This window comes from Carlito syrichta, unplaced genomic scaffold, assembly GCF_000164805.1.
Source record: "Carlito syrichta isolate Samal-C Ts95f unplaced genomic scaffold, Tarsius_syrichta-2.0.1 Scaffold305648, whole genome shotgun sequence".
NCBI lineage: Eukaryota > Metazoa > Chordata > Mammalia > Primates > Tarsiidae > Carlito > Carlito syrichta.
This window is the reverse complement of record NW_007249744.1, coordinates 1,038,196-1,110,284: the sequence shown is the minus strand read 5'-3', so window position 1 is coordinate 1,110,284 and position 72,089 is coordinate 1,038,196. Positions and strand designations below refer to the sequence as shown.

Below are 72,089 nucleotides of genomic sequence, written 5' to 3'. Positions count from 1 at the left end.
ACTTATTAAAATTTGTAGAATGCAACTGAGCAGTGCTTAGAAGGAAATCTTAAGGTATTAAAGTTTTCTTGGAAAAGAAGAAATGTTGCCAATCAACAGGATCACATTCATTGATAATCTTCACCAGAACAAATTAAGGCAGGTAATGGAAGAGACCCAAAATTCATGCAATGAGGTAAAATAAAAATATCATGTGCAGAAATATTTTTCAGAGAATGTGATTTGAACTTCCTGCTGAGAAACCCACATACAAAAACCTTAACAAAAAATTTTTTAAAAGAGTTACATGAAGTTATTTTATACTGGCCATTCATCACTCCTCCAAATACTAGGTTTTATTCCAGATTTAAGCTGGACCACTGGACAGCTCTCTCTTTAGTCCTTGGTATTATAGTCCCTTGATAATCTATACTAGTTATGCCTTGGCACTATGCTCTGTTTCCACCACGTTTTCTACCATCAGAGCATATAGTCTTCACTTATTTCAAAGTTGTTATTATAATATTGTTCACAACATCAACATTTTGACAACAAATAAGTAAGACTATTTTCAGACTTCAATATCAGGAAATTTTCTATTATCAATTTTGTTATTATTTGCAATGCAATTCCTGTAACAGATAATGTCTGCTATTGCTACCAGAGGCAAATTTTACTCAGCATTGACAACTTTACCATTACTAAGGACTTGAAGGTCATCAACATACTTTGTCCTGCTACTAACTTGCTACTCCATATATTCCCAAAGGCTGACATTTATCTATTTTTACATTTACATTTTAATAGTTATTTTACACATCTCAAAATCCAATGTAACACAAAGTATAAAATAAAAAACAACTTACCTGAGATTTGTTCATTTTCTGCTGTTCTTTCAAAAGCATAAAAACCTGTGAAGATACAATTGGGAAACAAGGTAAGAGAAGTGGGTCATGAGAGATTTGCCCTTCCCTGCAGCTCCTGCCTAAAATATCTCTGTACCCTGGTTAGGTAAAATGCCTTCCTGTGGGATTATGTCCCATTGGTTCCTGAAAAGAGGAGGAACGGCCACGGAGACAGAGTGCCAATAGTGTGTGAATAAATATTTAAAACAGGTTTCCTCCTCCCTTCACAAAAAAAGACCTGTATTGTAGTTGCCAACTTCCATGGCATAAATACTCCTACAATGCCCAATTTCAAACTACTAATATGCTGCCAATGAATAAAACTGAAAAGAGATATACAATAGATGTACCATTAAATTTACATCATTCAAATAAAACAGTCATATAAATAACTTATAAAAAAGAGTTTTATAAATAACTTATAAAAATAACATATAAAAAGAGCATAGAAAATTTCCTGATATTGAAGTCTGAGATTTGTTCACTTTCTGCTGTTCTTGCAAAAGCATAAAAACCTGTGATAATACAACTGGGAAACAATTGTATTTTATGTATGACAGCACCCATTCATGAAAACCTATAGAATCTTACAACTCAAAATACGACCAATCAGATGCTGACCACTAAGCTATGCTGACCCAGAGTTGACCCCTAGAACAGCAATTTCAAAAAAAGGGCAAAAACAAAGCAAACAAACAAGTAAAACACATCTGAGAAGAACATCAGAAGCTGCACACTACAGGGGAAATACATTTCATTTGTCACTAAACAGATATATGAAAAGATAAACAATAGCAACAACAATAGGACCAGTGGATAGAAGGAAGAGAATCCAGAGTTACACAAAATATTATCTAAAATATCCAGTTTTCAACAAAAAATTACAAGACATGGAAAGAAACAGGAAAGTTGACCCATACAAAAAGGAAAGAGGTAATAAATAGAAACCGCCTTTGAGGGGACCCAGATGTTGAATTTAGCAGACAAAAGACATAAAAGCAGGTATTCTAAATGTGTTCAAATAAAGGAAAAAGAGGAAAGAGGTAATAAATAGAAACTGCCTTTGAGGGGACCTAGATGTTGAATTTAGCAGACAAAGACATAAAAGCACATATTCTAAATGTGTTCAAATAAAGGAAAAAGAAAGCTATAATAATAATAACTTACCGAGTAGAAAATATAAACAAATAAATGGGAACCATATATACATTATAGTGTTCAAAAGTATAATAATTGAAAAGAAAAGCTCAGTAGGGAATGAACAGTAGATATGCAATAGCAGTAGAAAGAACCAACTTGAAGATAGAACACAATAGGTATTCTACAATCTCAAGAACAAAAAGAAAAACAAACCAAAAAATGTAGTGCCTCAGAGACTTTGTGGGACATCATTAAGCACACCAATATATGCACAATAGGAATACTGAAAAGAGATAAAAGAAAGGAGCAGATATTCAAACTGATAATAGCTGAAACTTTCATATATTTGGTGGAAAACACCAATGTCTACACCCAAGAAAGCTAATAAACTCCAAGTAGGATAAACACATAAAGAGTCTGACAGAGACACATCATAATAAAAATATGTTGAAAGACAAGGAGATAATCTTGATAGCAAGAGAAAATAGTTATAGTACATAAATAAACCACTAAGATGCACCAATTTCTCATCATAAAAAAATGGAAATCAGAAGGCAGTGAACATATTAAAAGTACCAAAAGGGAAAAAAATTCAACCAATAATCATATATCAAAAAAACTATTTCAAAAATGAAGATGAAGAATGATATCAGCAAGTAGCAGATTCAGAAGCTCCAGGCCCGTGTTTTCCCTCAAAAACAGTAAACAACTAGACACTGGTTAAAATAACTTCATAGGTATTCTGCAAATCTAGTCAAAGATCTACAGCAACCAAAGGAATGGCCAATTAAAAAAAAAAAAGCACCACATTTTTACTCATCTCTGTACTATCCCCCTCCAGAGCAGTGTAGTAGGGAGCAATGAGCCCCATTCTTGGTTCCATCTATCAGGCAGTGTATTAGTCAGGATTCTGCACAGAAAAAGAACCAATAGGAAACATGGAAAGATAGAGAGTTGATAGCTAGATGATGAGGATAGATAGATAGATAGATAGATAGATAGATAGATAGATAGATAGATAGATAGATATAATAAGGTACTGGTTCACGTGATTATGAAGGTTAGGAAGTTCCACGGTCTTTAGTATGCATGCTGGAGACCCAGAAAAGCCAGTGGTGCGGTTTGAAGGCCTGACAGCTGGAGAGATGATGGTATAGGTCCAGTCTAGGTCTGAAGGCTTGAGAACAAAGAGTGCCAAAAGTAAGAGAAAAATCACAGGAAGAGGACAATGGAAGCTTTAAGTGTGTGGACCCCTCTTGGACACTGCCCTTTATGTCCCTTCCTTTAGCTGATCTTAATCTGTATCCTTTCCCTGTAATAAACCATAATCGTGAGTATAACAGCTTTCAATAAGTTCTGTGAGTCCCAATTCTAGTGAATTATCAAACCTGAAAGTGTTCTGAGAGTAACTCAAAAGTTACAGAGGTAAGGGACATCTTGTATGGAGATTATGTCCTCTAACTTTGTAGCTGATTCCAATTTATGGCGATTTTAGCTAGTCACCTTAACACTGGATGCCTTGGCCAACAATCAGTCCCCATCTGTACATCTTGGGCCAAATGATCTTGCCAGTGACAAGGAAATAACACTTCCTTATCCAAGGTTGTTCCCTTTAGGGTAAATAACCCTGAAATCCATCACCTGCTTTTTTCATACAAAAAATATAAATCAAGGTCACAGAAGTCTGTGCACATAATAAAACCACAATAGAAGTCCCCATCAAGATGTTTATTATCCCCATTGAGTTTCCAGATATTATTCATAGTAACCAAAGCAGTCATTTTACTTCTTAAAATACACAACACTGAGGTCTTAAACAAGGCATTTAATGGAGTCTGCATCTCCCTTAGCTTCAGGTTAATTCCTTATAGATTGTGATAACAGCTTACTTAAAAACAAGCTCAAAATCAATTAAACAAAACATGGGCACATTTCAGCCAAACCTCAGGGGTACAATGCAACTAAGAATCTAATTCTATTTTTGATGTTTGACTACTGACAGCTTTCTAGCTCTAACTTTCTTCCCACTCAGTTCTACATTTGAACAGTCTGGGACAATCTGGTAAGCAAGCTCATGGCTCCCTCCGCTGACACTGGTAAGATGTTTAAACCACACAAGGCCATGTCTACTTATTCGTAAACTGTTCCACCCTTTAACCACAATAAAAACCAGGCCACTTGCTCCTATTCTTTCTCAAGCTACTCAAACTATTTCCGACTACTTTGGGGTGCTGCCCTGTTCTGCCCAGGAAGTTCAGTGACATAAGTAATAAATCATTTCATGCCTTCTTGGTGTGTCTTGAATCTGAACCCAATTTGGGGCAGGCAATCACCAAATGTAATGGAATACTATTTGATAATAAAAAGGAATGTGGGACTGACAAATGTTACAAACACAAAAGGCCACATGTAATCCCATTTATGTAAAATGTTCGGAACAGTATACCTATACACACAGAAATAAGAAGGATGGACCAAGGAAGGTGAGATTGTCTAGGGAAGACTGCGATTGGAACTTCCTCAGCTGTGATTAGTAACTTACTTCCCTGTTAAAACTCCTTAGGGAGATAACATTTCTTTTGCAACCTACCCTTTGCCCTTCCGACCTAACTCATCTCTAGTTTCTGAAATTTGTCCTCAAATGTACACTGTCTCACAATCTTTTTGAAATATGGATGTAGTGGCATTCCACTCAGTTGGCCAACAAAGGAAGTGCTCCGCCCAGCAGTTCTAGGACTTACCCTTTCTGGGACTGTCTCCACTCTGAAACCCTGGAGAGAGAGCAAATGTCGCATAGATTCTCTCCCAGGTGGGATTTCTGTTTTTGGAATTCTATCCTAACCTCATAGGAGCTGATTTGTTCCATGGCAATTAGGACTTAAGACTAGAAGACACATTCATATTTGGTACTTTCACCCAGGACCCCAAATCCGAGTCCCTAGAATCCTAGAATGTATCTTTTATAAACCTAAACTAGAGCCACTTGGGACACAAACCGGACCCGAACCCGGCTGCTAGGTCGCGCCGCCCCGCGCCCTCCTATACCCTCCCATCCGGGCCAGCGCCCCACGCAGGCGGAGTGCACACAGCAAGCACGCATGCGCACATGCCGCTTCCCCAGAGCCTCATGGACCGCGCCAACCAGCGCAAAGACCCGACTCATACGAACTAGGATCCGGCCGCTTCTCTCGACCGAGACGCCCTCTCACCCCCAAGCGCCCCCAAAAGCTCGCGCACGCGCACCTACCGGGTGTGCCCCCGCGGGATCCGCCGGGCGCCTCCTCACAGCTGGCACTCGCCGCCTCCCCCTGGTCCACACGCTAACTTCTGCTTCCAGGGCGGTGAGGAACCAGGCTTGTGAGGGTCGTTGGGAAACCTGGAAGTTTGGGGATTACCTGCCTCCCGGCTACGGGCCCAGGAAGGTGACCCCCAAGATGGCGAAGTTGCACATGCGCAGGATGCGGCAGCCAAGTGCTTGAGTCGGCCAGGCAAAGCAATTAGCACTCAGGACTGCTTTTACCATAATTCTTCAAGTCCACTTATTAAAATACTTGTTTTAATAAAATCCGTTTTATTTAAGGGGTTGAGAGATTGTATTCCCAAAGGCATGTAATTCTGGAGTTTTCATTGCTTTCCCCACCCTACAGTAGATTAGGTGTATTAAATGCATTTTTGCTTTACGATATTTTCAACTTGCCATGGGTTTATCAGCGTATAACCCCATTCTGAGTTGAGGAACGTTTGCACTTTATCGAAAGTAAAACAAAAAGGCAGGAAAAGAGTGGAAGACAAAAATAGGAACAAAGAATAAGAGCAACTAATAGAAAATAGTAACAAATATGGTAGCTATTAATCTATATCAATAATCACTTTAAACATCAATGGTCTAAATACGTCAATTAAAAGTCAAAGTGGATAATAAAAAAAAAACCAAGGTCCAATTAACTATATGTTGTCTACCAGGAACCCACTTTAAATATAAGGACACCTATAAATTGAAAGTAAAAGGATGGGAAAAGATATAGCATGCTAACACTAATTGAAAGAAAATAAGATTTTATTAAATATAGACAGAACAAATTTCAGAGCAAGGAAAGTTATCAGAGATAAAATGGGGCATAGCATAATGATAAAGTGGTAAATCCTCCAAAATGGTATGGCACCTGTTTCTCCTTGCATTCACATACTTAATGTGAATGCAAGGAGAAATAGATGAATCCACTACGATAGTTGGAGACTTCAACATTCCTATATCAGAAATAGACAGATCTACCAGGCAGAAAATAAATACAGACATAGTTAAATTCAACAGCACTATCAACCGGCTGTAATTGACTCTATAGACTACTTCATCCAACCAACAGATTATGCATTCTTCTAGAGTTCACATGGGATATCCACCAAGACAGATCACATTCTGAGCCATAGAATGTGATCTTAACAAATTTAAAAGAAATGATATCATACAGTATGTGTTCTAAGACCACAATGTAATTAAACTAATAATAACAGCTGAAAAATCCCCAAATACTTAGAGAATAAAAAGCACACTTCTAAATAACTGATGGATTGTTTTAATCTATTTAGGCTGTTAGAAAACCATAGACTGGGTGGCTTATAAAGACAGAAATTTATTTCTTATGGTTCTGGTGCTGGGGAGTCCAAGATTAAAGCACCAGCAGATTTGGTGTCTACCTAAGGCCTGCTTCCTGATTCATAGAAAATCGTTTTCTTGTGTCCCCACATGGCAGAAGGGCTCAAGAGATTTCTCTGGGCTCTCATATAGAAGGATACTAATCCCATTCACAAGGGAGCCCTCATGAACTAATCACCTCCCAATGACACCATCACCAAATACCATCACACTGGGGATTAGGTTTTAACATATGAATTTGAGGGGTGAGGGAATACAAACATCCAGTCTATAGCATGGATGAAAGAATTCTCCAGCACTATCATAATTGAGTTCACAAGCATCTTGACCAATTTTCCATAAGATACCACACTGGCTTGTTACATTGATGACCTCATGCTGATTGGATCTAGTGAACAAGAAGTAGCAACTACTCTAGATATGACATTCATTTGTCATTTGCATGTCAGAGGGTAGGAAATAAATTTGACAAAAATGCAGGGACCTTCAAATTCAGTGAAATTTCTAGGGACCCAGTGATGCGGGCATATTGAGATATCCCTTTGAAGATAAAGAATAACTTGTTGCACCTGACCTATCCTACAACCAGAAGAGAAGCACGATATTTAGCAGGCCATTTTGGATTTGAAAACAACATATCCCACAATTGGGTATGCTACTCTGACCCATTTACTGAGTGGCCCAAAGAGCTGCTAGTTTTGAGTGAAGGTTCTACAAGAGAAGGTTCTACAATGGGTCCAAGCTGTTTTACAAGCTGCTTTGTCACTTGAGTCATATAATCCAATAAATTCAATGGTACTTGAAGTTAGTGTCAGAGATGATCTTTGGTGGGCCCCTATAAGTGAGTTGCATTCTTCTAGCTATTTGCCTGATTTTATCTGGTAAACTTCTAGTTGGTTTATGGTTTAGCTTGTTTCTCTTATGGAGCTACCAGCCTCCTTAATTGCCAACACCCAAAATCTCCGTTGTTTTAAACAATTTCCTTAGACTTTAACTTGCATGCACTCTGCCCCAAACAGTTCTCATAGAGACAGCTTCAAAGCTCTCTGGTATTATAATTTGCTTCTCCTTCTGTGCAAAACCTCTGAACCACTACGGAGCTTGGGGCAGAAACAGTGGCCCAGTTCTCAGAGTGACGCTACTGCTTTGCAAAGCCAGCCATTAGTTGAGGACAATACTCTTTGGTATTCTTGGTGTACCACAGTTGGCATTAGATCTTCACCCTGCAAGTATACTATATAGCAAGGGCAATAAGGCTCCCAGTATTTTTGTTCTGTTATGCCTGGAGTAGAGCCTTTGTCCTATGAGTGGAGGCTATGTAGTAAAAGGGAGCCTCTGATCTCTCAGTAAATTTGGAGGGAGAGTCAAAAGAAATTCTGGTGGTTTATTCTTTCCAGGAGACACAGGGAGGCAAGGGGAGTGGGAGCCCTGTGTTCTTTGCTGCACATGTCCAGAATTGAAGCTCCCATTATGCTGAGCCGAGTGGAGGGGAGGGAGCAGTTCCTGGTACCAATGCTAAAGACTCAGTAAGAATACTAAGATTAGTAACTTTTCTTAAATAACTGTTTCTTCATTTTCTAAATATGCTTAGAACAACTTCCAGAAACTGTAAATTGTTGATTTTTTAAATAAACAAACAAGAAATTTTCACTAATTGTTTGTTTCACTAGAAAGAGGGTCCATGGAAATCCTCATTTTGTCATCCCAGAAGTCAACTACTGTCTTTTCATTACTTGAATGTACTAGTGACTCCCTAGAACAGTGTGAGTGGAAATCCTTGCCTTGTTCCTAAAATTGGGAAAAAAGCATTCAGTGTTTCGTCATTATTACATTCGCTGTGAGATTTTCAACAATGTTTTTTATAAAGTTAAAAAAAGTTACCTTCTATTCCTGTTTGCTCTGATTTTTTTTAATCATGAATTGTTTGGGGGTTTGTCAAATTCTTTTCCTATATGTATGGAAATAATTATATAGCTTTTCTTTTGTTTTTGTTTTTTGAATTTGAGTGGTACACCCAGGCTGGAGTGCAGTGGTACACTCATGGTTACTCCAACATTGGCCTGTGGTTACCCCAACATTGACCCCAACATTGACCTGCTGGGCTTCAGTGATCCTTTTGCCTCAATCTTCCAAGTAGCCAGAACTACAGACGCGTGCTACCATGCCCAGCTAATTTTTTTTTTTTGGTAGAGATAAAATCTCACCAAGTTGCCCAGGCTGGTCTCAAACCCATGGGCTTAGACAATCCACTCACCTCGGCCTCCCAAAGTGCTGGGATTACAGGCTGAAACACAGAGTCTGGCCTCTTTTGTGGGTTATTAATATGATGAATCATAACAGATTGATTTTCAATTTTTAAACTAACCTTTAATTCCTTAGATAAACCTACTTGGCTAAGATATATCATCCTTTCAAAAATATTGTTGGATTCAATTTGACTAAAATTTAGATGTTTTGCATATATGTTATAAGAAATACTGGTCTATAGTTTTATTTTCTTACAATGTCTTTGTCTAGCTTTCATGTCAGACTGATGTTAGTCTCATGAAATAAACTGAGAAGTATTGTCTTCAATTTTCTGAAAAATTTTGTGTAACATCAATAGTATTATTTTACCAGTGAAGTCATCTGGAACTGAAATTTTCTTGTGGGAAGATTTATAAAACATTCCATTTATTTAATAAATATAGTGTTGTTTGCATCACTTTTTTTCTTAAGTGAATTTAAGTAATGTGTGTTCTCAAGAAATCTGCTTATTTTATTCATGTTGTCAAATTTATTGGCAAATTATTGTTCGTAATATTCTCTTATTTTCATTTTAATGTCAATAGAATCTGTGTGATGGAACCTTTCCCATTCCTGATATTGAGCATTTGTTTGTTACCTCTCTTCTAATCACTCTGGCTAAAGGTTCATCTATTATGTTATGGCCAGATTGCAAGAAAACAGTCTTTAACACACAGAGGGCTGAATTATGAGTTCTTTATTAGCCGGCAATTGAGAGTGGCTAGTACCAAAAAGATCTCTTGACCCTGAGCAAAGCATGTAAAGAGTTTATAAGGCAAAAAACACAAGAGGGTGGGGGAGGCACAAGAATTTGGTTATAGGTTAGAACAGAACAGTTTATTTTGAGCAATTCCAGAACCGCAGTTTATCTTGAGCTTCCCATCAGGTGGGACATGGTTTAATGCTTTGCTGGAAGGTTGGGGTAGCTAAGATTACATTCTTGACAAAACATCTGGTTTCATTCAAGCAAAAGGGGGCAGTAGATAAGAACTTGTGGGGAGGTGAGTTCACGAAATGGTTATAGCAATCACACGCAAGGTGGGTAAATTTTGTGCACAACTACTAAGGGTGAATTATAATATGGGGTTTTTAGGGTTAAATTATAACAATCTAGTATAAATAAAGCCACTGATTAACAAAGTTACAGTTGTCAAACATTTCATACCCCCCTTTTAGTTGTTCATAAGTCAAAGCAATGACTTGTCAGTTACTGGTATTGGATTATAGTGGATTTTTAGGTACATGAGTTTTACAGAACTGATTTGTTGTTTTATGAAGTTAATAATTTAATTTAAAATGCTGTGTCCTATTAACAAACTGGAAGGAGTAGAATGAGAGGACCGGCCAAACTGGTGATAAGAGTTGTTAGCCAGAGGTTTCAATTAAACATGGACTGGACCAAGATTTAGTATTGTCTAGTTTTCTTTGTCTTTTTAAATATTTTTTCAGATGTATCAGAGAGTGTTTTTGATGATGCCAGACTTATTGGCATAGAAACAACATGTGTCCCTGAAAGCCGCACAAAGTCCTCCTTGGGATAAGAAGAGTAAATCTAGACCTCTCCAATTTTGGAGGATAACTTCTGCTAAGGAATTTACCTGGTTATGGAGTTGGTCTATGGCAGACTGCATATAATTTAAGTCAAAATTAATGTCTTGTACAAAGTTAGTTAGTCTTAATTTTTTATGAACCAGGGCAGCGGTGCTTAGTGTAGTTGTCCCGGCTACAACCGAGGCCTATTAAGGCAGCCACTGGCAAAGGGACAGCACGTTTTTTACGTGCAGCTTGGAGCCCTGGAGGATTGAGTAGAAGGGCTATATTGCCCCAACCAAACCAAGTATTGGTTGGGGCAATATAAGCCATAGATTTAGTCATGGTTAGTGTGAAAGATAAATTACATATAGTAGAAAATGGGAAAACTATGAGGTTGAAGTTTGAAGTTAGGAGACAAGAGGCATTACCGGTTATATGTTTTATTGTAACATGAATTATTTTAGGAGAACAGGATTTTTTAGCATTACTGACAATAGGAGTTTCAACTTCTAACCTTATATAGTACGGAGGTTTGGTCTTTAAGCAGTCAGCAATCCTGTGCTAATTTTGGCCAGGTAGCATTTAGTAGGCGGTTCATGCCAGTTAACATGGGAAACAGACTAGGAGGTTGGCATCCCAGGGGAGGGAGTTTTTCTGGAGCCCGCTGAGGCGGATTTGGGGTAGCACCTTGGTTAATAAGGGACAGATGCTGTGGTGGAAGCTGGTGATAGCTAGATAGGGGATTATTTAGCTCTGCCAGTGGTTTTATTGGTTTGGCTACAGGTTTATGGGTGAGAATATGTCGCTGAATAGTGAACAGGGTACCTGGGTCTTGTTCAGATACATAAGCCCGTATACCCCAGGTGGAGCCTGTACTCCAAGAATAGTGGTTTGGATTAACAACTTTTATGTATATAGACACCTGCGTCGGATCTGGACTGGAAGCTTGCCAGTGAATAAGCTTAGAGGTGTTATTTGGCCCCCCTTGGTAGGTGGCAATGGTGATGCATTTCCAATATGGGCAGAAAAAGTGATTTGTGTTATTACATGATGGTGAGTCAGGGTTTCTAGGACATAAATATACCTTTGGTGTTGGGCTGGGACAAGCATTGAGGGAGGTTTTTGTGGCTTTCCCCCTTGAGTTGGGCCAGAGAAACTCATGGGGATTCAGGTAGCTTACTCGATCTCCTAGGGGCAGTAGATTGCATAGGTTGACCTTGAAAAGAACAGGACGGGCTTTATGAAATGTCCAAGACCAGTTTTGACTGGCTAGGACCTGCCCTGAAGTAAATGAGGTTAAAGTGAAAGAATACAGAGTATTTCCCGCATCCTAGGTTTCCTAGGGGGAGATAAGTTAAGAAACACCAGAACGTGGCAGTCTTAGCTTGAGAGGACCGAATCCAGGCATGGCCGCCCATTGATGGTTGTTATTCTTTGCTTCTTTGATTCGTGAGTAATCCAGGCTGGTATTCTGTTGATCTTGAGTGCTGTCAGAGTGGTGAGGATGATGATAAAAGATCCCTTTCAGGTAGGGGCCAGTCTTTCTTTCTGGAACTTTTTGACATAGACCAGATCCCCAGGCTGGAACGGATGGCAAGGCATGGAGGACGGAGTCAGCAAGATGGCACAGACATTGGAGTGGACAGTAGCCTGGACCTGTTGGAGGGACTGGAGATACTTTAACAGAGATTGATTAGTAATTTTTTTAAAAAAGGGATCCTGTAGCCAGGGTAACAAAGGAGGGGGCCTTCCAAACATAATTTTATATGGGGTAAATCCAGACTTGTATGGGGTATATTGGGCCCAAAGGAGGGCCAAGGGTAAGAGGTTTGTCCGTTTTTCATGAGTTTTTATTATTAATTTAGTTAAAGTATTTTTTAGAGTTTGGCTTATGAGTTTTACCTGTCCAGAACTTTGTGGTCAGTAAGTGCAATGTAGTTACCAAGTTATGCCTAACACTTTGCTGACCTGATGGGCTATGGAAGAGGTGAAGGTAGGACCATTATCAGAGCCAATAGAGAGGGGGAGTTTAAACCTAGGAATAATTTCATTTAGGAAAAACCTTGTAATCATAAGTGTGGTTTTATCTTTTGTGGCAAAACTTCAACCCATCCAGAAAAAGTATCTATAAATATTAGTAGATAGTTGTGCCCCGCATGAGGGGGTTTTATCTCAGTGAAATTTATTTATTTATTTATTTATTTAGGGCTTAGTCCTTGGGCCCTGATTCCGTCAGAAGGTCTTGGGTCTTCCTTTGCATTAACTCGGGCACAAGCAGGGCACATTTTGGCCACTAAGGTGGCCAGGCCTTTTAAATCATTAATATGATAATAACGATTTAACAGTTCGTTCATCTTGGTACCACCTAAATGGATGGTAGAATGGAGTTGTTTTATTAAGGTTTGTGTGAGGGTTGTAGGCAAGATAATTGTAGAGTCTTTAACCCAACATCCTGTAGGTTTTTTGTGAGTTTCTACCAGGTTCGCTTGTTCTTCTTCTCTTTGAGTATATGTAGGTTGTTGTGGGAGGGAAGAAACTGGAAAAGTTTTAGTTAGTAGGATGGTTAGGGGTTCAACTGGAAGTTTTGCTGCCTCTCGAGCCACCCAGTCCGCCAGACGATTTCCAGTTGTTTCTGGAGTGTTTGATTTTTGGTGTCCCCTGCAATGTATGACAGTTATCTTTTGGGGGAACCATATAGCCTCTAGAAGGGTTAAAATTTCCTCTTTTTTTTTAGTTTTACCTGCCATGGTGAGAAGTCCTTGTTCCTTATAGATCATGGCATGCATATGAAGGGTAGCAAAGGCATACCTGCTGTCGGTGTAAAGGTTGACTCACTTTCCTGTTCCCCATCACAGAGCCTGGGTTAAGGTGATAAGTTTTGCCTTTTGTGCCAAGGTGCCGTTGGGTAGAGACTGTGACCAGATTGCATCACGAGCGGTCATGACTGCTGCACCTGCCTTATGGATTCCCTGAGTTACCAAGCTGCTACCATCCATGAACAGGTTAACATCAGCCTGGTCCAGAGGAGTGTCTCGTAGGTTGGGTCGGCTCACTTGTGACAGGTTCAGTACATCCTCACAGTCATGAATTGGCACCTCCAGGTCATCGTTAGGCAACAAGGTAGCTGGACTGAGGCTCTGAGTGGGAGAGGTTAGTCTGGGATGGTCAAGTAGGAGACTTTGGTATTGGGTAATAGAAGTGTTAGACAGCCAGCACCAGAGGCTCCCCTGAGCAGAATTTCAACAGCATAGGGTGCTATTAAGGCCAGGTTTTGACCAAAAGTCAGCTTGTCTGCCTCTTTAACCAGTATAGCCATAGTGGTGATGGCTTGAAGACAGGATGGCCAGCCAAAGCTACTGGATTCAGTCTTTTTGATAAGTAAGCCACAGGTCGCCTCCAGGTCCTAGGGTCTGGGTAAGAACCCCCTTCATGATTCCCCACTGTTCATGACAAACAAATGAAAAGTCTTGGTAACATCTAGAAGGGCTAAAGCCTATGCCTGAGTTAGGGCTGTTTTTAATTGCTGAAATGCTTGTTCTTCAGTAGCAGTCTATTTCAGGGGCTGATTTCTTGCAGTGGCTGTATACAGGGGCTTGGCAATTTTAGCAAATCCCAGAATTCACAGCCAACAGTATTCCACTGCCCCCAGGAACTCAGACCTGTTTTTTTGAGGTTGGTGTGGGGATTCAGAGGATGACCTTTTTTCAGGCCACAATTAGGGTTTGCTTACCCTTTGTTAGCTGGTACCCCAGATAGGAGACTTTGGTTGAGCAGAGCTGTGCCTTTTTAGCTGAGACACGGTAGCCCAAGTCCTGGAGAAGCTGTAACAAGGCTTTGGTACCTTTTAAACAGGTGTTTAAGTTCGCCACTGTGAGCAAGTAATTATCTATGTACTAGAGTAAAGTACATTTAGAATGCAAGGCATGGAACCCCACTAGGTTCTGTTGTAAGGCTTCCCTGAAGAGAGTCAGGGAGTTCTTGAATCCCTGTGGCAACCGAGTCCAAGATAGCTGACTGGTGTCCCCTGAGTCAAGATCTGTCCTGTCAAAGACAAAGATGGGTTGACTAAGGGGATAAAGGAATAGAGAAGAAGGCATTTTTTAAATCTAGCAGTGTACACTTGATGTTGAGGGGGAAGCAGGCTGAGCAACATGTACAGGTTGGGAACAGTAGGATGGATAATTTTAGCTCATTTATTGACTTTCCTTAAGTCCTGAACTGGTCAGTAGTCAGAATTTCATGGTTTTTGGACTGGCATGAAAGGAGTGTTCCATGATGATTGGCACAGAATTAGTATACTAGCTCTTAAAAGTCTTTTGAAATGAAGAGCAATACCCTGTAGGCTCATAGGGTATTGACATACACAGACTGGGGTGGCAGATGCCAAAAAACTCATCACAACTGGGGGATGATGCTACACCAATTCTGGTGAATTTTTTTTCTCTCCAGACCAATTTTTGCTGTAGCTGTTGAAGCAAAACTGGTGGGGTGCTCTCAGTGGAGTTAGAAGAGGTCAAAAGGTGTTTTTTAAAAAGTGGGACAGTTAATACCATTTGCTAAGCAGTGCCAGTAGGAATATACATTTTGGTCTCATCAGGTGAAAACATAACAGTTGCTCTTAGTTTCTGGAGCAAGTCTTGGTCCATAAGAGGATATGGACCATCCAGGGCTATCAGGAATGACTGGGTAACCTGTTTTTTACCTAAATCAACTATCCAGTTGGAGGCAAACTTACAGTTTGTGACTGCACCTGTTGCCCCCTGTACAGAAATTTGCTTATCAGACATGGGTACTAATGGTAATTTTAGGACTGAGAGTTCTGCTCCAATGTCCACTAGAAGTGGGATTGGGTGGCCCTCGATAGCTGCTGTTACCATGGGTTCTTGGGGTCTAAGGAAAAAGAGCCTTGGCCTCCTCAGTCCGAGTCTTTTTTAACTTCCCCAGCAGAGGACAGAACCAAGACTGGTTTAGGGTCCTCTGGCTTTGGGCAGCAAGGACAATCTTTAACCAAATGCCCTAACTCCTTGTAATAGGCACACTGGTTTTTGCCAGCAGAGTGCGTCTGGTTTTTTGCCCTTTCTGGCTAGGATCTCACTTGTGACAAGGGGGCTTGTTATTGGTTCCCAGGACCTGGAGGGCTGTCACCAGGATTTTGGCTTGTCTTTTGGCGATCTTATTAGCTGCTTAAACTGCCTGTTTTGGCTTTTCAGCATCTCAGTTATTAAAAACCTTTTTTTTTTTTTTTTTGGAGTTGGAGTCTCACTCTGTCACCCAGACTGGAGTGCAGTGGCGGCTCCCAGCCACCGCAGCCTCAACCTGCTGGGCTCTAGCGATCCTTCTGCCTCAGCCTTCCAAGTAGCCAGAACTACAGGCACATGCTGCCACACCTGGCTAGTTTTTTATTTATTGTAGAGATGCGGTCTCACTAACTTGCCCAAGTGGGTCTAGAACCCGCAGGCTCAGGCAATCCACTAGCCTCAGCCTCCCAAAGTGTGGGATTGCAGGCTGAGTCACCAAACCCAGACAAAAATCTTTTGAGCTACTTCAAGTAGCTGAGAAATATTTATACCTGCAAAGCCCTCTAGTTTTTGCAACTTTTTCTGGGTTTTTAGGTGCCAAAGGGTCACATGGGATATAAGTATGGAACACCTCCCAAAGGCATTTAAGAAATGCCCCCAGTGACTCCTCGGGAACCTGAACAATTGATAGGTTTTTGGACTGTTTTCTTTAAACCAGCTAATAGAGTCTGGTGATAGGAGTCCAATGCCCTGAACCCTGCAGACGTGTAAGGGTCCCAGACTGGATGGGAAGAGAGGAAAATTTCATTTAGCATTTCTTGATTTATCTTCTCTGTATCTGCAGTCGAAGCCAGAACAGATTTCTTAACCTTGGCCCAGATACGTTCCTGCTCTTCAGGAAGAGCTGACTTCTGAAGAGTCAGGAGGAGCTGTTGACAATCGTCCCAGGTAGGGTGATGTGTTCGCATGACTGACTTCATTAAGGAAGTCAGAATCTGCGGTTTAACTGAAAATGTCGGATTTGGGTATTTCCAATGATAAAAATCAGAAGTGGAAAAAGGAGCATAAACTAAGAAAGGCCGTCCGGTTCGATCTGTCCCCTGAGGAGGAGGGACTTCCCAGAGGGAAAGGAGAGGGGCTAGATTTGTTTGAGATCAGAAGCAGGTGGCCAAACACAGACAGGGCAAAGGGGAGGTGGAAGAAGTGATGGTAAGTGAAGAAGTCTGAGGATTATAAGGAGGAGGACTAAAAGTAGAGATATCTGGACCTTCAAGGGGGTCCTCCATTGATGGGGGTAACACGGGATATAGCCCAGTAGAGGCAGGGGTTGGGGTTAATGGGAAAGGAGGAATTCCTTCACAGGTAAGGGGCTCGAATGGTGGTGGGTGAGAAACATGAGGATGATGACAACTGGGCCCACTAAGAGGTTTAGAGGCCAGGATTCAACTGGTGGTTTTAAAGGAACATGCTTTCAGCCAGGGTGGAGGATTCTGAACTGGGGCTAACCATTGGTCGACATAGGGAAACTGATCAGGATGACCAGGGGTTTCTGTAACTACCTTCCAGACAGACTAACATGTACATCTAAAGACCCAGTGAAGGGTCATTCAACATTAAACACAGGTCAATCATTCTTACAGAAGATCCAATGTCTGCCTTTGGAGAGACAGATACTATAATCCTCCATAAACTTGACAGAAATTCTTTATCGTACAGTCCAGGTGACTGGAGGTCTTAGAAGCCTGTGACCCCGTATTGTCAAAACCAATGAATTGCAGGAAGCACCTGATGAGGATCAGACCTCCAATTATGAGGAGGTAAGCAAGGGCTAGTAGAAGTTTAGAATGCCAATCTTGGGGGGCTGCAGAAGCAAGCCCTATGGTGAAAAGCACAGCAAGGATGTAAAGTACAGAAAGGAGCCAAGAGTGGCAGGGGTTTAAGAATAGCATATGCTGTCCAAAACCAAAGAGGGTACAAATTGAAATCAGATACTGAACCAAGACTCTATTTGGCCAAAGTCTTGGTTTAATGAATAGAGTCTAAGGGATGGCCTCGTCAGGCTCAGATGTCCTTAACAGAGTGGCCATAAATAGAGCAGATAAATTCTTACCTCCTAGGAGATGCAGATGGACTCAGACTTTTTTAGGTGATGGGAAGTCAATGGTTTTTCATGCTCTCTCCGGGCTAGATGAGAGGTTATGGAACAGCTTCAGGGGGTGCCTTCCCTATAATTCCTCCACCTGACTTGGGGAAAGCTGGAGTGAGGCTGCCTCCTGAGGTTGGAGGAGATCTCACTGGGGCCTCCAAATGTTATGGCTAGAATGCAAGAAAACAGTCTTTAACACACAGAGGGCTAAATTATGAGTTCTTTATTAGCCGGCGATTGAGAATGGCTAGTGCCAAAAAGATCTCTCAACCCCAAACAAAGTATATAAAGAGTTTATAAAGGCAAAAACCACAAGAGGATGGGGAGGCACAGGAATTTGATTATAGATTAGAACAGTTTATTTTGAGCAATTCCAGAACAGCAGTTTATCTTGAGCTTCCCATCAGGCGGGACATGGTTTACTGCTTTACTAGAAGGTTGGGGTAGTTAAGATTACATTCTTGACAGATCATCTGGTTTCAGTCAACCAAAGGAGGGCAGTCAATAAGAACTTGTGGGGAGGTGAGTTCACGAAAGGGTTACAGCAATCACACACAAGGGAGGTAAATTTTGTGCACTACTACTAAGGGTGAATTATAAAATGAGATTTTTAGGTTTGAATTATAACAAGCTAGTGTGAACAAAGCTACTGCAAAGTTACAGTTGTTGAACACTTCAATTATATTTACTGTTGCAAAGAACTAGCTTTTGAGTCTGCTGGTTTTTATTTTTATGTTTTTCTATTTCATTGGTTTTCATTCTGATGCTTATTATTTCCTTTCTTCTGCTTACTTTTAGTTACATTTGATCTTGTATATGTATGCTCTCTTGATAAAATGACTCCTTTATCTATTATGGTATGATCTTTTTACTTTGTTATGAATTTTTTTCTCTGAAATCCACTTTGATATTAACATATCTATTTCAGCTTTCTTTTGACTAGTTTAAGTGCTTCTAGTTTCTGAAGGTAGAAGCTGAGGTCATTCATTAGAGACTTTTTCTATATATATAAAGTAGTTAGTACTATAAATTTTCTTCTAAGTGCAGTTTTAGTGACATCTCACAAATTTTCTTGTTTGTATTTTCATTCAGTTCAAGTTAATTTCTACTTTTCTCCTTTTATTTTAACTTTGATCCATGAGTTGTTTAAAAGTGTGTTATTGAGTTTCTAAATATTTGATTATTTTCCAATCTATTTTGGAATCAATTTATACTATAACTTCAATATAAGAGGATGTATTTTGACTGACTTTAATTTTTTAAAAAATTTATGAAGACATCTTTTATGACCCAAAATATAGTCTCTTTTGATAAATATTCCATATACACTTGAAAATAATGTGTATTTTACTATTGGAGAGTACAGTGTTTTATAAATGTTAGATCAAGTTGGCTGATAGTGTTGTTTAAGTCTTTTATATGTATACCTTTCCTCTGTATTTTCCAGTTCCACTAGGTGCATAAACATATAGAATTGTATGCTTTCTTGATAAAATGACCACTTTATCTGTTAAGGTATGATCTTCTTTTTACCTTGTTATACTTTTTTCCTCTGAAATCCACTTTGCCTGATACTAACATATCTATTTCAACTTTCTTTTGACTAGTTTAAGTGTGATATATTTTTTCATCCTTCTACTTTTAACTTATATTTGTCTTTATATTGATCAGTAACATATAATTCATTCTTATTTTTTAAAATCAGTTTTGCAATTTATACTTTTAAATCAGGGTATTTAGTCCATTTACATTTAATATAATAACATATTATTAAGTATATCATTTGCTATTTCTGGACTATTTCTTTCACCTGCTCTTCATTCACTTTTAAAAATCTTTTCCTACTTTAAGTATTTTTTTTTTTTTTAATGATTGTTGCTTATCTCTTTTGTTGGCTTATTAGCTATAACCCTTTGTTTTGCTATTCTGGTTGTTTTAGTATTCATTATATACAGGTTACCTTCACATGATAGTATAACATTCACATATATGAGGGGACCCCCCCCAAAAAAATGGAATTATATTTTTGAAGGGCAGGCCCCTTGTAGTATAGGTTTTCCCTACTAGGTAAGTTTTCTAGGAACCCATTGGTATCAGTGTACCAGTTAGTGTTGTTGTGAGAGGCTGAGCTTGGCTTCAGGGCATTTTTTGGTGAAGATTTTTTCATTGCTTTTGCCCATTTCATGATGAATGATTTATACAAACAACCTGCCCACACCGCACTGAGTGTTCAGCAGTTTTTGACAAAAAATGTCATAACCCTTGTACCCTACCCTCCCTAGTCAACCAATCCTGCCCTGAACAACTTTTTTCTCCCCCTGGATGGAAATAGTTCTCAAAGGGAAGCGTTTTGCCAATGTGGAAGAAGTGAAACCAAAACGGCAGAAGCACTAAAAGGCATCAAACTTGGTGAGTCAAAAAACTGTTTTGAGCAGTAAAATAAGTGTCTCTGTAGGTGTATTGCCTCAAACATAAAGTACTTTGGATGTGACTGAAGTTTAAACATGAAGAATAAGTACACAATTTTTAATAAATTCTAGGGTTTTGGGAGTCCACCCTCATGATATGTTAGTGGTCTGGTTTCATTTCTTCCCTCCTTTATGCTAATGTCATATTTGACTTTATACATATGTCATAGTTGCACAATACATTATTGTTAGGCAATTATTTTTTTTCTTTTTTTGTGTCAGAGTCTCACTCTGTCACCCAGGCTGGTGTGACACAATCACAGCTCACCACAGTCTCAACCTCCTGGGCTCAAGTGATCCTCCTACCTCAACTTCCCAAGTTGTGGAGATGAGGTCTCACTGTGTTGCCTAGGTTGGTCTCCAACTTTGGGGCTCAAGTAATCTTCCCACTTCAGCCTCCCAAAGTACTGGTATTACAGGGGTGAGTCACTGCACCAAACCTGTGATTATCTTTTAAAGAGACATAATTCTCAAAAGGCTTTTATATTTACTAATGAATCTACCATTTCTGGTGTTCTTCATTTCTGTTCACAGATCCATGTTTTCATCTGGTACCATTTTCCTTCTACTAAATGACTTCCTTTATCATTTTTAGAGTTTACATCTTCCAATGATTAAGTAATTCTACATTTATATGTCTAAAAAAAGGTCTTGGCTGGGCTCAGTGGTGCACGCCTATAATCTCTGTTATTTGAGAAGATCACTTAAGGCCACAAGGTCAAGGCTGTGGTGTTCTATACTTGTGCCTGAGAATAGCCACTTCACTCAAGTCTCATCACCTGTCAAAAAAAAAAGTATTTTTTAAAGATATTTTTGCTCTGCAATGTATTCTAGGTTGATAATTTTTTCTTTCAGTATTCAAATATTTTGCTGCATTCAGTATCTTTACCTTTGTTTATTTCCATATAATGTCTTTTTTGTTGTTGATGATCATTTTAAATTTTCTCTTTATTATTGGTATGGAGCAACCTGTACTTTGGTACAGGTTTTTTTCAAAGTATTTTTTGTGTTTGTTGTTTATTGAGATTCTTTGTTCTCTGAACTATATTTTCATAAAATTTGTATAATTTCTGGCCATCAATTTTTCAAATAATTTTTCTCTCTCCCCTGTTCCCTTCTCCTTGTGGACTTTAATTACATATATGTTGGGGAGCTTAAAGTTGTCCCAAAGTCTCCTGATGCTTTTTTCTCATTTTTTAATTGTTGTTTTTTTTTTTCATTGCTTCATTTGGAAGTTTCTATTGCTTTCTTCAAGTTTATCAATCTTTTCTTCAATTTCTAATCTGCTGTTAATCCTATTCAGTGTATTTTTCATCTCAGACATGGTAGGTTACATCTCTATATGTTTGGTTTAACCTCTTCCAGTTTCCATAACTGTATTCCAGGTGTTCAAAGAGATAAGCAGATATATGGGAGATATTAAAAGATCAATATCAGTTCTGAGTCAGTTTTACTTGGTTGGCTTTTCTTCACAAGTGAGTTGTATTTTCCTACTTCTTTTCAAGCCTGCAAATCTTTGAATGAGTGCCAGTGTGAATTTTAAACTAAGTGTTTTTGAATGTCTGTAATCTTTTTTTTTTTTTAAATATTAGAGTCTTACTCTGTCACCCAGGCTGGAGTGCAGTGGCACACTCACGGCCACCATAGCCTCAACCTGCTGGGCTCAAACTATCCTTCCACCTCAATCTTCCAAGTAGCTGGAACTACAGGTATGCACCACCACTCCCAGCTAACTTTTTGATTTATCATAGAGACAAAGTCTTACCGACTTGCCCAGGTTAGTCTCAAACCCCTGGGCTCAGGCAATCTTCTCACCCCAAAACAAATCTCAAAAATGATTATAGAGGTGGGTGTGAGTCACCACGCCCACCTCTATAATCATTTTTGAGATTTGTTTTGGGGTGCAGTTAATTGATAATGCTGAGTCCTGCTTTTAAGATCCGTAGTGTTTGGTCAGGCACCGTGGCTCATGCCTGCTATCCCAGCATTAGGGGAGGCCAAGGTGGGAGGATTGCTTGAGGTCAGGAGTTTTAGAACAGCCTAGGCAATTTAGCAAGACCCTGTTGCTACAAAAAAATCAAAAAATTAGCCTGGTATGGTAGAAAGTGCCTGTAGTCCCACCTACTCAGGAGTTTGAAGCTTGAGCCCAGGAGGTCAAGGCTGCAGTGAGCCATCATCTTATCACCACACTCCAGCCTAAGCTATAGAACAAGATCCTGACCAGAAAAAAAGATTTTTAGTGTTTATTCTAGTACTAATGATTCCCCATTACTGAAGCAAGGCTGTTCTGAATACTCTACTTAATGCTCATGAAGCATGAGTTTTTCCACTCTGGCTGGAGACAACAAGTCCTATTCCCAGTATTACAGGGCTCTCTTCCCTTTAATCATCTTGGTTGGTTTTTTCCCCAGCTGCAGGTAGTTTCCTCACACATGTTTCAGTTAATACTGTGCTGAATTCTCCAGGGGGACCTTCTGAAGATCTCCAGAGTTTTCTTTCTGCACAGCTCTCTCCTCTTTGATAGTTTGTCTTGCAAACTTTAGCTGCCTTTGTCTCTCTTGACTCTCATCTGTATCTTCTCAATTCAAAGAGTCCACTAGGATCAGCCTGTGTTTCCCCACCCACTGCTACAGCCCGGAAGCTCTTTCAAGTCAGTGAGCTGTGGCAAATGTAGAGCTAATTTTGTTTCATGTCTCTTAGAGATCATTGTGCTTCATTGACTGATATCCAATGTTTTGAAACCATTATTTCACACATTTTAGCTGGTTATTTTGGTTGTTTCAGGAAGAAGGCAAATCCAGTCCCTGTTACTCCACCTTGGCCAGAGACAGACGTCTCTGGTTTGAAACTTGAATCAGAAAAAAAAAAGCTATAGATTAACATCTTAAATGAGACAATTAGTGAAATTTGACATGGACCATCAGCTATATCTCTGTTAAATTTTTCTGAATTTAAATATTGTACCATGGTTATCTAAGAATTTTATCCTTGCTCATAGGAAATATATGGTTATAAATTTAGGAGTAAAGGGACATGACTCCTACAACTAACTCTCAATGATTAAGACAAATAAATACACAGTATACACATAGCAAAAATTATGAAGCAAATGTGGTAAAATATTAATTGAAGAATATCATTGAAGGATATATGAGAGCTCTTTGTATCCTCTTTTTACAATGTATTTTGTAAGTTAAAGATTATTTCAAAATAAGTGGGTAACAAAATTACAGTAATAAATTGCAAAACTAGTGTTAGAAGTCAGTATAGGGCTACTTTTGAGAAGTGGAGTACAACAGAGAATTGGTCCTGCAGAGAGACTGCAGGCACTGGTAATATTTTGTTTGAATGCCTAGTGTTTACATGGTTGTATTTACCTCTTTTTGTAGTTCGTTTACCAGCCATACAATGATACATTTATGCCATGCACACTTTTGTATATTTTTTATAATTCAATACAATTTTTTAAAAAATAAAATAAATAATTGATTCAGATATAACAACTCTAGGATCACTTTCTTTCTGCAACTTCTTCCCTGAATCACTGGTGAAAGGTCTCAGGTCAGGGTGATGTTCTTCTAGGTGGTTTTCCTCTTTATTTCAAAAGGACAGCCTTATTTCTCTGCTGTGGAGGAACCTAAAGTAAAAATTCATTTTGTGTGAAGCCTTCGCTAATGACCCCAAATTGTCACTCCTCTTGGAACTTACCAACTCTAGAAACTAAGGCTGGTCTTTCAGTAAATCTGAACAGTCCCACTGGACAGGCAGAATACAGTTCAGGAGGATCTAGAAGCTGGAAAAATGAAGTCAGACTGAAATGCTCTGAACAGGCACCAAAAATCCCTGACAATAAAATAGTTACATGAATAGCATCATTCTACAAATGTATTCTGCCATCATTTCCTAGGACCACTCAAATAGAAACCACCAGGTCAAATGACATGATGAAAATTAATTTGGAAAAAATCCCATTTGGTGTTTCAGCTAAATGGGATTTAAGTGGAATAATATTTGAAATCAGCAAAGTAGAGTTTCATGTTTGTTTTAATATTTCTTTGATTTTTAGTGATAGTGCATATTTTCATATACTTATAGGTCAATTGCACTTTTTATATTATATAAATATTTACATTTATATAATATTTTGATATTCCTAAGAAATACATTATTTTCATATTTTAACACCTCTGAAATTGCATCTTGTAATTTATCTTAAAGTCAATAGCATGGCATAGTTTGACCATTTTTTTTTTTGTAGTTGTAAAAATAATGGGATATCTGGCAATTCATGGCATCTTTTGTTGTTGTTGTTGTTGAAAACAGTATTATTTTATTCTACAAAACCATGGCATCTTTGTCTTGATTGGATGATAAGCAGGATAGGTTATTCATTCATTCTTTTTTTGTTGTTTGTTTCTGGGTCAGTGTCTCACTCTTACACCTAGGCTGGAATGCAGTGGCATGATCATGGCTCACCAAAGCCTCGAACTCTTAGGCTCAAATGATCCTCCTGCCTCAGCCTCCCAAGTAGCTGGGACTATAAACTGGTGCCACCATGGTAATTTTTTAATATTTTTTGTAGAGACAAGGTCCCACTATAGATCCCACTAACTCTTGGGCTCAAACAATCCTGCTTCAGCCTCCCAAAGTGTTGGGATTACAGGCATGAGCTAACCTGCCCAGCCAGGATAGCTTATTCTTTTTCTATTTTTATTGCATGTCAAATATTTCTCCTTTGATTTGTAAGAGCAGTTTATCAAGAGTGTGAATAGTGTGTGAATACTGGTCTCCTTAGTTTGTGTTTTAACTTTGTATTCCTTTGAAATTGGACTTTAAACTATTTCATAGCAAAATGTTTACATCCTTTGTGGTTTCTGCTTTTTGTTTCATGCCATCTCAAATTACGTGTTCTGTTTTAAGCAATTGATGGCTTAAATCTTTTTTTTTTTTTTTTTTTTTTTTTTTGCCGTCTGCACATGGTCTTTATTCCTTGTGTTTCTCTGACCCGAGTGGGAGTTTTGGAGGTTCAGCTTGGGGTACATTTTCTTTCGACCGACCCCCTTCAGCCTTGGGTTCAGCTGGAAGAGGAGAAGGTGTCTTTTTTGAGCCCCCCAACCGGGCCCAGAAGATGGAACCCACGAAACCCAGCAGAATGTTGGATGATGTGGAGAGTCTGGCTGTGCCCACTGACTGCAGAGTAGCCACCAGACTGCCCGCGGCAACTCTGCACCCATTGGCCATGGCCAGGGAGAGGGATGGTGAGGGGGAGAGGGAGAGGGAGAGGGGGAGGGGAGGGGAGAGGGAGGGAGAGAGAGACACTGATGGTTTAAATCTTAAATACTGAATTCATGCACTATTTAAGTTTGTCACATGTAAGATCACTATATAACCTTACTTTATCATTATCATTTACTCAATGTTTCACTGTAGCAAATTCTTATAATTTTATGTTGCCTCAGAATCTACTTTGAATATGTTGAACTTTCTCATACCAGAAGCAGGGGTTAGTCACTCTTGACATGGTTTCCAGTTCTCCACCTCCTCCCGATTTCTCAATGTGACCAATTCAAACATCTGCCTTATGCAACCATTTCCTGGTGACCACTTCCCTATGGGACAGCTAGACATCTTAAGAACACGTAATGGGTTATAGATGCCTGGCTATATAAAACGTGATAGATACTTCTTTCCCTTTGCAAACTCACTAGTGGGTTGCCTGGGATGAGCATCAGAGTGTGGTTTAATGTTTATTCAGTAGTAAAACACTTTTTTTCTTTATCTTTGGAAAGCATTTTCTGGGTTTGTAAGAGGCTTTATTTTGTATTATTTCCCCAGCACCTTTCATTGAGAAAAGTGGTGTGTGCGCACACACGTGCGAGTGCACACACACACTCTCTCTCTATGGATTCTACATGTTTTAATGTCATAAAGGTATTAACCAGTAAATACATAACTTTTTTTAATATATTCAATAAAGTTGTGTCTAGGTATCAGTGGGGAATTCATTCCAGGCCCTCTCCCAATAACAAAACCCAAGGATGCTCAAGTCTTTGATATAAAATAGCCTGGTATTTGCATATAACCCTCAACTCATTTTTTAGTTTTTCAAATCGAGGTTGGTTGAAACTGCAAAGGTGGACCCACCCCCATAAGGTGGGGCGACTGTATGTATCCCTTAGTGAGTACCATTAGGACTAAAAATTTGTACAGACTTTTAGTACATGAGAAGAATGTACACCTAACATAAGCATTATTTTCTTTTGGGAAGTGATACGTGTTGCACTCGTCTTCTGTTTCTGCTTGTTAATATTTTCTAGTTTATTATTTGCACAATTTTGAAAGCTAGCACTCCTGAGATAAAGTCAGTGGTCACAGGGCATTATTCTTTGAATGTACGACTGTACATACTTAGTTCAAGTTTTTTAATTAAACGACCCATCAATACTCCTAGCACCACCTGCGGTAGCTTCCTGTCTTCAGCCCCAGGCTGCGGCGTGCCACTTCTAACCAGGCATCCGGTGCGCCCACTTAATCCCAGCAGCAGTCACGTCAGCCGCTGGAAGGCGCCGCACTTTACGACGTCATCCAACATGGACTCGCAGCCAGGGCTTCTGGGAAGCGTAGATCCGGAGTCGAGCCCGGGAAACGATCTGCGCATGCGCCGTGCAATTGTTTTTCGGGCGTCGCCGTTTTGTCCCACGCCCCAGGGGCAGAGGACTCCGGAGTCTCCAGACCTCGGCTGTGCCGCAGAGGGCGGGGCCTAGGCTCGGTGCGGGCCGGGAGCAGAGGCCGGGCCACTGCAGGTGTGTCGCCTCTGCAGGCGGACCAGAAGGGGGCAGCGGGGTCTCGGCGACTGCGCCGAATCAGAAAACCTGGGGGTCGCCGCACAACGCTGGGGCGGCCTCGGTGGAGGGACCCCGGTGGGGAGCGGGCCTGGCGGGGAGGCCGGCCTTTTGGCCTCACGAGTCTCCCCAGAAGCTGCATTTTCGCGACCTGCTTGAGCGGCGGCCTGAGGCGCCCGGAAAGTAGGACGCCCTGGGTAGCGGCCCTGTGTGACATGGGGCCCCGACCCGGCGCTGGCCGCTTCAGACGCAGCGCTTGAGAGCGAGGCTCTGGCTCCGGTCCAGCGTCCGCAGATACTCTCAGTGCGGCTCAGAGCCTCAGCTGTAAGACGATGATAACCTTTAGGGTTTGGCTGTACTGACTAGGCGTAGGGGTAACGTGTGACAAAAGATTCAATAAAGGTGAGCTGCTTTTACTATTGAAAGGCATGCCGTTTTCATTATTTGCCTCACTTAATCATCATAATCGTCCTTTTGATTTAACCACTTCCATTTTAATAAATAAGAATACTAAAGGGTCAGAGAGAAATAGGTTTGCCCACTATGAGCAGGTGGGATTTAAATTTTAAGTTTGTTTTACTCTGTAATTCATGCTCTTTCCCACACTAAAATCTACAAGCTTAGCTTGTATTTAGCACAGCAGTTATCCCTGAGCACTACCAGAACATAGCTGTGGGATGTACTGAACCCAGTCTAAACATGGTGTTCTATTTCCAAAAATATCTGGGGAGTCCTCACCACCCTTGGGTCAAAAGTTTTATTATTTAGAGTTCTTTCTGCACCCTCCAACTCGCTCTCTTCTCAGAGGACTGTTCTAAACATGTAGATTGAAACCACAATTTAAGGCCTCAGTTTTAAATTTTACAAGGGAAGCTGGGCATCTTCAAGGCCAGAGGTTAGTTTCTAAAGAGGGGAAGTGGTGCAGAATTTTTTTGTTGTTAAAGATGAAAACTGCAATTCTTTCATGCTCCATATTATGATGGTAAAATATCAGAATGCCTCTGATTGGCTAATGATATCTGGGCTTATTAAGCATTTTGCAAGCACGGGGTTAGCTAGAAGTGGTTTCTGCTGCTTATTTATTTTAGGGCTTTTTTGGTAGTCTTTTTTAATTGATACAAATTTATAGGGTACATGTGATATTTTGATACAGCACATGCATACAATGTGTAATGATCGAATCAGGGTAGTCAGTATTCATCACCTGAAACATTTGTCATTTCTTTGTGTTGGAAACATTCCAAATCATCTAGCTATTTTGAAATATACAATAAATTATTGTTAGCTATTGTCACCCTACTGTGTTATTGAACATTGTAACTTATTCCTTCTATCTGTATTTTTGTATTCATTTTGTAGCCTCTCTTTATCCCCCCCCCAGTCTCTTGTAACCATCATTCTACTCTCTACCTTCATGAGGTCAACTTTTTTAGCTCCAACATGAGTAAAAATTTATTTTTCTGTCTAGTTTATTTCATTTAGCATAATGTCCTCCAGTTCCATGTTGCTGCAAATATCAGAATCTCATTCTTTTTTTATAGTTGAATAATATTCCACTGTGTATATTATAATATTCCACTGTGTATATAATAATATACCACATTTTCTTTACTACCAATCCATTGATGGATACTTAGGGTTCTTCTACATCTCAGCTGTTCCAATGTTCCAATGTTCCAGTAAACATGGGGGTGTAGATCTCTTTGATATACTGATTTTCTTCCTTTTGGATATATATACCTAGCAGTAAAATTGCTGGATCATATGGTAGTTCTAGTTTTAGGTTTTTTTGAGGAATCTCCCTCTTGTTTTCTGTAGTGGCTGTAGTAATTTACATTTCCACCAATGATGTTTGAGTGTTCACCCTCTCTCTTCATCTTTACTGTCATTTGTTTTTTTGTCTTTTTGATAATAGGCATTTGAACTGGGTGAGACGATATCTCGTTGTGGTTTTGATTTGGATTTATCTGATGCCTGTTGGTCATTTGTATGCCTTCAATTGTGAAATGTCTATTCTGATCATGTGCCCATTTTAAAATCAGAGTATTTATTTTTTTGCTATTGAGTTGTTTGAGATCTTTATATTTTCTGGTATAAATCCCTTGTCAGATGAGTGGTTTGCACATATTTTCTCCTTTTCTATTTTTTCACCCTGTTGATTGTTTCCTTTGTTGTTTCCATTTAGTTTGCCCATTTGTCTATTTTTGCTTTTGCTGCCTGCACATTTGAGACAACAAAAAAATTTTTGTCCAGACCAATGTCCTGAAGTATTTCCCTAATGTTTTATTTTAGTAGTTTCATAGTTTCAGGTCTTGCATATAAGTCTTTACTCCATTTTGAGTTGATTTTTGCATACAGTGATAGATAGGAGTCTAGTTTCATCCTTCTGCATGTGGATATCCAGTTTTTTTTTTTTGACTTGGAGTCTCACTCTGTCACCCAGACTGGAGTGCAGTGGCCGCTCCTGGCCACCACAGCCTCGACCTGCCAGGCGCGAGCAATCCTTCTGCCTCAGCCTTCCGAGTAGCCAGAATTACAGGTGCGCGCTACCACACCCAGCTAATTTTTTGATTTTATTGTAGAGATGAGGTCTCGCTGCCCAGGTGGGTCTCAAACCCGCGGGCTCAGGCAATCCACTCACCTCAGCCTCCCAAAGGCGCAGGATTACAAGCTGAGCCACCGAGCCTGGCTCAGTTTTCTCAGACCATTTATTGAAGACTTTTCTTTCCCCAGTATATGTTCTTGGTGCCTTTGACAAAATGAACTGTCTGCAAATGTGTGGATTTATTTCTGGGTTCTCTGTTCTGTTCCATTGGTCCATATGTTTATTTTATGCCAGAACCAGGCTGTTTTTTGTTACTACAGCCTTGTAGTGTATTTTGAAACCACACAGTGTGATGCCTCCAGCTTTACTCTTTTTGATCAGGATTGCTTTGACTATTTGGGATCTTTTGCGATTCCATATGAATTTTAGGATTTTTTTTCTATTATAGTGAAAAATGTCATTGGGATTGTATTGAATCTCCAGATTGCTTTTAGCAGTATGGACATTTTAACAATACTAATTCTTCCATTTCATGAGCATGAGATAGCTTTCCATTTTGGGGGAGGGTCCACTTCAGTTCTTTCATCGGTTTTATTTTTGGTTAAATTTATTCCTATGTATTCTTTTTTTTTCTGTATCTATTGTAAGTGAGATTGCCTTCTTGATTTCTTTTTCAGATTGTTAACTGTTGGTATATGAAAATGCTACTGATTTTTTTTTTTTTTTTTTTGAGTCAGCATCTCACCCTGCTGCCCAGGCTGGAGTGCAGTGGCATGCTCACAGCCACTGCAGCCTCAACCTGCTGGGCTCAGGCGATCCTTCCACCTCAGCCTTCCTAGTAGCTGGAACTACAAGCATGTACCACCACACCCAGCTAATTTTTTGAATTATTGTAGAGACTAGGTCTCACCAGGTTACCCAGGCTGTTCTCGAACCTGTGGGCTCAAGCAGTCCTCTCTCCTTGATCTCCCAAAGTGCTGGAGTTACAGGCCTGAGCCACTGCGCCCAGCCTGCTACTGATTTCTGTATGTTGATTTTGTACCCTGAAACTTTACTGAATTTGTTTATTAGTTCTAACAGTTTTGTTTGTTTGTTTGTTTGGTGGAATCTAGGTTATTCTGAATATAACATGCCTTTTATGGTTTCTGCTGCTTATGAAAAAGACCTCAGGATTATGACATCTAGTTGCCTTTTGCTACATGTATGAAGTACTTGTTTGGGAAGTATACTGCCAAACTGTTACTTTAAGCTATAATTGTGTCATTTACAGCTAATAAGATGGCTATGTAAGAGTTTAACGAGGCCTAATTAAATTTTACCCTAGGCCTAACCCAAGTTTCAAGAGGAGAATAAATTTCAGGTACTACTTAGATTTGTGGTCCTGAATAAAGACGTACAGAATCAGAATCACATGAATAGATTCTATCCTATAATAATCACTTGTAGAATATAGAATCACATGAAGTGTTGTTCCACATTATCCAATTCCTCCTCATTTTAAAGATAATATTATTGGAACTTAGACAGTCACTAGGTTTGTGAATAGCATAGCCTGGGGTAGAACCAAAGTCTTCAAGTTCACTATATCATATTTAGGTCAAAAAGAAGGTTCTTAGAGAGTGGCTTTTGAGAAACTACAACTTAAGGAGAAGAAACATCATATTTTTGAGAACTTTGAAAAGAATTTCTAAACTTAGACTTATAATATAAATAGGAAAATTATTTATGACATGTAACTTAAATACCTTTTATGTATCAATAAATGTATCTCTTCAGTATCATTTCTAGTGTTAGGGTCCATCCTTTGGATATATTATACACCTGTTTAACCTGCTGTTATTGTATATTTAAGTTTTCACTTCTTTTGTATTATTCAGAGAACGGACACAAAATTTTCAAATAGCCATTAGGAAAGAAATGATTAGATTCACTCAAAAATGCCCCAGGTTCATCAAGATTTATATCAGAGTCACCAATGGACAGGTAAGTAGTGCTTCATTATGGTCTTTCCAATTCCTTCTAGTGGGCATTTTCCGAGGCATATATTTTTACTAAAATGTTGTATGGAAATTTTTCACAGGTAATTTCTGGAGCTGCAAGATAAGGTCTCTGATGACTTCCATCTTGCAACTTTCCCTGCTCTGACTTTATAGTTTCTACCCTTTTCCAAGAGCAGCAGAAAATGAACAAGTTCCAGGTGAGTTATTTAGCCTTCTCTCTCTCTCTCTTTCTCTCTCTCTGAGTTTTATGAACAAGAGCTCATATACAAATTAAAAGCCCATATACTAAATTAGAAAAGTGGAAATAGTTAAAAATTACTTTCAGGGAAAATACTATTTGAATAAAATGCCAGTTCTCAAAGTGTGGTCTACAGATCCCTGGGAGTCCCAAGACCTTCTCAAGGGGTCTGTGAGGTCCAAACTCATAGTACTAAGATATGGATTCCCTTTTACATTTTTGATATTTGCACTAATGATGTGAAATCAATGGTAAATAGATTGCTGCCTGTTTGGCATGAATAAAGACAATGACATTGATACTAAGAAAAGTATTTAAGATATACTCGCATTTTATAATGTGCCAAATTTGAGTAATATTTCTGAGGTATGTGCTCAGAGGCAAACTCCAGCAGTTTATGAAGACAGAGTGATACAGAGAAGTAAGGAACAGCCTATCGATTTATTAGGGAATGCTATTCTGAAAGGTAATATTTGAGAGAAGTCCTGAGTTAAGTGAGAGAAGGAGCCAAGTAGAAATCTGTGGAAAGAATATTCTAGGTAGGAAGAATAGCAAATAAAACACCCTGTTTCAGAAACAGTACGTGGGACATTGAAGCTAGAAAGAAGTAACTTAGGGAAAGAATAGCAAGAGGTTAACATCAAAGAGGTAGAGGAGGCTAGAATATGTAGGGCCTAGTAAGACTGTAGAAAACTGAATTTTGGTTTTATTTGTTCATTTAAAAATGTAAAAATCAGCTCATGCCTGTAGTTCCAGGTACTTGGAAGGCTGACTCTGACTCAAAAAAAAATGTAAAAATCATCTTTTATAAAATCAAGAGGATGTACATAATGTATATGTATGATTTAGGGTCAAGTAAATACCAGTGTGTCTCCTATCTGGCTGAAGAAATGAAAATCACCAGTACCTTTGAAGTCCCTGCCTGTATGCCCCTCTTCATTCTCATCCCCACCATTACCCGGAGAAAACAAGTACTGAATTCTGTGCTAACCATTTCCTTGCTTTTTTAAATTCAATTTTTAAATAAAGAAAACAGCATATTTGGCAATTAATTAAATTCTCAACCCTTTGATAAGCATTTAGCATGTCTTACATAATCCTCACAACCACCTTTTGAAGTGTTATTTTTACCATATACATTTTCAATGTGGACATCATCTGTTATTACTTCAAAGTCACAGCCTTTGGACATCTTGGTAGAGAGAAAGAGACTTCAGAAGGAAGGAGAAAAAATAGGACGGGGTCCAAAACATTTAACCTGTTCTACAATTTTGCTTCCAACAATCTTAAATGTATTTATGTCTTTTATGTAAAATTCTGCTTATCCAAAATTCACTGGGGGTAGCACATGATGTCTTCCTGGCCTTGTACTCTAACTACTGAATGGTCAGTCTGGGGTGGTAGAAATGACAGTTTGCCTTTTTGTTTTTTGAAGTAATTTTGAGATACTATCAACTCCTGGAAAAGTTTATTTGATGTACATCCTAGAATGTTTTATTTGTTCATAGCCATTTGGGTAGATTAGATCTGTTTTTTATTCCTTCTTGCATCTCTCAACTTCTATTGGTATAAAGTTCTTCTGTTCTATAATATCCTTTATGGTTATTGTTTTAATTTTATTTTAGTGAGGGTCTGATGGTGGAAACCTCTCAGTTTTGTTTATCTAAAATATTCATTAAGAACTTTTCCATTGTGTAAAGAATTCTTGGTTGACAGTTCTTATTTTCTAAAAGATAGAAAAGCATTCACTGGCTTCTACCACTGATGGTATTGAAAATTCCCCTGTCAAAATAGATAAAGAAAGAAAAGACAACACCACAAAACAAACATTAAAAAAAAAAAAAAAAGCCAGGCTCGGTGGCTCAGCCTGTAATCCCACGCCTTTGGGAGGCTGAGGTGAGTGGATTGCCTGGGCCCGTGGGTTCGAGACCCGCCTGGGCAGCAAGACCTCATCTCTACAATAAATCAAAAAATCAGCCGGGCGTGGTAGCGCGTGCTTGTAATTCCGGCTACTCGGAAGGCTGAGGCGGGAGGATCGCTGGAGCCCAGCAGGCGAGGCCACCGGGAGCGGCCACTGCACTCCAGTCTGGGCGACCGAGTGAGATTCCAACTCAAAAAAAAAAAAAAGGAAATTTGCCTATCAGTCTGTCAGACGTTTGAAGCAAATCTGTCTGAACTAGCTGCTTTTAAGATGTCTTTTATTCTAGTATGTTTATGTATGAATTTCTCTTTGTCCTAATAAGATTTATTTGTACTTCTTTTGGGTTGAGTATTTGAATGCTCTGAATATTACGCTGTATCCTATTTATTGAATTTTAAGCTTTGCTTTTTCGGTATCAATTCATTGATTTGCCTGTGGATTACAATATGCATCATTAAGTTTACCATGGTATCTTCAAATAATATTATACTTTATTTATTCTTATGCTCTAATTATCCATGAAGAATGTAATAAACTTTCAGGAGTATAATTCTCCTTACACCCTTCCTACCCTTTGTAGTCTTTCTTTTATATTTCAGTTTTCATATATTTTAACCCTAAATACTTATTATTTTTGCTTTAAACAGAGATTGATCTTTTAAAAAAACTTAAGTATGTATTTGTGTATGTGTGTATAAATAAAATAATCTTCATGCTTATGTACATATCCATCTTTTGGGTGCACTTTATTCCTTTCTGCAGGTCTGTGATTCTCTCTGATATCTTTTCAGCCTAAATAGCTTATTTTATCATTTTGTATATTTAAACTGATGGTGACAGATTCACTCACCTTGACTTTCTGAAAATGTCTTGATTTTTGAAGAATCTTTTGCTGGATATAGAGCTCTATGTCAAGAGTTTTGTTTTGTTTTGTTTCTGCATTTTTAGGATGTCTTTGTGTTCTGGCTCCTGTTGTTTCTTCTTTATCAATTTGGATATCCTTTATTTCTTTTTCTTACCTGATTCATTTGGCTAGGACTTCTGGCTTCTGTTGTTTCTGATGAGAAGCCAGTCTTTATCTTAGTATTATTTGCCTGAATATAATGTGGAGGTTTTTTTTTTCCCTCTGGTTGTGCTTAAGATTTTCACTTTATTTTCATTTTTTATCAGTCCATGATGTGCATGGGTATGGTTTGTTTTGTGTTTATTCTTCATAGAGGATGATTACAATCTGTGTGGGTTGTTACATTTTATCATTTTGGAAAGTTTGGGGTCATTCACTCTTCAGATATCTTATTTGCCCCATTCTCTTTTCTTCTCTTTAGGGTTCTAGTTATACAAATGTTGGACAATGTACATATTGTTCCAAATGTCCCAAAAGCTCTATTTAGCTTTGGAGTTTCTTTAGTTTGGATAATTTCTACTGAACTGATTTTTTTTCCAAGTTCTTGGCTTCCTTCTTCTGCTCTGCCCATACTCTTCATAAGCCTACAAAATCAACAACACAAAACAAACATCTTTAAAAAAGAACAAAAACAAAATTGGCTTATTAGTTGTTAGACCTTTGCTGAAAATCTGTTTTGAGCTAACTACTTTTAAAATGTCTTTTACTCTAGTATGTTTATGTCTAATCTTGTATCTTTTGATTCTAAAAATTCATTTTTTTTCTTTTTGGTTTTCTTTCTGGTATATTTCCCATCCTTTCATCTATATTGTCTGTTTTGTTTTTTTTTTTTCTTTACTAGATCATTTAACATCTTTATCATAGTTTAAAGTCCTTGTCTGCTATTCCTAACATCTAGATTGCCTGGAGTTGCTTCAGTAGGCTTCAGTATGTATCAAAATTTTTCACTTCTTTAAGTGTCTTATAATTCAATATATGCTGAACATTATGTATAAAGAACAGTAGAGGTTGAAATAATACCCCTAGAAAATAGCACATCTTTTTGTCTGATTGCTAAATCATTCTAATATGCAGTTGAGCTAGCTCTGACTTCAAATGATTTGAAGACAGGATAAAGGTTTGTCTTAGCGGGACTTGGGGTATGAGCACCACCAAAACTTCTTTGATCTGCTTTATAGCCTGGGCGCTAGTTTATCTTGACTGAGGAGTTCTTGTTCTGCAGAGAGCTCTCACCACCTGAGACATCTCTTCCCATCCTGGTTCCCTGCTCTAGCCTTTGGAGTTTGCTTCACTCTGCGAAGTCCCTTTGGAGAAAAAATTGCTGGGTGTTTGCATTTCAGAGAGTTCACATCTACTGTGGAACTTCCTACTTGGTTCTAGAAACTGCTTCCCCACTTAGAATAAGCTAACCACTCTTGAGACATTTAATGGGAAGTAAAAACCATCTTGCAGGTACTAGGTTTCTGTTTGGGGATCTCTTGAATAAAACCTCCACTCAGTCACTAGGCAGTTTCAAAAAGCAGTTGGTGCAGTAAATAGTGACACATTTTGTGACTTGGCTCTTATGAATGCTAATACATCACATTAGACCAAAAACAAACATTAAAAGTTTGTTAAATGTTCACGCTCCCTACCTTGCCCTGAGAAATGAAACTAGTAATCCCCTGGTATCTACAGTGGTTTGGTTCCCAGACCCCCTTGTATACCAAAATCCGCACACACTAAAGTCCTGAGGTTGACCCTGTAGAATCTTTGTATACAAAAAACTGGCCCCTCATATACACACATTGGGTTTTGTATCATGAATACATCATTTCCAATCCACCTGTAGCTACAAAATGGGGGCGGGGGGATAAATAAAACCTAGAATTATCTTTTGGAGGACTGGCCCCTTGTAGTACAGGCATCCCTCACTAGGTAAGTGTTCTAGAAACCCACTGGCATCAGTGTACCATCTAGCATTGTGAGCGACTGCGTTTGGCTCCAGTGAATTTTTTTGAGATTCTTTCAATGTGCTTGCCCATCTCACAATGGGTGATTTACAAGTGCACCTGCCCACACCACGCTGAGTGTTCAGCAGTTTTTGACCAAAATCAGCATGATCCCTGTGCCCTACTGTCCCTACTCACCCAGTCTCATCCTAAGCAAATTTTTCTTGTTGTTGTTGTTGTTTCCCTGGATGAAAAAAGTCCTCAGAGGAAAACGTTTTGCTGATGTGGAAGAGGTGACACAAAAAATAGCAGAAGCACTAAAAGGCATCAAAATTGGCAAGTTCAAAAACTGTTTTGAGCAGTCAAAAAAAGTCTTGATAGGTGCACTACAACAAATGGAAAGTGCTTTTAAAGTGACTGAAGCTTAATTGTGAGAATAAATACAGTTTTAATATATCAATTCCAGTTTTTTGGGGTCCCTCTTCATATCTCCATATAAGTGGACCTGTGCAGTTCAAACCTGAGTTGTCCAAGTGTCGATGTAGTTGTGGTTTTCTTTTCTCTTCTGAAGTATACACATCTTCTGAACTTTTTTTGTTTGTTCATTTTTGGACTGTCAGTTCTCTAATGGATTTTAGAAAACTTACAATTTTCTAGTTTAAGTGCTTGTTCTGTTATTTGGGTGAGATCAATTTCACTTTTGATTTTCTGTGTTCTACTTAGAACTAGTTTTTTAATCCTTATTCTAGAGATGCTAGCTCTAACCTGCTTTCTGCTTTTTTTTTTTTTTTTTTTTTTGCCATTGCTCTGAAATTTGCAAATACCCTAACAATTCTAAGTAGAGGGGTAGGGCTCATCCTATGGAATTTCCTTTCTTCCTGGATCTTGATCTCTCAAATATTGGTAACTGCTATCCTTTGATGCTTTTGTACAGCTATTTTTAGTGTATTTTGTGGATTCTGTTTTTGTCTTTGTTTTTAAAACTGTAATAAAATATACATTACATAACATTTACCATTTTAAACTGGCATTAAGTGCATTTATGTTGTTGTGCAACCATCATGACCTTCCAACTCTAGTGCTTTTTTCATCTTCTAAAACTGAAATTCATTAAACAATAACTCCCTGTTCCTGTCCTCCCCAGACCCTGACTACCACAACTCTTATTTTCAGTCTCTACAAATTTGACTACTCTAGTTACCTCATGTTATTGGAATCATACAATATTTGTCCTTCTGTGACTAGCTTATTTCACTTTACTTAAAGTATTCAAGGCCAGAATTTCCATCCTTTTTAAGGTTAAATAATATTACATTATTGATATATATCCCACATTGTGTTTAGCCATTCTTTCTTTGATGGACTCTTAGGTTATTTTCATATTTTGGTTATTTTGACTAGTACTGGGTGAACATGGGTGTACAAATATTTGAGTCCTTGCTTTCTTTTGGGTATATACCCAAAAATGGAATTTCTGGATCATATGATAATTCGATATTTAATTTTCTGAGGAATCACTATACTGTTTTCCATTTTACATTCACACCAGCCATGCTTAAGAGTTCTAATTTCCCCGTATCCTTACCAACACTTGTTTCTCTCTCTCTCTCTCTCTCTCTCTCTCTCTTTCACTCTGTGTGTGTGTGTGTGTGTGTGTGTGTGTGTGTGTGTGTGTGTTTTATAATAGCCACCCTAGGTATATAATGGTTTGGTTTTTGTTTTTTGTTGTGTTTTTTTTTTCATTTATTTTTTTAACTTACACCAAACTTTACTCTTTTGAAGTGTACATTTTAATGAATTTTGACACATGCCTAAAAGCATGTAGTCATGACCACAGTCAAGTTGCAGCATGGTTTATCACCTCAGAAATCTCTTAGCGCCCTCTTTGTAGTCCTCCCACCCTGATTCCTGGCAATCACTGATCTTTTTTTCTTTGTCCATGTAATTTTACCTTTTCCTGAATGTCATATAAATTGAATTATATAGTATGTCATTTTTTGTGACAGTCTTTTTTCATTTAGCATAAGGCATTTGAGACTTAATTATGTTGTTGCATGTGCCAGTAGGTATGATCTTTTTTATTGCTAAATTTAATTTATCATATGGAATAAATAACAAATAATAGTAAATAATAAATACATTTTACCCCATTGATTTATCCCTTCACTAGTTGAAAAACATTGAAAACTAGTTGTTTCCAGTTTCTTGGCAATTATGAACAGAGAGAGTTGTTATGGATTTTTGTATTCTGTTTTTTGTTTGAATACAGATTTCATTTCTCTTGACTAAATACCTAGGAATGTGTTTGCTGGTTTATATGGTATTATATTTAACTTTATAAAAAACTGCCAAACTATTTCCCAGAGTAGCTATACTATTTTATATTCCTACCACAATATATAAGGGTTCCATCTGCTTTACATTACTTGTCAGCACTTAGTACTGTCAGGTTTTTTTAAGTCATGCTGTTAGGTATATAGTGGTATCTCATTATGGTTTTATTTTGCATTTCCCTAATGACTAATGATAATAAACATTTTTTGGTGTGCTTATTTGCTGTCTATATTTTTGTAAAGTATCTTTTCAGATCTTTTGTTCATTTAAAATTAGAATGTTTTCCTATTCTTGAGTTTTGAGAGTTTTAGTCTGGATTAAGTGCCTTGTTTGATTTGTAATTTTCTGATATTTCCTCGCAATCTGTGACTTCTGTTTTCACTCAGTTAACTGTTTTTTGCAGATTAAATTTTGGTGAACTCCAAATTTTTTTTTTTTAAGTTTCTTTTGGTGTCATGCCTAAAAAAAGTCTTCACTTAATCAGAGTTCACAAAAGAATTTTTCCTATGTTCTAAAAATTTGATAGGTTTACATTTTATATTTAGGTCTATGATTCATTTTGAGGTGATTTTTACATAAATTATAAGCTATGAGGTTAGGTTCTTTTTTTTTTTTAGAGACACTTTGTTGCCCAAGCTGGAGTGCAAGCTGGAGTGCAGTGATGCAATCGTAGGTCACTACAGTCTTGAACTCCTAAGGCTCAAGTGATCCTCCAATCTCTGCCTCGTGAGTAGCTAGCTAGGATTCAGGTGCAGGTCACAATGCCTGGCTAAGTTTTAAGTATTTTGTAGGGATTATTCTCACTGATACGAAGGACATTAAAGTGATTAAAAAGAAAACAAGGCGAGAGAGAAAAGAAAATGAGGAGAGAGTCAGGGAACTCATCCCAGCAGGTGTTAACAAAAGACCATGAAATTTGTGGAGCAACAAAAAAGAATTTTATTTTTATAAGCAGTCTATAGACTGATGCTGTCCCTGGTATAAACTGAAAAATATGCTCTAAAGGATAAAACTGGGAGGACCTGTCTTTAATGGGGGAAGTTCTCACATTAGCCCTCCTCATCCAGCTTCATTTATATAAATGAAGGATTTAAACTTGTTTTGTTCTAATTGGTTGAAAATGACTAAGTCTATTAGGTATTTTTTTTTTTTTGAGTTGGAGTCTCACTCTGTCGCCCAGACTGGAGTGCAGTGGCCGCTCCTGGCCACCGCAGCCTCGACCTGCTGGGCTCCGGCGATCCTTCCGCCTCAGCCTTCCACGTAGCTGGAACTACAGGCGCATGCTACCACGCCCGGCTGATTTTTTGATTTATTGTAGAGATGAGGTCTCGCTGCCCAGGCGGGTCTCGAACCCGTGGGCTCAGGCAATCCACTCACCTCAGCCTCCCAAAGGCGCGGGATTACAGGCTGAGCCACCGAGCCCGGCTTATTAGGTAGTTTTTAAGACTGAAGCCAGAAGCCTCTGGTGGATGTCCTTTTCAGGTGGTTATTGGCTCCAGTTCAGAAACCATCTTGGTTTAGCAATATAAACAGGATGCTTGTATGGCATTCTCTTGCACTTGGGTCCTTCCTTTCTCGCATTCTCTCCAGGAACAATAAGGACCTGTGACTGTCTTCTCTCACCTGCTGTGGCCACTCAGTTCTTGTTCTCTTGTTTTGAGTTTCTCTATTAGCTACAGGGAGCCTATCTCATCTAGAGAGCCTGAAATTTTATTTTGTAGTTTTATTTTACACAGGGTGAAACTTTTTAGATAGTTTCTGAAAAATGGAATGAATGTGGGGGACATTGATGGTGCTAAAGCAAAGGTGTTGATGTATTACTATAGGAGGCTGAGTGGGCCAATGGGTTCCTCCATCCCTCCCCCTAACTTTAAAAGGCCTCAAGTTCCCCCAACTTTAAAAGGCCCCAAATAAGTCTGCTTCATTTATTCCAGTTTTGAGGAATTTAAAAAGTCAAAAGGCAAAATTTTTGTGAGAAACCTCACCTGGAATCACCTGAGGTAATGGGTAGACATATTAAGTAAAATGATTAATAGGCCAGGGTATCTGGGCCCACCCCCCACTCAAGGCCATATGCACATGTACGGGTAAAATGGGCAGGCAGGGAAGAAGAAACCTTTTTCGGACTCCTTGACACAGGAACTCGATACACTGTAATTCCAAAGCCTGTTGATGAAATCTTAACAGATGATAAGTTTAAACTGGGAATGGTTGATGGAACTAAGGTGGAAGTAGAGGAAAATTGGGATTTTTGAACAAACTTTATATGAGGTTGTTGTGTCTCCCTTACCTGACTGTATTCTTGGGCCGGATACTATGGTCTGACTTGGGATTGTTTCTCCTACTTAATATTGTGAAACAGAAGGCATGTAAGTCCTCCCTCAGGCTAATCTTGATTGGGTATGCTAAATGAGAACCACTACAACTGCCTGGACCCACACAGTTGGTTAATTTGAAACCGTGTAGAATACCCTTGAGTAGAAGGAGATTACTATTTTAATCAACATGCTAGAAAATAAAGTGCTGGTACCAATGAACTCTTTGTACTATAGCCCTGTGTGGCCCATGAAAATGGCAGTAGATGGGTCACAGAGACTAAAAGTAGACTACTGAGGCTTGAATAAAGCTGTACTACTTAGAGCCTTGGCAGTCCCAGGCGTGATTTTGACCATTCAGGACACACTCATACAACAGGTTAAAGAAGACTGGTACTCAGTCATTTGAACTTGCAAATGTCTTTGAAGGATCCCAGTTTACATTTGATGTGCTGCCACAAGGTGGTCTGAATTCACTAGTTTACTGCCACAAATTGATAGGGGGAGATTTTTAGATTTGATGCAGGTCTCAAATGTAACAATATACAGTATCAGTGATGTTATAATATTGGGAACTGAAGAGAAAGCCAGGACTGATTTGAATGAAGTGGTGATATACACTACCAACCGAGACCGGTTAATAAATCCAGCAAAGGTCGAAGGTAAAATTCTTAGGAAAAGCCTAAGGATAATCTGGTCAGAAAAACCTGGGATATTCCACAAGCAACTAAAAATAAACTGCTGTCGCTACCCACCCCTAGGACCAAACAAGAAGCCAAGTGTTTGGTTGGTTTATTTGGATTCTGGAGAATGCACAAAATACATCTGGAAATATTGCTGGCTCTTATAAGACCACCTGAAAGAAAGCTGTGTTTGGGTGGGGACCTGGACAAAAGCAGGCCATGACTAAGAATTACAAAAAGCAATAGCTCTTTCAAAAATCTTTGGGCTCATATGATTCTCACTTAGATATGATTTTGGAAGTGTATGACTCTCACACTTATGCAGACCAGACCTTGTATCAAAAGTTGTCCAGTGGCAATTGTTGGGATTTTGGACCAGAAAATTTCCAGATGCTGCCACCTAGTACATATCATTTGAGAAACAATTACTAGCTTGGTATTGGGCATTAATTGAAACTGTCTCGATGACAGGGATGTAAAATCATGTAATTGACCTTGGAGGGAAATAATTTAGTTATTCAATAATGAGTATGGTATTGACTATCGTTTTTATATAAATTCCTTTTATCAGATTAAGGATGTTTCTTTTCCTAGTTTGAACAGAGTTTTTATCATGAATGTATGGGGGGCCAGCCCCCCAAAAGAGATTTAGAGGGTCCCTGGAAGGTGGGGCAGTGTCGGCGAATATTCTGGAGAAATAAGGAGAAAGAAAGAGACTGGACTCTGTCTAGTGCAGAAGCCGATTCTGTAGTAGGGATAGATATTAAAAGAAAGAAAGATGGAAGGGTAGATATAAAGAGGAAGAAAGAGAAAGAAAGAAAGTGGACAACTGTTCAGTGAAATGAGCAGGAGCCGTTTATTGGGACCAACCGTGAGTCTTTTATCCCAAATTTTCGCATGTTAAATCACAAGACTTTCACGTGAACACAAGGCCAGGTGGATGAGGCGCATACCCCCCACCCACCAGGTGTTTCCTTAAGCATGAGGAAGGACAATCCCAATCAAATCACAAGACTATTACATGAACACAAAGCCAGGTGGATGAAGGGCGTCCCCCACCCACCAGGCATTTTCCCAAGCATGAGGAAGGACAATCCCAAAATTATTTTACTGTTCCTCATGCTTGGTTTATATTCCTCAAAAGCCATATAACAATTCTAACATCATAAAATCCTAACAATCAATAACTTCTAAAACTTATACATACCCAACATCTAATGATTGACTAAAATCCTAATACCTTTCTATTCTGCGTTAACTTTACTTGTACTATAAAAAAACTCTTAATTATAGCTCAAACCAGTTCCTAAAGAATGTGGCCCAGTCCAAAGATCACGCTGGGCCATTTCCAGGAACAACTGATTATGATCTCTTAACAAAATGGCTATTTTAGAATCCTATGTATCATCTTAATTTTTATAAAAGTTTTTAATTCCTAATCCTAGTATATAAAGCTGATAATCAACAATAAAGCTTCTAAAATAAACCCAAATACAAACTTTAATTGTACTAAAGCCAAAATCACAATTAGTAGAAAGTGGGAACAATTAAATTTCTAAAGTGAGCTGTATTCTTATAAAACCTTAAAGTATCATGTTTGATCATGCTTGGACTAACATAATTCCCTGACGTAGTATGACCTATTCTAAAATACTTTCTATGAATAAAATAAATTCAGTTTCTATTATAAGTAGAAAAAACTTACACTAATTGTAACTAAAGAACCGGTTTAAAAGAATGCAGCCCAGCCCAAAGTGGATGCTGGGCCTTTAGGAATGTGGCCCAGTCCAAAGTTCGTGCTGGGCCATTTCCTAGATAATCATCTATACCATCTAAAACTGGAAACAGCTCTCTAAATGTATATACTAATTCTACAAATATACTTTTAAATCTTATAAAGAAGCTTGTATCATGTATAAGTCTCCCAAATGTGATCTGAGTTTGAACTGTGTTAAGTTTAAAGCCGAAACCACAGTCTGTGAGAAATGGGAACATTGGATCCCTAGAGTCAGCCATGCCTGTCATATTCTCAGAACTTCATGCTTAGATCATCAAAGTCCCCGCTAGTGGGTAATGCCAAACAACAAAGAAAGGAGGAGGGAATAGGCCTTCAGCTCCTGAACCAAACCTGGTGGTCTCAGGGTCCGCAGCCCACCTGGATCCCTAATGCTCAGGTGGGCCTCCACGGCCGGCTCCCAACATGAATGAATGTTGAATTTTGTCAAATCCTTTTTCTGCATCTTTTGACATGATGTTGTTTTTCTTTTTTATTGGTATAGTGAATTGCATTGATTGATATATGAATGCAAAGTCAGCCTTGCAGTTGCCAGGTAATGGTGTAGATATTTTTACATAATACCAAATTCAATTTGCTAACATTTTGTTGGGAATTTCTCCATCTATACCCATTAGTGATAATGATCAGTGGGCAATATACTTGTAAATGTTTAATGATCAGATTTTAGAGGCTGAGAGAGAAGCCTGGTTTGTCCTGTTTACCGATTTCTATGGTGTAAATACTCCCACCATGGCAAATTTCAAGCTATAAAATGATGTCAACCAATTCCTAAAAACTTAACCATCAGCTCTCTTGAGCTGGTACAAACGTGTCAGCCACCACTGTAGTTTTTGTTTCTAGTAGTGTTTTTGTTAGGGTGATGCAAGCCTTATAAAACAAATTTGGAATGGTTTTTAAAAATTATTTTTATGGAAGAGATTGCATATAATTGGTGATGTTCTGCCTTAAATGTTTGGTCAAATTCACCAATGAAACTATCTAGTCCTGAAGTTTTCTTTGTTCAATGGTTTTGTTAATGGAAGTGAAATTTACATAATATTGGCCATTTTAAAGTACGCAACAAGGAGACATTGAGTACATTCACAGTGTTGAAGAACACTGCCTCTACCTAGTTTTAAACATTTTCACTATCCCAAAAGAAATTCCACACCTATTACAGTCCTCCCTATCCTTTCTTTCCTAGCCCTAGCAACCACCAATATGCTGTCTCTATGCATTTACCTATTCTAAGTATTTCATAAAAATGAACCCACACAATATGTGATCTTTGTGTTTGCCTTCTTTCGCTTAGCATGTTTTCCAGGTTCATCTACCTTGTAGCATGTATCAGTACATCATTCCTTTTTATGGCTAAATAATATTCCATTGTGTGTATATACCACAGTTTGTGTATCCATTCACTCACTGACAGACATTTGGGTGGCTTCCACTTTTTATTTGCAGTTATTTTGGGTATATACTCAGAGGTGGAATTGGTGGGTTATATGGTAATTCTGTATTTAACTTTTTGAGGAACTGACAGTTTTTCCACAGCAACTGTACCATTTTTCATTCTTCCTTTCCAATGAATTTATTTATTTATTTTTATGCCCTTTTCATTAGCTTTTTTATATATTATTTTTTAGTCTAAAGATGTGGGGTGCAATTCAGGTTTAGGTACATAAGTGGTCTTTGTACAGGTAAAGTTTGTGTACCCTTATTGATGTTATGTGTCCCCCCACCAAGCACCAAGCAATATCCCACTACTGCTAATCCCTTTCTTATAGTATTATGATAAGTGTTCTGGGTTTGCTTATGAGTGAGTACGTGTAGTACCCAGATCTTTGTTTTCCTTCTTATTAGCAATGTACAAGGGTTTCAATTTCTGTATATTCTCCCCAACACCTGCGAGTCTCAATTTTTTTTTATTATGCCCATTGTAGTGGGTGGTGAAGTGATATTATTGTGTATTTTATTTGCATTTCTCTAAACACTAATGCTATTGAACATCTTTTGATGTGCTTTTTGGCTATTTGTATATACAGTTGTCACTCACAGGGGATTGATTCCAGGACAGCCGTATATACCAAAATCTGCACATACTCAAGTTCTGCAGTCAGCTATGCAGAACGTGCATATGTGAAAATTTAGTCATCTGTATATGGGGTTTTGCCTCCTACAAATACTGTATTTTCAATCCTCATTTGGTTGAAAATACTTTATGTTCAAGCCTATGTTGTTTAACAGTCAGCTGTATTCTTTGGAGAATGTCTACTCATGTTCTTTACCTATTTCCTTCTTTTAAAAAAAATTTTAAGCCAGGCTCGGTGGCTCAGCCTGTAATCCCACGCCTTTGGGAGGCTGAGGTGAGTGGATTGCCTGAGCCCGCGGGTTCGAGACCCGCCTGGGCAGCAAGACCTCATCTCTACAATAAATAAAAAAATCAGCCAGGCGTGGTAGTGCATACCTGTAATTCTGGCTACTCGGAAGGCTGAGGTGGAAGGATCGCCGGAGCCCAGCAGATCGAGGCTGCGGTGGCCGGGAGCAGCCACTGCATTCCAGTCTGGGCGACTGAGTGAGACTCCAACTCAAAAAAAAAAAGAGTGTTTAGTATATTCTGGATAGTACATTTTTATTAAATAGATGATTTGCAGACATCTTCCACTCTGTAGGTTGTCTTTTCCCTATCTTGATAAGTGTTTTATGATGCACAGACGCTTCACATTTTGATGGAGTACAAATTTATTTTTATTGTCTTTTTTTTGAGTCAGGATCTGACTCTGACTCTGTTTCCCGGGCTGGAGTGTAGTGACATAATCATGGCTCACTGCAGCTTGAACTCCTAGGTTTAAGCAATCTTCGTACCTCAGCCTCTGGAGTAGCTGGGACTATTGGTGCCTGCTATACACCCAGATAACTTTTTTTTTCTTTTTGTAGAGACAAGTTTCACCATGTTGCCTAGGCTGGTCTTCATCTCCTCCTTCAAGCAATCCACTCTTCTTGGCCTCCCAAAGTGCTGGGATTATAGGAGTCAGCACCTGGCCAATTTTCTTTTGTTGCTTGTGCTTTTGATGTCATATGTAAGAATCCATTGCCAAATTCAGGGTAGTCTATGTTTTCTTCTTAGGGTTTTACACTGTAAGTTCATATATTTAGGTCATTGGTTCATTTTAAGTTAATTTTTGTTTATGGTGTGAAGTAGGGATCCAGTTTAACTCATGTATGTGGATATTCATTTGTCCTAGTATTATTTAAGGAAGACACTGTTCTTTCCCCCATTGAATGGTCTTGGCATCCTTGTTGAAAATCAATTGGTCATAGATTTATAGGTTTGTATCTAGACTCGACTCTATTCCATTAGACTATATGTCTATCCATATGCCAGTACTTCACTGTTTTCATTACTGTAGTTTTATAGTAAGTTTTGAAATGCGAAGTGTGGGTCCTCTGACTTTGTTCTTCTTTCCTAATATTATTTTGGATATTAGGGACTTGCAGTTCCATATGAATTTGACGATAATTTTTTCCATTTCTGTACAAAAGCCATTGGGATTTTGATAGGAATTGCATTGAATCTATAGATTTCTTTCTAGTATTGGCATCTGAACTATCTTAAGTCTTCCAATTCATGAATAAGGATGTCATTTCATTTAATTAGGTCTTCTTTCATTGCTTTTGACTTATCAGTGTACAAATTTTACCGCTCCTTGAGTAAATTTATTCCTAGGCATTTTATTATTTTTGATGCTGTTGTATATAGAATTGTCTTAATTTCCTTTTTGGATTCTTGGTAATGGTGTACAAGGGAGATGGGACACGCAAAAGAAAAAAAAAAAGGAATAATCTTTTGGAAGATGGGCCCCTTATAGTACACTTGGAATTTGTTTCTCTGGATCAAATGGTCAACCAGAGTTTTTACCTGGAAGTTTTGAGAAGGTTGCATCACAATTTGCGGAAGAAATGTCCCGAGTTGTGGCAAACAGGACTGGTTCTTCCACCATGACAATGCACCTGTTCACTTCATGCTGAGAGTGTTCAGCAGTTTTTGACCAAAAATGGCATGATTCCTGTACCCCACCCTCCCTATTCACCCAATCTTGCCCTGAGCAACTTTTTTTTTGTTTCCCTGGAAGAAAAAAGTCCTCAAAGAGAAACATTTTGCTGATGTGGAAGGAGTGAAACAAAAATGGCAGTAGCACTAAAAGGCATCCAAATTGAAAAGTTCAAAAATTGTTTTGAGCAATGGAGAAGGCATCTTAATAGGTATATTGCAACAAACAGAGAGTACTTTGAAGGTGATTGAAGTGTAAACATGTAAGTTTATTCTTACATGTTTACATAGTTTTTAATAAATAAATAAATTATGGGTTTTGGGGGATCTCCCTCATATAGTAACACACTCCTTTCTTGTGGATTGATTTTGTATCCTGCAACCTGCTGAACTTGTTTATTAGCTCTGATAGTTTGGTGTGTGTGTGTGTGTGTGTGTGTGTGTGTGTGTGTGTTTTGGTGAATTATTTGAAATAGTCTATAGTATGCCCAGTCTTCTACAAATAGACAAGACACTGCTTTTGCTGCTGCTATTGCTGCTACTTTTCCCTCTTCTTCCTTCCCCTCCTCCTTCTCTTCTTCCTCTTCCTCCTCCTCCTCTTCTTTCTCTCCCTCCCCCTCTCCCTCCCCCTCTACTTTACCCCTCCACCTTCTCCTCCTCCATCAGGGTCTTACTGTGTTACCCAGGTTGGAGTACAGTGGTATGATCATGGCTCACTGCAACCTCAACTTCCTGGGCTTAGATCCTTACACCTGCATTCCTTGTTATTAATGTCTCCCTTTATTCCATTGTGGTTGGAGAAGATGATTTCAATCTTTTTCTAATTTATTGAGGCTTTATTTGTGTCCTAACATGTGGTCATCTGGGAAAATGTTCCATGTGCACTTGAGAAGAACATGTATTCTGCTATTGGAGTGTTCTATATAGGTCTCTTAGGTTTAGTTAAGTTGTTCAAGCCCTTTATTTCCTTATTGATCTTCTGTCTAGACAGTCTATAAATTTTTGAAAGTAGGGTATTGTAGTCTCCAACTATTATTGTAGAACTGTCTGTTGCTCCTTTCAAGTCTGTCACTTTTGGCTTTATATATTTTGAGGCACTGGTGGATATATGTTTATAAACATATCTTTTTTTATGAATTGACACTTTTCTAAACATAGAATATTTTTCTTTGTCTCTTATATCAATTTTTTTTTTGAGTGAAGGTCTATTTTGCCTGGTCTTGGTGAGCCCAGCCAGCTCTCCTTTGATTACTGTTTTTTGTGAGACATCTTTTTCCATCCTTCCTTTTCAACCTATTTGTGTCTTTGGATCTAAAGTGAGTTTCAGACAGTATATATTTAGATCATTTTTAAACTAAATTAAAAAAATTTTTTTTAAATCTATTCTACCAATATCTGCCTTTAATTGGTGAATCTAATCTGTTTATATTTAAAACAATTTTTGACAAAGAGCCACCTACTTCTGCAACTTGGCATTTTTTCTATGTCTTATATACACTGTATTTTCCATAATTCCTCCAATACTTACTTCTTTTTGTGTTTTATTTTTCTAATGTACTGTTCTGCTTTCCCCCTTATTTCCTTTTGTAAATAATTGTAGTTGATTTTAGTACAATTAACATCCCTAATTTATAACAATCATTTGAATTGATACCAACTTAGCTTCAGTAGCATACAAAAACTGCTGATTTATAGTTCTGTTTCTCCTTGCTTTATGTTGTTTTGTCACAAATTATATTTTTTGTATTTCATGTGCCTATTAACATATATTTTTAGTTATTATTTTATGCCTTTGTCTTTTAAGTCATATAGGGAACAAAAAGTTATCAAAAATATTACAATATAGGCTTTTATATTTTCCTATATAATTACCTTTACCTGTATTCTTTATATCTTCATATGGCTTTGAATTGCTGCCTAGTATCCTTTCATTTCATGCTGAAGGACTCCTTTTAACATTACTTGTAAGGCAGGTCTGCTAGTAACAAACTCCTTTAGCTTTTATGTTGGAATACCTTAATTTCTTCTGTATTAGTGAAGGATAGTCTTTCTGGATATATAAATCTTGGTTGCCAGATTTTTTTCTTTCTTTTTAAATTTTTATATATATAAATTTTATGTACATATTTATTTATATTATGAAGATGTGGAGTACAATTCAGGGTTAGGTATACAAATGTTGATTATGCAGGTACCTTGGTTGATGAGGTGTGCCCCTCCCTCCCCTAGCAGTTTCCCTCACCTGCCAATCCTGCCTCTCCTTTTTTTCTTCTAGCACTCTTAGATTAATGTCATTACATCGCCTTCTGATCTTCATGGTTTCTGTTGAGAAATGTGCTTTATTCTTAATGGGGATTCTTTGCACATGTTGAGTGGCTTCTCTCTTGCTGCTTTCAAGAGTCTTTGTCTGACTTTTGGCAACTTGGTTATGTGTTTCACTGTAGATCTTTTTAGTTTACTACTCTACTTGGAGTTTATATTTAACTTCTTGAATGTGTAGATTTCTGTCTTGCATCAAATTTGGGAAGTTTGGGGTCATTTTTTCCATTATTTTCCTTATCTTTTCTCCTTTGGGACTTCCATTTTTCTTATGTTGATATGCTTAATGGTGTTTCACAGGTCTATTAGGCTCTATTATGATTGATAGTATCCCACAGGTCTGTTAGCTTTGTTTCTCTTTTTTCATTTCTTTCTGCTCCTGAGACTGGATCATTTTAATGGTTTGATCTTCAATTTTGCAGATTCTTTCCTGTACCTTTTCAAATCTGCTGTTGATCTTCTGTGGTGAATTTTTAATTTTACGTTTTTTACCGTTGAACTCTACAGTTTCTTTTGGGTTCTTTTTTATAACTTCTATCTCTTTATTGATTATTTTCTTTATTTATACATCACTTTCCTAGTCTCCTTTAATTCTTTGCTCATGATTTCCTCTAGCTCTTTGAGCATTCTTAAAACAATTGATTTAATTGTTTGTCTAGTAAGTCCAATATCTGCACTACCTCAAGGACTATTCCTGTCCATTTATTTTTTTCCCATAACTGTTTCATACTTACCTGTTTCTTTGTATGCCTTGTAATTTTGTTGTAGTTGTTAAAGCCTCAGTATTTTGAACATTGTACTGTGGTTATTCTGGAAATCAGATTATTCCCCCTTCCCAGAGTTTGCTGTTGATTCTTACTGAAGATTGCAGCTGTTCATTTGTTTAGTTACTTTTCCAATCTATTTTTCAAAACCTGTATCTCTTGTCATGTGTGGTCACTGTTATCTCTGTTCTGTTATCTTGGTGGTCAGCCATTGATCTGACAGAGGTTTCCTTAAATTTCTGGAACCAGAAAGAAAAATCAAATACTTGCCCAACCTTTGCAGATTGGCCCTGAGCTGGGACACCCCTTCAATACATAACCATGCTGCTTACACCTTTGTCTTAGCCTTTACCTGTTTCTTGTGCAGAGTCCTAAAATTAGCCAGAGGTACATTACAAATGTCCTCTCAAGTATTTTTGACCATGTGTCCAGCTATGAGCATGCACACTGCTCTCTAGGCTCTCTAGATTCCCCTGTTTGTGTGTGATTGTCCATCAAAGACCTTATTCTCCCTAGTATCATCCTCTACATTCTCCTTTCTAGATATTTTAAATGGTCTTCAGTTTGCCTCATGTGCCATCCATAGATTGCTTCATGTGCCTTTCATGGCTATGGATTGTTTCTATTTTTAAATGATTTTAATTGACCCTGGCCCAGAAAACCACTACAAGATATCAGTTTTATCTTTATTTGATCATTAATAAAATCAGTTTCCCAACAGACTTATAATACTAATATAAGTGAAAGCAGAAAGTATTAATTTTTCAATTCATGTAGTCTTTCCAGAAGAAAAACCAAGTAGAGGAAAACTATAGCACAATTTTCCAATATTAAGTAATTTCAGATAGAAAGGAACCTTAAAATCCAGAAATTAAAGACTCACAATAGAAATAGAAAAACAAGTAAATATGAAATAGGTGATTTAACTCAGGAAATAAATAACAAAACAGAAATTCAACTCAAATTATTAAATTACAATGTACCTAAGAGAAAAGGTACAAAAATTGACATACAGGAGGATAGGAGTGAAAAGAGACCAACATGGGGAAAGAAACACAGTCAACAAAAATGAGGAAGACAGTAACATTAGACTGATGTATAAGTTCATAGCGTTGTCCTTGGAATGCAGATGTCACATGATGGTCACTGGTCACAGTTCATCACATTTGCCAATTCTTAGCTTGCCTGACATGGATCATTGTGGATTAAAGCATTTAAATGGTCTTCATCAAAACCCTGTGGTCTTCTTGAATTTGAAGAAACAGTCAGGTCAAAGTGGTCCTCTTTCAAATGACAAAAGGTTTTTTTTTTTTTTGGTTTTTTTGCCATGCTTTCCCTGATGACATTCTCCCCGTACATGGCACAAATGTTTCGAACCACCTCTGCTGCCTTTACTCTTCTGTTAAACAGAAGAATATGTCAGACGTGTTCATTTTTTCTACTTGACACTGTCTTCTTTAGCCCACAAATAGCTTTCTTAAAATCTTCAAAATTCATGGTGTATTCACATGCACAAAAGCTTCACTCCAAATGACAAATGAGTAACAAATGCCCAACACAAGAGTGTTGCCATTCCAAAAACAAACGCTACAAATTTATGCATCAACTAATAGAACCAGAAGAAAAAGTGAAGTCCCTAGTAACAAGAACTAGTGAAAGCAAACTAATATCTAAACCTATAGTCCAAGGAAACTTTCATATAGCAGAACTGAATATACATATTTAAAAGGCCCCCCTCTGTGCCAGAGAGAATTAACTCAGAATAGTGAACCCAAAGAGAGATTCTAATAATACTATGACCATTATTTTAAAGTAAAGAAAAAACTACTTTGTTCTCAAGAGTAGAGTCCAAGTCATTTGGCAAGGAAGGAAAATGAAATTGACAAAATTCTTAGTAGCAGTGTAAATATATAAAACAAAAGTGGTAGAACAATGTTTTAAAGCAATTCAAGAAAAAAGTCTGAACCAAGAATTTATATCCAGCCAAGATGTTCTTCAGGTGAAAATAAAGCAATGATTAGAGGAAATTTCATAGCTATAAACAGCTCTACAGCTCTATCAATAAAAATGAAAGAATGAAGATAATTGTCATATGACTCTGGCCACTACTGAAAGCATTCATATTTCTCTCTTATATAAACAAAAAACTTGTTAATTGTTAACAAACAGATTAATAGATGTAAATGCACTTAATATATTAATAAGTAGAGATCTATTAAGTGTATATGCAAAATATATTTACTGGTCCAAAAGACAAATTCAGAATTTCCTCATGTTCTGTCACCTAACCTTATAAGCTTCTAACTAATGTTGATCCTATGCCCTATTGTGTTATTTGTGGTTTGCTAAACTTGCCATTTCTCATGCACCATACCTTTGCAAATTGTGTTTTCTTTATTCCTAAAGTTCACATTAGTTGGTTTGACCACATAATAAAATCTAACATCATAGTACAAAATGTAAAGAACTGCCCCCTTCTGTGACCATCTTGTATCATGTACATATTTCTGTCATAGCAGCTGTTGCATATATTGCATTTAAGCATTTTCATTTTTTTATCTCCCTGTCAAAATAGAAACTCCTTGATAATAGGAATACTATTATACTATCATGTGTCCTTTAGCAATGGGAATACCTCTGAGAAATTTGTTGATAGGTGATTTCATCACTATGTGAACATAACAGAATATACAGTACTTACACAAATACTATATACCTAATCTACATGGTATAGCCTATTGCTTCTAGGATATACACCTGTACAGGATGATACTGTACTGAACTCTGTAGACAACTGTAACAAAATGTTAGGTATTTGTGCATCTAAATATAGAAAAGGTATAGTAAAAATGCAGTATTATCTTATAGGACTGCTATTGTATATGTAGTCAGTCATTGACTGAAACATCATTATGTGGCACATGAGTAGAGTTTCTTTTATTCACCTTTGTATCTCCAGCAGAGTTCCAGGCATAGAGTAGAATCTCAATAAATATGTACTGAACAAATACTTTATCTATCTATCTATCTATCTATCTATCTATCTATCTACCTACCTACCTACCTACCTACCTACCTACCTACCTACCTATCTATTTATTTTGAGTTGGAGTCTTACTCTGTTGCCCAGACTGGAGTGCAGTGGCACACTCATGGCCACCCAGCACTGACCTGCTGGGCTCAGGTGATCCTTCTGCCTCAGCCTTTCAAGTAGCTGGAACCACAGGTGCGCACTACCATGCCTGGCTAATTTTTATTTATTGTAGTAGAGACGAGGTCTCACCAAGTTGCCTGGGCTGGCCTCAAACCCATGGACTCCTAAAGTGCTGGAATTACAGGCTGAGCCACCGAGCCCACACTCTATTTTATTAATTTATAAAGCAGGGTAGAGAGTACAGAAAATTGTAACTTTCCAAAGTAAATTTTAGTACATTGAGCTAGTTCACATGTGTATTTTCTATGGTACTCTATCTGGTCACTTCAGATTGAACTGAAATATGTTGTTCCAGGGACCAGTGACATTAAAGGACGTTATTGTGGAATTCACTAAAGAGGAATGGAAATTACTGACTCATGCTCAGAGGACCCTGTACAAGGATGTGATGTTGGAAAACTATAGGCACCTGGTTTCAGTGGGTGAGAAAAACTTCCACATACGTAATTCCTAGTAGTTTACATTTATTTCCCTTCCCAGTTGCTGGAACGTAAAAGGTCTCTATAGGGTTGAATACTAGTTTTGTTTCAGAGGTCAAAGTTACTGAATCCAGTTTGGGTACTAGAAAAAATACTTGTGTCCCTACTTCTCCACTGAAAGAATCTAAATTTGCTAAGCCTAAGTAGAAACTTCATTGTCTTGAAATTGTACTTCCTTATCCTTTCAGACTCTCTAAACTCCAAGCAATTTGTGTCATTTCCTTTATTGTTTCCATTCGTAGGTTATCGTGTGAATAAGCCAAATGCGATCTTCAAGTTGAAGCAAGGGAAAGAGCCATGGATATTAGAAGTAGAATTTCCACATCAGAACTTCCCTGGTAAGAAGAAATTATATCTCGTGTTATTGGTGAGGTGGTTGGTGTCTTTTGCCTTCTGAAGTATTTTTCAGGAATCTCTTTTTAAGGATATGAAGTAGCAGATATGTAGGAGGAACAAGTCTAGAGATCTAATGTATAACACAAGAGCTATAGTTAATAATATTGTGTCGCATTTAAAGTTTTTGTTAAATGAGTAAATTTTAGCTGCTCTTTCTACAAAAAAGCCTAACTTTGAGATTATGGATATGTTAGTTTTCTTCATTCTGGTAACCATTTTATTATCTACATGTATCTTATAATATATTGTATACTTTAAATTTACAAATGAAATTTTTACTGTAAAAGAATGTCACATCATTTTCTTTTTAAAATAAATTCATGGATTGAGATACATTAATAACATTTGTTGTTGACATGTACTTGTATTCTTTGGTCAAGAGGTATTATCTATTTACATATTGTTGGATTTGGTTGCTAATCATGCAACTGTTTAGGATTTGTCATCTGTGCTTGTAAATGAACTTGGCAGGCAACTTTTTTTGTGTGTGTGTGTCTTTACATTAAGAGAAAGATTTTGGTGTTGAGGTCATTTTAGACTCAAATATGATATGGAGAGTATTTATTCTTTTTCTGTATACTTGGTTAATTTATATATGTTCGAATTATTCAGGTTTTTTATTTCATAATGTCTGACTTTTGAAGCTACATGTTTTCAGGAATAAAATATAAAGATGTTCATTTTGTAAAAAAAAGAAATCTCTTTGTAAATGTCCTATAGTTTTGAAAAAGTTTAAGGACACTTGATGTGCACATGTAAGAAATCTAAATTATACCTCCAATTTTTGTTCACTCCACTTAAATTCTCTCCTTTGTTTGACATCTTTAAAACAGATTTACTTCTCTTTCCTATACAGAAACTCTAATCACTACCAAACCTTATCTGAGACTTTTTGTCTTCCTCTCTAGAATTTCTAATTATTCCCTGCCATTGGAGTATAGAACTGTAATCTTAAAATGTTTATACATCTGAATTATATTTTAATGACATCTTCCTCCTTTTATTAACGAGAAAATGCCTCAGTTATTTTTCACACCAGTTTTAACTTCCTGTTGTTTCTTTAAACTTTGAACTCAGCTTACAAATCATTATGCCACTCAACAATTTAATCATTTCAGCAATGATACTTCTATCTGTTTGGGTTTTTTTTTCTTCACATGAGGTGCTGATTCTTCTTCCCAAAATCTGCTGTACCTTATTTGGAGTGGTATAACACTAAGGTAATCTCATCCTGCTTCCTTAAATGTTCTTCATGTATTTTCTGACTTGTGTGCTGTTGTATTGCCAGGATCAGGTGCAATGGCTGGTGCATATTAGCAGCTCACTAGGTATTTGTTGAAAGAATGAGTTTCACAGATGCATTCCACCTTCTGCTCAATGACCTTTATAGTAACTACTGCAAGAGCTCATCCATTCACAAGACCCAAAGTATTGGTTTTTATGCTAAGAACTCCTAAAATTGACCTCTCCAGCATCTTTGTCCTATTTGTATTCTGGTATTATATTTTAGTTTCTTACAGGGTAGTTCCATGGATCCCACTCCCTTCTTACAGACAAAAACAAATTCTTGATTTAAATTTTCATAGTGTTATGTAATGTACAAATGTATATATAGTTGCCACTAGCCTGCCATGGTATACTTACACCGACTCACTGTTACAATATACATTTAAATTAATTTTTTTGTCAATAACTAATCTTGCCCTCTCTTGCTTACTGCAACTTATTTGTACTTGTGGTCCCAAAACACATATTCATCTCCATTTTACTAGTCTCTTAAATGTTTTCCTTACACAGGATCTTATTTCATGTGTATCCCTGTTAACTTTGCACAAGTCCCTATCAAATTACTTTTTTTATGTATTCCCCACAAATGCCAGGAAATTCCAGCTCCAGGCCTCTGCTTATAATCTTTCACCTGCTTTTTTTGCATTTAAAGATGAATAAATATGAATGTCAGAAAAGGTTCTAGAATGATACTGAGTTATCTAATCTTTAAAGATCATGTAAATTGGAAGCAGAACTGTAGGAGACAAGAAATGAAAGCAGAATTTGAGACTAGTGTTGAGTCATGAGTGACAGTGCTTTGGAAATGCAAGATTTGGTGGTCAGGATAAGTTCAGAATTGAAAATCTCTGGTGCTACAACTGGGAATTCATCCTTGTATAAATGGCTTACCCTCTGCTTTTAAAAAAAATCCTCCCTTTTGGATATATGTGTTCCTGGGTCTTCCCGTCCCAGTAAAAATAAAACCAACTACATGGAGAGTCAACGCCCAAGCTATATTACTATTCCTCTATACATGAGGAATTTAATGTTCTGAGAAAGTCGCTTTAGTATTGACATCTAGATTATTGTGGATGGATAAGTGAGAAATAAGGTAGAAGTTAATTGTCTGCTAACTACAAGAGCTCCTAACACAGTGATCTAGGTTTGAGCGGGATAAAGACCTGTACTTTAACTCCTTCATCCAACTTAATCTGTTCCCTGATATTTCCAATGAACAGGGTTGTTCACTGTTTTTCTTATCTTACTGTTCATTGCCCTTAAGGGATTCACAGCATTCTTTATGATTCCCATATTTCCATTCAGTAACACTTTGAATGTCTTTTGTTCTCTGCTCCTTGTTCTCTGTTTTTTGTCTTAACTTTCTCCTCCAAGTTTTTAAGATCATATCTGTAAAAGTACTTGAGTTTATAATCATGTTCCTTCCCTGTTTGCTACCAAATTTTTTAGTGTCTGTTACAGTTTTTCTTCCAAAACAATGGGATAGAGGAAGTTTGCATTTGAGACTTCTTTCATTTTGAGAGATTGTCATAGGGATGATTCTTAGGCTTCAAGTCAATGACAATAATGTATTAATAATGTATTAAGATTTATAAAGTATTACATTTTGGATTCCTTTGTAGAAGACCTATGGGATATTCATGACCTAGAAGCAGGATACCAGGAAAGCCAAGCTGGAAATTCAAGGCAAGTTCAAGAATTAATACTTAATATAGTTTTGTAAGAAAAAGTCTTGAAGAGGTTACTGGAAATGGGAGAGCACTATTTTTTACTAACTATGAGAAAACTAACACCAGAGCAAATTCCAAAGAATGTAATCCAAATAGGAATGACCTTTTTTCATGGAGACGTTATTCAGGGTCAAGAGATTCTAACTTTGAAGTAGTCTTTTGATTCTTCTGAATTATATAATAAGGGAGGCATTAGAACACAAAACAGTACAGGCAGTTAAGAGGCTTGTGAATATAAGGCAAAGGAAGTTTCACTCTATCAAATATTAAACTCCAGGGTAGGTCAGAGAATGCTCACAGTGGAGAAGCCCTTTGAATCTAGTAAATACAGGAACATCTCAAGAAATCAGCCCTCAGAAAAGAAAAAGTCATATATTAATAAATCTGAAACTTTCTATCTAGGAGTGGAGAACTCAACAAACATCAGAAAACTCATACCGGAGAGAAAACCTATGAATGTAAGGAATGTGGAAAGTTCTTCTGCCAGAAGCCTGCCCTCGTAGTACATCTGCACACTCATTCAAATAACAAATCCTATAACTGTGATAAATGTGGAAAATCTTTCTCTAAAAATGAAGAGCTCACAATACATCAGAAAATTCATACCAGAGAGAAAACCTATGAGTGTAAAGAATGTAAAAAAATTTTTTACCACCTGTCATCTCTTAGTAGACATTTGAGAACCCATGCAGGAGAGAAACCCTACGAATGTAATCAGTGTGAGAAATCCTTCTACCAGAAGCCACATCTCATAGAACATCAGAAAACACACACAGGGGAGAAACCCTTTGAATGTACTGAATGTGGGAAGTTCTTTTATGTGAAGGCATACCTCATGGTACATCAGAAAACACACACAGGGGAGAAACCCTATGAGTGTAAGGAATGTGGGAAAGCCTTTTCCCAGAAGTCACACCTTACAGTACATCAGAGAACACATACAGGGGAGAAACCCTATAAATGTAAGGAATGTGGGAAATTATTCTCTAGGAATTCACACCTCAAAACCCATCAGAGAACACACACGGGAGAGAAACCTTATGAATGTAAGGAATGTGGGAAATGCTTCTACCAAAAATCAGCCCTCACAGTACATCAGAGAACTCACACAGGGGAGAAACCCTTTGAATGTAATAAATGTGGGAAGAACTTTTTCTATAAATCAGATCTCACTAAACATCAGAGAAAACACACAGGGGAGAAGCCCTATGAATGTACAGAATGTGGTAAATCTTTCTCTGTGAATTCAGTTCTCAGATTACATCAAAGAACCCACACAGGAGAGAAACCTTATGAATGCAAGGAATGTGGGAAGTCCTTTTCTCAGAAGTCACATTTTGTCATACATCAGAGAAAACACACAGGAGAGAAACCCTATGAGTGTCAGGAGTGTGGGGAAACCTTTATCCAGAAGTCACAACTTACTGCACATCAGAAGACACACATAAAGAAGGGAAAAGCTGATAAATAGTGAGTTGAACAATCCTTCTGTCTGAATTCGTCCTTCAAAATAATCAGAGAATTCACACAAGAAAGAAACCTCATGACTATCATTGCTATGGGAAAATTTCAGCTACAGTCTTTCTGCACATTATATCAGCAAATACATAGAAATTCTGTAAATTTATTAGGGAGAAATTTTTACCATAAGACTTTAGTAAATATCAGACAATGTAAGAATCCACAATGTAGGAATCCACAATGTAAGAAGTCTAATGTGGAAATCACACAAATTCTAAAACATGAGGAAAACCCTTCAAAAGTCATACTTTCTTTTACTTCATAGAAACCACTTGGGAGAGAAATCGTGTAAGTAAAATTAATGTCAAGAAATTTTACGTTAGGGCAGCCAGGTCTAGACAACTAAAAGCTCACAAAAGAGAAGCTCCTGTGAGTATCCTGAGGATGTGGAAATCTCTTTACAAAAGTGAAACTCATATATTAGAGAATTCAAAGGAATAACTGCAAAGACAGTGGAAAGTATAGATGCCTTTATCAAGAATTGATATTTAATTTAATGTCAGATCATTGGTACTTGGATAAATATTTTAAATATTTGAAAGATTTTTAACAGAAATTCAAAGAATTTGTACTGAGGGAAACACTTACATTAGAAATCATGTTGCAGGTCGTTTTTTTAAAAAATGAAACCTGCACGTGTCTGTGAAGCTTTTAAAAAGCATAAATAAGCACAAATAAAATAAACATGCAACATCGTTAAACACACATGAAACATCTTTTAGTATGTAGGACTTTATGTGTATTCAGTGTACTACAAAATATAACTCGTGGATGTTTGACATGCATGAGAAACTCATCCATAATTGTACATTGGGAAATATATAACCTTAGTTCAATATTATGTGTATGAAGATGCCTTACATTAAGTCTCAGCAGTGACTCTTATTCATGTATGTATGTATTGTTAAGTGTAATATTCTTTGTAAATTATAATGCACATCGGATGTGGTGGCTCTTGCCTGTAATCCCAGCACTTTAGGACGCCAAGGCAAGAGGACTGCTTGAGCCTAGAAGTTTGAGACCAGCCTGGGCAACACAGTGAGACCACATCTCTACAAAAAACAAAAACAAAATTATCTGGGCATGGTGGCACACACCTATAGTCCCAGCTATTTGGGAGGCCAAGGCGAGAGGACTGCCTGAGCCCAGGAGATCAAGGCTGAGGTGAGCCATGATAGTGCCACTGCACTCCAGCCTGTGTGACAGAGTGAGACCCCAACTCAAAAAAAATTAAATTATAATGTATGTTTTTCTCCTATTTCCTGGCATTTGTAAATGGATATAGACGTCATTACCAAGCCAAGCCTCCAAAAAGAAGCTAACATGTTTTTGTGAAAAGTTTAACTGTCAGCCAAACTTTGCATTAAGGAGACATTACTTATTGAAGAGCCTGAGCTGTTTTTAAAGCAGCCAAAAACAGTAATATTTGTTCCAGTCTATACAATGAAAGCAAATAGTGCTATGTGAAAAATACTATTTATCTTACTGTTGTTGTTTTAGCAGGCTGCAGAACTGTCTGTATTGTATTTGTCTGAGTTCTAAATGTTCTTCACTGCCTTTTTCTTCCTAGTAGAAGCAACATGGCATAGTTAAGGGTGTGGATTCTGGACTCTTGCTGCCTGGGTCCAATTCCAACCTGAGCATGCCACTTAACCTCTTTGTGCCTCAGTTCCTTTTCTATAAAAGAGTAGTTAGTGATAGTAACATGTTAGGATTGCTTTGAGATCTGAATGAGTTAATATTTTTAAAGCACTTAGAACAGTGTCTAAGACACAAGAAGAGCTGTGTGTTAAAGATTATTGTCATTATAATTTGTATTTTGTGAATTACACAGTAAAACAAAAGCAGGGGGATTGGCTACCCAATATTCATCCCCCACTTCTTGCTGCCAGTGCCTTGATTTGGTTTGGTTGCTCATTTTCCTGCAAGTGATTCAGGGACAGATCTTGATTAGGCTAAGTCAGGAGTTGGCAAACAACAGCCCATCGGACAGATCTGGCCCACTGCCCATTTTTGTAGCCTGCAAGCTGAGAAGGGTTTTATATTTCTAAATGGTTGTAAAAAAAAAATCAAAGACTATTTTGTGACACTTGAAAATGACATATTTAAATTTCAGTGTCTATAAATAAAGTTTTTAGAACACTAATACAAACAAAAACCATTTGTTTCTGTTTTGCCTGTGGCTGTCTTCACACTATTCCAGCAGAGTCGAATAGTTGTGGCAAACACCATGTGGCCCACAGAGCCTAAGATAAGGCACTTTACAAAATGAGTTTTTCTGTTGTTGAGAGCTGAAAACCTCACAACCAATGTAAGGCTACATTTTTATAAATGTTATGTGTTTCAGAAATGATGCTAACAGCAATTTCTGGGTGGGTGATTTTTTTGCAGTATATTTATTTTGTGTATTATATTTATATGTTAAAAGCCTAAGCTTGGAAATATTGTTTTTCAAAGAAATATGTTTTTTTACTTGCTGAATTGTCACAACATCAAAACAAGAAATTTCTTGATAGAATGTAGCAGTAAATATATTAAATAAATACTGTCTAAACTAAATTGAATTGTTCATTGAACCCTCCCCAAAGTATTCCTTTATTTTCTTCCAAGTCAATGGTCAGTTCTCCCTATGTCATTTTATAATTTTCTCACTATCCCATAAGCTACCATCATTATGTCACATTTAACTAACATAACCCAATAACAAAAAATTTACAATGTCCATTTCCACCAGCTACATTATTAGTAACCCATACAATTATTGTATTGCCTGCACTTCGTATAATTCTCAAATGCTGCTACAATCCAATCCCTGCCAGCACCTTGCTTCTCCTTCCTAATAAAAAGACTTTCACTGATGTTCACCTTCTGAAACATGACTCATTCTGATGCTCTGATGTTTAGCACTGCTCAACACCTAATGTGATATTTAGTGATTACTTATATCTTAAGAAGGTATACTTTGTACTTACATGTTACAATTTCTGAATACTATATGGAAAAATATTTTACCAATGTCTCATTTTTCTCATCTCTGACATGAGCGTACCATTTTGATGGAGACTTGAGGTAACATCTGTCTATAGATATATTCCTTTAGGGTGCTTATTTATTTTAACCTGCTGCGAAAGAAAAGGCAGTTGTAAGTTCCTCAGTCTTCTCAGTCAAAAATTAAATAAAAATTAATTAGTACTTTCTATGGACAGTCCAATAACTGACAAATCCTTTATTACAAATAAAACCAGGTACAGTGGCTCATGCTGTAATCCCAGCTCTTTGGGAGGCTGAGGTGGGAGGACCACTTGAAGCCAAGAATTTGATATGTCTGGACAGTATGGTGAGATTCCATCTCTACAAAAAAAAAAAAATTTAGTTGGATGTGGTGGCGCACACCTGTAGTCTTAGCTACTTGGGAGACCGAGATAGGAGGATTGTTTGAGCCAAGAAGTTCAAGGATGTAGTGAACCATGATCATGCCAATGCACTCCAGCTTGGATGACAGAGTGAGACACTGTCTCTAAAAAAGGAGGGGGGAAGTCTGTACTAACAAGAATACTTTAAAAAATAATACTCTAGGCCAGGCACAGTGACTCAAGCCTTTGGGACCTCCCAGCACTTTGGGAGGTCACGGCGAGAGAATTGCCTGAGCTCAGGGGTTCAAGACCAGCCTAGCCAACTTGATGAGACCTCGTCTCTACAATAAATTTTTAAAAATTAAATTAAAATTAAATTTAAAAAAATAAACCAGGCATGGTTGTGCCTATAGTTGCAGCTACGTGAAAGGTAAGCCCAGCAGGTCGAGGTTGTGGTGGCCATGAGTGTGCCACTACACTCCAGCCTGGGTGACAGAGTGAGACTTCAAATAAAAAAAAGAAAAGAAAGAAAATAATACTGTAGCCGATGAGACAACTCCTATTCAATCATTCAATGAAGTTCCTATTCTCCAAATTCAAGCCTAAGACTGTTTTTTGACCATAGTTTCAAACCATAAATTAGTAACCATCAAATTTGGTCAGAGACAACTGATCAGACATTGGCAGCAATTAATTAGAGACACTCATCACTATACATGCTTATGAAGGTTGCCCAATCTGACAGCTCCATATTTCTGATTGGCTAATCAGCAACAGCTTTCACTCTGATCATGCTCTGGAAAGTTAGCCAGTTGGCTCAGCCGGTGACCACATTTTTACCACTGAAAGAAAGCCAGTGCTCAGTACTCCTGCTTTTGAAAGCTTGCCAACCCTGAATCTCCTAGATCCCAAAGCCTTGTGTCATCTTCTACTTGGACTGCGATTTACAAGTATGATTGGTGTGAGGTCACAGATGCACTATCGATTCCTTCCCTTTTGTCACTCTGGTCATAAGAGGGACATTCTTTTTCCCTATCCTGGAGTCTGGGCTGACCTAAATTAGATTGCCATATGTTGTGTGGCATCACCAAGCCCTGAAACTTACATAGCAAAGAATAAACTGAAATAGCAAGAAGAACTTGTCTATATATTTTTTAATAAAGATTCTCTCCAAGAGATTCAACAGGCACCAGAGCTTGCCTTATCTATAAAGTTCATACTTGATTTGGGACCCTCCCTCAGAGCATTTAGACATTTATAATGAATTAATTCAGCTACTTGAAGGCATTTGATATTTTTTAAGAAGTTAATATATATTCTTTTTGTATTAAACTTTCCTTTGTGAAAGAACTAATATCTTGATTGAAATGTGTAGGGGTTCTTCCCCCCCGCCAACCTTGGGAACTTATTTCCCAGTATAATGTTGAAACTATGCAAGATACTCCCATTAAAAACAAGTTTCACAGTTCACATTGTCTTCAAAGCTCTGGGAAGAAAAAACAAGTGAACTGTTTTAGATTCAAAACTTTCTATGTGTTCTATGAATGTAAGTGTTGGATGTGGTGTGGGAAAATTGGTGCAGCCACAGGAGGAAATGAGAACAAGGCTTGGAAAAAAGAAATTTATTACAATCATAGGTCCCAGAGAGGAGTCACCACATGCCACACAGGGCCACAGCAGAGTGCCAGTGTCAGTCAGGAGGGAGAAACAGGATCAAGGGGAAAGCCTGGGTCAACAGCCTCTATTGAGGTTTCCAAGGGAAAGGCAAGGCAGGGCAGAATAAACAGTTTCCAACTGGCTAGTTTGAATAATTCCAGCAGGCTTTAGGGGTTGGTCTCTAGTTGTCTGGCGTCTGACCCTGGGATGATATAGGGTAGAAGACACACTGGCTTGATGGTAAGACTTAGGTAAGGAGGTTTTGGGCAGCAGGAATATTTGGTTAGAAAATCAAAGAAGTGCTCCAGGCTGGGTGAGCCCTTTGCTATTTGCAGAAACTGGCTAGTCTTGGAAGGGACAGTTTCCCTGGGTCAGCAAGTTATTAAGATGCCAAAACATCATAGATACAGAAAATTTTTAAAAACATAATACACTGTACCTTCAAAAGCCTTCATATTCCTTAGCCTAAATTTCTGCAATTATCGCTAATGATAATGACAATGTACTCTAACCTTAAAATACCTATAAACTCTCATCATATGAAATTGTTATTGATCAGTCTGAGACTTGGCTTGAATTTTCCCTTCACAGATTCTGAACTGAGATTACCAAATATCTCTTGTCAGGTACAGAGTCATATGCCCAACAGGTGAAAACTGCTTTTCCAAAGGGGAGGTCACCAGAAACATCTCTATGTGTTATTTAACAAAGAGACTAAGCATGTTAAAAGAAACACCAAGCAATGTCAGTCTTGAAATCACACAATATGAACATTTCTTATATTTATACTCTTCATCATGAATAAAAGTGCTACAAGAATAAAACTGTAACTAAAAATTAACAGGATATATGGGCCATTATGTATGTTCTACTTTGTAACAAATAACAAAACAGATTAAATTATAAAGGCCCTTCAGACTAAAATAAATTCACTGGTTAGAGTAATCCTAAGAAATGAAATTTATGTTGAATATTGTACAGAAAAACAGTCTTTATATGTGTCTGATTTCCAGGTGCTTAAATGTTGTTACACAGCCAGCATGCTCAGCCGACATCCAAATGATGATGCTATGTTAAAGAGTCTAAAGGTTCTTTGTTGAAATTGTTTCGGCCAAAATGACAGAAATCGAGATATTCTAATGAGGAAATGATACAGATCTGTTCTAACTAATGTGGAGTTGTTACTAAAACATACACTGACATAGATGATGAAGAGAGAACCTGTCACGTATACTCAACAGCCAAACTCTCGAGTATTTTTCAGAGAATCCATAAAAGTTAGCATTTTCTTGGATGGTCTGGATAGTCTGCCTAAAGACAGACTTCCCAAATAATCTCTTTTGGCTGCCAACTACTCATTAACCTAACAAGTATACAAAGATTATTTCCATTGTATCTCCAATTTCCCATTTGCTCGCATATATGAATTCTATTTAAGCATTTTGTCCATTGGCAAGAGTCTAATGAGCAGCTTTTTGACATGAGTAAATTTGTGTGCAGATAGCTAAATATTTCTAAGTAGTTCTTTGACAAAATTTGACTCCCTAATTATAGACATCTTTTTGGAGGTTGCAATTCACCAGCAGCACTTAGTATTTTATCATTCCCTTGGCCTGAAAATTTGTTCTCAGACTCTTGTCATACTTTGGTAGGAATTCTTGACTTTCTCATGTCACTTGTCACAAGACTGTCAGCTTTTCAAATACTGCCTGTGTGTCTGTTTTCTTCTAGAGTTTTCCTTAGGGGGGCTTACGATTGGCCAGATCCTTCCCCAAACAGAGACTGAGAAACACCAGAAGTAACAGGTGACACTGTGACCTCAAAGCTATTCTGTCTGTCCTAGGAGCAAAATGTTTAAACACCAGCAGCTGGAGAACTACCATTCACGCAGCCACAGGACTCTAGTTCCCAGAAAGGGTCAGGGCAGGGGACATACCTGGTAACTTTTTTGAATATGGCATTTCATATGAACAGAAGAATAGAGAATAACATGATTAACCTTGTTAGCAAGTAAAAAATTACAAAATCAAAACCCATGTATATCTTTGCAAAATCATTTCCCAACCTGTAGTCTTCTTCACCCTCAACAACTGCTCTAAACTTGGTGTTTATCAATCCTCTCTATTTATTTATACTTCTACTTTATATGTTTATATCTGTAACTATATATAAATTTGCTTTGCAATTTTTATACCAATAGTTATAGTCTATGGTTTTGAGATTTATCTGTGATCTATGTAGCTCAAGTTGATTACTTTAACTGACATATAACATTCTAGTTTATAAAACTACAATGATCTTTGCTTTTGAAACCCCAGGTAGAATGAAACAATAATCTTTTAAATTGTTTCCCATTTTTCATTGCTATAAGTAGTGAAATATGATTTAAAAATTTCACTATTATGAAATATGAGATAATTTCTGTTCATGTCTTCTGCAGATAAGAATTTATTGATAGAGTGTTTTAAACATATTTTTAAAACTCTTAACATATTGTAGGAAACAAGACCCAATACCCCCACACAAACTTAAATTCATTTACAAATTGTGTTTAGTGGCTACCACTCATCAGGAACTGTTAGGCATTGAGAAACTAACAGTGAGTTAAATGCATCTCTTCCCTAAGAATGATTGTATTCTAGTGAAGATGAGGGGTGGGAGAAGGAACAGAACCTGAGCAATATACATATATATAAATATATATATTTTATATATATAATACATATATTAGGTGAGAAGGCTAGTGCTATTATAAAAAAGAAAAGTGGGTAGGGGATTATCCATTTCCTACGTCTATACTCTTAATCATTATGGTAGAGGTGATGCAGTTTTAAAGGGTGGTCAGGGAAGGTCCCACGGAGAAAATGACACTTCAGCAAATAGCTAAAGAATGAGGAAGTGAACTTTGTGGCTATGTGTGGGAATATGTGATATGTGAGTATGTGATATATAGGTAATATTTATGCATAATTATAACTTACATATGTATTCATAATTGAATAACATATGTATGTCAACTTAAAACATTGTTTCATGAAACATTTTATCACTTCTACCTATGATGCATTTTATAGTTTCTAAGCAATTCTATTCCATTCTTTTTTTTTTGAGTTGGAGTCTCACTCTGTCGCCCAGACTGGAGTGCAGTGGCCGGGAGCGGCCACTGCAGGCTCGACCTGCTGGGCTCCGGCGATCCTTCTGCCTCAGCCTTCCAAGTAGCCGGAATTACAGGCGCGTGCTACTCCGCCCGGCTGATTTTTTGATTTATTGTAGAGATGAGGTCTCGCTGCCCAGGTGGGTCTCGAACCCCTGGGCTCAGGCAATCCACTCACCTCAGCCTCCCAAAGGCGCGAGATTACAGGCTGAGCCACCGAGTCCAGCTAATTCTATTCCATTCTAATCTAATCAATTTATACTATTTTAGCCTTTTTCTTATTGAAATGAACACTCATATAATTCTTGGACAGATTACAAGTTTCTCTAGTCAGGTTTTTTTCTTTTGTTTAACCTCAATCCCCACTCTAAGCAACGCACTTTGGTTTGTATGACAATAAAAACGTAAATGTGTGTATCATGCATTCAACAAGGTTTTAGCACTTGCTATGTACCAAGCACTATTCCTGGCACAGGATTTACAGCTCTGAGGAAAATAAAAAACTCCATGCCTTCATAGAATTTTATACTAGTTGGGGAAGACAGGAGGAAATAAGTAAAATATTTGTTATCGTAGATTGTGATAAGTTCTAGGAAGGAAACCTCAGAAAAAAAGCTAGAGAATTCATGGAAGGGTGGAATTTAGTGTGTGGTAAAGGAAATCTGAGGACAAAACCTGAAGGATAAAAGGGAAGGAACCATGTTGATATTGAGGATAAAAGCATGAAGGAAGGAAGGAAGGAAGGAAGGAGAAGAAAAGAAAAAGGGAAGGAGGAAGAGAAGGAAAAGGAGGAGAAGGAAAAGAAGAAGAAATATATATAAATATAATGCAGTTGAAAAAATATTACCAAAAATTTTGTTCTGGAAAGAATACTCTGACTACTTATAATACACTCTATTTTATATTGTATTTGAATCTCACATATAAAATATTTTGCCCAAATCCACTGAATGAATTTTACAACCTATTAGTAGGTTTAAAACCAAAGCTGTAATGTTTACAAAGAGGAATTCGAATGCTGGGCTATAGGGTGGGTGCTCTCAAAAGTGATAGCCCTAATTAGCTGGGCTTGGTGGTGTGCACCTGTAGTCCTGGCTACTCAGGAGGCTAAAGTGGGAGGACTGCTTGAACCCTGGCCTAGGGAATAGAGTGAAGACTCTGTCTCTAAAACAAATAAACAATCATTTAAAAAGTGAGTTCCCAGTGTCTCAGTGGAGAAAATGAGTATGTCATCAAAACAGCTGTATACCTGAATCAAATGGAATTTATAGATACTGGATCAAGTATGATCAAATTAAGGCATGGTATGGAGAGTTTATTGACGTGGGGCCACCCTCCTGTGAGTCAGGGGTTAACATCCTGGCAAAACCATTTGGTGTTAGCACCAATATGCTGCTAAAATGGCTCACTGTATCTTGGAAAGTACACAATAAAAAGTCGAAGATGACAGAATATTGAGGAAGCAGTCAGATGACTCAGATATCAGACATTTTAGAATGGTTTCATTACATAAGGGTAGAAGACTCCTGACTGATATGTTACCCAGGAGGGCCCAAAGAACACCAAAATGCTAAGTGAGGGAGCTCTGCATTATGGAGATGCTCAGCAGTGACTATGTTCTGTGAGTTAAGATGATGCTATAGAACGGCTCTCTCGAATGCAAGGGGGAGATTATAGAATTCTGAAACAGCAGAAGCCAGGGGGCAGCACTAATAGTTAAAAACAAAGTGGGTAAGTACACTATAAAGGGCAGTAAAGACAAAATGGCAACTAGAGGGCATCTAGAGGACCTCTGGGCATCTGAGGTGATGGCCCGTAGACTGTAGTGCTCCTAAGAGTAGATGAGGACACTCAGTCAGTAGCCACTGAGGACACTGCTTGACTTATTTAACTGAAAAAGATCAACGGTGCCTCACGAGGGATGGTCAGCAGGACACATTTGTTGTCTTGCCCCATGGCTATGCTAACTCTTCTCTTCACCATCACAATATATCCGTAAGGGACCTTGATTACCATGCAATTCTGGAGAACATCATGATCCATCTACTGATGATATATCAATATGACTTACAATATAGCAAATATTCTAATGGTATAGTCAGAAACATAAGCCACAGAGGGTGGGGTATAGATGCTAACTATAGATAGGGACTTACCGCATCAGTGAAACTTTCAGAGATATGGCATTCTGGGGTCTGCTGAAATGTCCCTCCAAGGCAAAAAGCAAGTCACTGCACTTGCTCCCTCTATTACTACGGAAGAGGAAGATAAATAGATTAGCCTTTTTGGATTTTGGAGATAGTATACACCATTCTTGGCAATACTGCCCCAGCCCATTTACTGTTGGCTAAAAGGCAGAGAGGGCACTTTTAGAAAGAATCAAGCTATGCTATATATAAGCTGATCTACCACTTGGGCCATGTAAGATGACAGATCAATGGTTTTTACTAGGTAAGAATACTGTGTGGAATTTCTAGAAAACCACAACAGGAGAGTCACAGTTCAAACTCTTAGGCTTCTGTGGTTAGACAGCATATTCTTCAGAAAAGAACTCTTCTCCATTTGGAGAGCTCTGGAAATGCTACTGGCGTTTTCAGTGTCTGATCAAAACAAAAAATGACTATGCAAATGACATTTCCATCATGCAATGGGTATTGTCAGAGACATCCAGCCCTATGATAGTCTTGTAGGTGAAGCAGCAATTATTGTATGATATAAGTGATATGTTCAGGAGGACATTATGTTAAGTGAAAAGACAAATACCACATGGTATTACTTATATGTAGAATCTAAAAAAAAAGATGAACTGATAGAAATAGGGAATAGAATGATGGTTACAAAGGGTTGAGGCAGGGAAGAGGAAGGTTGGGAAGATGCTAGACAAAGGATAAAAAATTTAAGTTAGATAGGAGGAATACATTAAACAATATGAAAGTTCTTCTAGCTATATCCACCTCAAATACATACAGAGAAACTGGAAAAATGACTTAGGGTGGGGTGTGGACCCACTGCACTGACTGTGAAAAATATCTGTGAAAGGTTCTGTATATCAACTGGTCTCCATGAAACTCCATTCTAAGTAGGAGTCATGCTGGTGTCAGAAAATACTCTGAATCCAGGATACCACAAGAATATGGATATTGCCCTTTTCCCAGTGCTCATTTGCTCTTGCAAATAACTGTAAATACTTTTGAGAAAAGATTAGGAGAAAACACTTGTGGTGCCATTGCAGGGTCCTAAATCAATGGGATTGGGGACTGTGAGCTGGCTCATAAATAGTAGTTGGATGAGGACAATAATTCTCCACTGGGGTCTGAAATCCTTTTCAGCCCTTAATTTTTTCTGGCTGTACAAGTACAGTAATGCATTGCATAACAACGTTTGTTTCAGTCAATGACAGACTGTATACATGGGGGTGGCCCCATCAGATTATAAGACCGTATTTTTAGTGTATCTTTTCTATGTTTAATACACAAATAGCACCATTGTGTTATAATTGCCTACAGTATTCGATACAGTAAAATGCTATACAGATTTGTAACCTAGGAGCAATAGATCATACCATATTGCCTAGGTGTGTAGTAGGCTATACCATCTAGGTAGTATTGTGTAAATATACTCTGTAATATTATTACAATGATGAAATCGCCTAACTATGCATTTCCAGAATGTTATCCTCATTGTTAAGCAACACATGATTGTGATTGCAATCGGCTGCCAATCTGTCTCACCCCTAGGAATATCATTACCTAGTAGCTATTACCATATATCCTTGAAAGATCAAGTTGCCTGAACAATACTCTCTAGGTGCCTATTACAGTAATCACATCTATCTTGTTTAGGTAACAAAATCTGACCTCTGCTATCGCAGAATCTTGTCCTCCCATCAATACTATGAAGCCAGATCCTTGACTATATATTTTCTTGCTAACTTTTGACTACAGAAAATGGGCACCACTGAGCTTTTCAACAATGCTTGTGTTCCCATCTCTATTGTATTTCCTATTGCCTTAGTGATAGAACCCTCCTGGGTACCATGGTCATGCAGCAGGTTCTCCAGTTTTACATGAAATCTATTCTACCCATGCCCAAATTCCTGAGCCTCATAACCCCTTTCATCTAAGGCAACTCCACAATCTCTACCTCACTGTACTCCATTATTAATTCCAAGCTTAAGAAGCCAACCACGCAATGTATACTATCCAGCTTCAGATATCTATCTCAAAAAAAACAACTTCTGAGTTAAAGGCGAGTGTGTCCATACAAGTATACTCCCTCTTATCCAGTCTTTTATTTCACACTCTCTCCCCTTGTCCAATACCCTCAAGATCCCAGTCAATTTCCCTTGTGCTTATTATTTGTTATTAGCTTTGTCAAAAAAAATTCCTCTGGTGAGTAAGCTTTCTTTATGTAGAGATTGTATTCTGCCCTGTGCCACCCGCCCCACATGCCCTACCTTCACTCCCTAGACTCCTTGCAAAAAAAAAAATTTTTTTTTTTTTTTAGCGTGGGGTGTGTTTCCCATTTTTGTGGCCTGTCCACAGGG

At 37.9% G+C, this 72,089-nt stretch overlaps 2 protein-coding genes across 5 annotated transcripts in view; one reads left to right on the top strand and one right to left on the bottom strand.

The window, feature by feature from the left end:
* Nucleotides 1–5,403, bottom strand: part of LOC103264370 (zinc finger protein 33B-like) — a 13,462-nt gene extending 8,059 nt beyond the window's left edge. Inside the window, exons 1-2 of the mRNA XM_021714425.1 lie at nt 5,272–5,403; nt 846–890 (exon numbers count right to left, since the gene is read on the bottom strand). Of these exons, the coding sequence (XP_021570100.1) occupies nt 846–884 (39 nt within the window). The 5' untranslated portion in view covers nt 885–890; nt 5,272–5,403. The remainder of the gene's footprint in view (nt 1–845; nt 891–5,271) is intronic.
* A 21,400-nt stretch (nt 5,404–26,803) lies between these two features.
* ZNF25 (zinc finger protein 25) lies at nt 26,804–60,386 on the top strand. Of its 4 annotated transcripts, none has more exons than XM_008062019.1 (7): nt 26,804–26,932; nt 31,394–31,499; nt 31,597–31,713; nt 54,263–54,389; nt 54,689–54,784; nt 57,752–57,815; nt 58,262–60,386. In XM_008062019.1, the coding sequence occupies exons 3-7, from the start codon at nt 31,699–31,701 to the stop codon at nt 59,328–59,330; spliced, it is 1,371 nt and encodes a 456-aa protein (XP_008060210.1). In that variant the 5' UTR covers nt 26,804–26,932; nt 31,394–31,499; nt 31,597–31,698; the 3' UTR covers nt 59,331–60,386. The 4 variants fall into 4 exon arrangements, with proteins under 4 accessions (XP_008060210.1, XP_008060209.1, XP_021570102.1 ...); XM_008062018.1 differs by having other exon boundaries at nt 26,810–27,373; XM_021714427.1 differs by lacking the exon at nt 31,394–31,499 and having other exon boundaries at nt 26,810–26,932; nt 31,670–31,713.
* The last annotated feature ends 11,703 nt before the right edge of the window (nt 60,387–72,089 follow it).

What these genes read in the sequence shown, in the direction of transcription:
- ZNF25 (XM_008062019.1), top strand. An exon ending in TAGGCACCTGGTTTCAGTGG is followed by an intron (nt 54,390 to 54,688) that starts GTGAGAAAAACT and finishes TTCCATTCGTAG; the next exon opens with GTTATCGTGTGAATAAGCCA. An exon ending in TCCACATCAGAACTTCCCTG is followed by an intron (nt 54,785 to 57,751) that starts GTAAGAAGAAAT and finishes ATTCCTTTGTAG; the next exon opens with AAGACCTATGGGATATTCAT.